This window comes from Lactuca virosa, chromosome 4 (assembly GCF_052849685.1).
Source record: "Lactuca virosa cultivar CGN04683 chromosome 4, Lactuca_virosa_CGN04683_v6, whole genome shotgun sequence".
Taxonomy (NCBI): domain Eukaryota; kingdom Viridiplantae; phylum Streptophyta; class Magnoliopsida; order Asterales; family Asteraceae; genus Lactuca; species Lactuca virosa.
Window position 1 is genome coordinate 442,581,986 of NC_136429.1, and position 72,089 is coordinate 442,654,074.

The 72,089-nt window shown below is 39.3% G+C and overlaps 2 protein-coding genes and 1 long non-coding RNA gene across 4 annotated transcripts; 1 reads left to right on the forward strand and 2 right to left on the reverse strand.

Annotated features, from left to right (window-relative positions):
• Positions 1-10,862: 10,862 nt before the first annotated feature.
• Positions 10,863-11,602, reverse strand: LOC145109074 (uncharacterized). Its single transcript, XR_013708739.1, has 2 exons — positions 11,277-11,602; positions 10,863-11,125 (listed from the first exon to the last, which is right to left on the reverse strand). It is a non-coding gene; the product is annotated as an uncharacterized LOC145109074 (long non-coding RNA).
• An 8,479-nt stretch (positions 11,603-20,081) lies between these two features.
• LOC145109073 (Serine carboxypeptidase S28 family protein) lies at positions 20,082-23,624 on the reverse strand. Its single transcript, XM_079046184.1, has 10 exons — positions 23,133-23,624; positions 22,831-23,017; positions 22,583-22,716; positions 22,367-22,479; positions 22,073-22,196; positions 21,403-21,564; positions 21,179-21,334; positions 20,987-21,066; positions 20,485-20,534; positions 20,082-20,358 (listed from the first exon to the last, which is right to left on the reverse strand). The coding sequence occupies exons 1-10, from the start codon at positions 23,517-23,519 to the stop codon at positions 20,219-20,221; spliced, it is 1,533 nt and encodes a 510-aa protein (XP_078902310.1). The 5' UTR covers positions 23,520-23,624; the 3' UTR covers positions 20,082-20,218.
• A 4,039-nt stretch (positions 23,625-27,663) lies between these two features.
• Positions 27,664-32,541, forward strand: LINC4 (crowded nuclei-like protein). 2 transcript variants are annotated; one of them, XM_079046186.1, is made up of 8 exons: positions 27,664-27,989; positions 28,337-28,546; positions 28,619-28,872; positions 28,963-29,233; positions 29,303-29,386; positions 29,484-30,913; positions 31,013-31,112; positions 32,104-32,541. In XM_079046186.1, the coding sequence occupies exons 1-8, from the start codon at positions 27,792-27,794 to the stop codon at positions 32,170-32,172; spliced, it is 2,616 nt and encodes an 871-aa protein (XP_078902312.1). In that variant the 5' UTR covers positions 27,664-27,791; the 3' UTR covers positions 32,173-32,541. The 2 variants fall into 2 exon arrangements, with proteins under 2 accessions (XP_078902312.1, XP_078902311.1); XM_079046185.1 differs by having other exon boundaries at positions 28,963-29,386.
• Positions 32,542-72,089: the final 39,548 nt, after the last annotated feature.

Here is a 72,089-nt window from a genome sequence, read left to right on the forward strand (position 1 = left end):
ATATATATATATATATATATATATATATATATATATATATATATATATATATATATATATATGTGTGTGTGTGTGTGTGTGTGTGTTCATACCCTCATTTATACTATTCTGGCCTAAAACACACACTCTCTCTCTCTAAAATCATCACCCGAAAAACCTAAGTTCTTCATCTATCACTCAATCCACCTTAGAACTCGTCTTGGAGAATCAAACATTCGTCTTTTCATCAAATCAAGCGTTGCTGTTCTTGAGTTCACGGCCGTAAACCCTTCAAATCTTCATATTTCAACAAGAACACCAAGAACAGGCCGTAAACCCTTTAAAGACCGTTCACGGCCGAGAACAGTTCACGGCCGCAATCAGCCTCAATTGGAATCTAGGCTGAAAACCCACTTGTTCCACTTCGATCGAGTCTCGGAAACATTCCTAAACCAAAAGCAAGTGTTTTCTAACTCTTTAATTAATGGTCTCGCTAATTTAAATGCAAATATGTTTTTAATCATTATTAGGATTCCGTTAACTTCGCGTACAACAACTCGAGGGTCATCCTTCCAGTCTCGCTGTCCAGCACGTGCACATAAACAACATTGAGTTCATACCCCTATATTTTCCAAGATTTTTAATGTTTTAAGGGGGGAATACTAGTAAAACACAAGAAATTGGTGTTTTAAAATATAATTTGGATTATTATATTTTCTTATCATTAACACACATTTGAACGTAGAACTTATTAATCATGACGAACATTGTTACTACTAGACTTACGAACAATTTTACAATCACTTAAGATACAAACTTTACAAATACAGTTTTCTAACAAGGATACATGTTAATAACAAAAGGGAGTTTTTCATAGCATTATTCGTGAATTCATTGAGAGAACTACATTGTGAGACACAACTTCTGGGAAGTCTACTCCTTAGGATCCAGAATCTCCTGGAGGGAGAGTGCGAGTTTGTGTATAGATCTATACGAGACTGACAATCCCGAACCCTGACTATTAGCTACATTCAACCGAGGGTGACAAACGTCATTTCAGTTTGCGACGTCTGAAGTACGTCGTAGTGTTTATCGTCCATTAGCATGGTTATAAGAACTCACAGGGGAAACAACGACTCGTTCACGTAATAATATACTTAACAAACAGTCATTGGGGTTAATAACTAGGGGATTACTTAGAATATACATCATAGTGATATGAAATTAACATCCGATATGCAGTGGAATGTGTGACTTCCGCCTCATTCCCTGTTCCTTGTTTGGTTGTGGGCTTAGGGCAAAATCACCCAATCGACTGTCTGTTCGATCTATATTTCTATAACTCGTATGTACTAAGCGATCACATGAGGGTATTAACAAACAGGAGTGCATAATGGTTCTTCGTCGTTATCTTATTCGGCTCCCGGTAGTCGATACACATGTGAGGCGACCCATCCTTCTGTTTCACAAACAGGATCGGTGCTCCCCATGGAATACTGTTCGGTCGAATGAACCCCTTGTCTAACAACTCATGCAGCTGTGTTGACAACCACTGCATCTCTGGAGGAGCTAACTGATATGGTGCTTTGGCTATCATAGCCGCACCCTGAACCAGGTCAATCCTAAACTCCACCTGCCACTCTGGCGGCACCCCAGGCAAATCCTCCGGAAACACATCCGAATACTCCCGAACAACTGGCACATCATCCACAATCGCCTTACCCTTATCCCGGGTATCCATAACATAGGCGACATATCCGGAACATCCCTGATGAAGATAGCGTCTGGACCTAGCTGTTGAACATAGAATCGGTCCAAGCTGAGCTCTCTCTCCCTGAACCACTAACTCTCCCCCACTTTGGGTCCGAATACGTACCAACTGATGCTCGCAATCAATCATCGCCCCATTGGGGTTCAACCAGTCAACTACTACAATAACCTTATTCATGTGCAAAGGAATAGGAACTAAATCAATCGGATATTGCTCGCTGAACATCTCAAGAACACAACCCAGATGAACCCTCGATACCCGGACAGATCGATCATCCGCAATATCGACCTATAAGGGACAATCCAGCTCCCTCGGAGCTCCGACAAACCTCTTGCTAATTGCAAGCAATACAAAAGATCAGGTAGCCCCCAAATCAAACAATACCAACGCAGCGATATCGTTCACAAGGAACGATCCTAAAATAAAACACACAAGAATAAGCAGAGAATTCAACATAAATAAAGAGATAAGGAGAATATACATACTTGTCACCACATCAGGTTTTGCGCAAGCCTCCTCTACTATCAGCTGAAAAGCCTTGCTCCTCACCATAGGCGCATCCGCCTTGCCCTAGCGTCCATCAGTAATCTGTAGAGTCGTTGGAGCGGGTGCTACCACTGGTCCTGCTGCTACCAAACTCGGACAATTGGCCTTCTTGTGGCCCCTATGATTTCAATGGAAGCAAATCAAATCAGATACCGCGGTGGTGGTGGTAGTTGCAGTGTAATCCCTGCTAATATGACCCGTCCGGCTGCACCTGAAGCAGCCAGAACCACCCACCCTACACGCCCCATCATGCATCTTCTCACACTTTCCACAGCGGCCCCGGCTACGCTGGCCTCTCGATCTCGAATCAAATACCTTGGGCCTCTTGCCGGAACCCCCTGAACCCTAAGCCTGATATGGCTTCCTCTTCCTCTCCATCTCTAGATCAATCTCCCTCTCTCTGGCTCTTGCAATCATATCATCTAGTGTCTTGCAACTAGATTGGCTCACAAACTGACGGATATCACTCCTCATCATATCATGGTACCTCGTCTTCTTCATCTCCTCATCTGTCGCATACTGCGGAACCAACAACGCCCTCTCGCAGAACATAGTGGTGATCTCGACTATTGTCTAGTCACAAAGTCATCCCATGTCGTCGAATCAACCACCGCATCATCCACGGAGTGCCTAACCTCTGCCCACCAATCTCGAGCTCTGTCTTTCAGAATACAGGAAGCAAGTATGGCCTTTGCCCTATCGGGACAACTACTAGTGCGGAAGGCGTTAGCAACATCTGCTAATCATCGTCTGCTTGCGATTGGGTCCTTCTCCCCAAAGTACTCCGGAGCCCCACATGCTCGGAACTCACGAAAGGTCAATGTGCGAGTTCCCATCAATACCACCATCTCAGACCGAAAAGCGCTCAAATGCTCATCCAAAATCTCCAGAATGCCCTCCTTGATCGTACCAAAGATCACAGAAGTCTTCTCAAGTATAATGCGGGTAATCTTAGACGAAGTGAACTCCTTCGTCTGATCATCCAACTGTCTGGCTCCAAATCCCGAGCATGAATCCTCACCAGCACCAGAACCACTAACCGGCCTTCCTCGAAGAGTCGCCATACTAAAAATAGATCATACAAACCCTCAGACCACGCATAAATAATATCGAGGAATCTCATACTCTACAAGTTTTCTGGTATCATCGCAGCTCTCCTTGATTCGAGTATGAATCCTCTTCTTCCAGTAGTACGGGCCCATACTACCTTCCACATCTATCCATACTTTCCTCAAGGATCGCTTTGAATCCTCCAAGTCACTCCTTATCCATACATATAATTCTCAACAAGACAAGGCTCCCAACATTAAATTCCTTCCTAGGTTTTCCTAGGGAAACCACCACTCTACTCTCCGTCATCAGTTGTAGAAGGAACTCCCCCTAACATCCCCTAACTAGATCACGAATACAATTACATATCGCCAACACCAGATAATTCTTCGAATGAAAGGTCTCACACTACAACGGTTGGACTCAAACAAGACCTGCGCAATAGAGTTAAAACCTAACCTTCTAAAATTATTTAGTCTCAACAATATGTAACCTAGTATATTCGCTTACTAGTTAGTTGAAGTTAATGGGAACTCCTAAAATCACAAAGCAAGCAGCATTCAAGCATCGAGTAATCGGAAAAAGCATAACCTAAACAGGCCATCTTATTACTGTTTGATCAGTACTAGCATGCAAGTCTACAAGCTCATACAGTAGGCATATAAAGGCATCTTTCCTATATTCTATCATGCAAATCCTGAGTAGATCCTTAGCCTTAACTAGCATGCGATTCACAGATTCACAAATCAAAGCATATCATAAAACATGTATGGGCATTTTGGGAAAACTTACTTGTGCTCGGTCAATTGCATGCACCACACCCTTTTTCTTTTATTAGGAAACCCTTTTGTAAAACATTTCTTTTTGGAAAATTCTACCAAACCCTCAGTTTGAGTTTAGACACACCTGAGAGTATGCCTGAATCCCTCAAACTAAGGCTTTGATACCAACTTGTAACATCCCAAAAACTAAGACTAAAAATTTCGATTTTTAAATTAATGAAACCATCATCCAAAACAACCTCATGAAAAACATAAACAATCAGAGTATATCAAATAACATCAGAAAACATCATAGTCATGTAAAATGCGGAACAATGTGATGTGCATTGCAATCATCTCGGGCTCTTCCCCTTCGAACCAGAAGTACCTGAAACATAAACTGAAAACCGTAAGCACAAAGCTTAGTGAGTTCCAAAAAATACCACATACCATACATATCAAACATATAATGGCCGCCGCCCGGCATCGAGCCCTGTTCGGAACAGATATGTCAGTCATCAGGCCCCGCCTGGCAACGGGTCCCGCCCGGTATACATACAAACATATAAACACATGCAAAAATCACAAAGATAAATAGCATACAATATAATCATCAGGCCCTGTCCGATAAACATATCAGAAAACATACATGCAGAGTCACACGGACAACTAGCATCCTAATCATAACAACTCATGGGCCAGCATTGGTGCCTTCAACCCGCTAAACACAATGAGGAAACTCACCTCTAGCTATTGAATCTCTCAAATAAAATCTCGGTCTGCTGGTCCGGAAAATCCTCGCGCTATCATCATCAAATAATATCTAATTAACAATTGGATCTCGACCCAAAATTGAGAATCTAAATTACTTGTCCAACATCCAGGGTAAAATACCATTTTACCCTTTTTCTTACTTGGCCCAAAACCAAGGCCCAACCCATTTACTCAAAAGGCCCAAATTCCTTAATGACATCCCAAGGCACATTATGGCCCAACTTCCTAATTGGGTCGAAAATTATCATGGACCTAATCCCAAGAAAGCCCTTAGTCTATCCATGGCCCAAAGTCAGAAATCCAATAGCCCAACAAGGCCGAAATCCTAAAAGCCCAAAATAACCCCGAGTCTAAAAGCCCAAATGGTGAAAGCCCACTGCATTGAGTACGCTCGGCGTACTCCTCATACGCCTGGCGTACGATCGTTGACTAAAAACCGGGCAGCTGACCCAGTACGCATAGCGTACCAGGGATTACGCCACGCGTACCTGCCAAAGTCCCTTTTGGCCAACTTTGTCTTAACTACTTAAGCTCTTAATGTCAAAACCTCATATCCACATCATTTCAAGGTCTTAATGCATAAAGTTGGCAACTTTATCATCTTGCATGTCTTAATGGGACCCTAAAACCCGATTTTGTTCATTAAGACCCATAATAAGGGCTCTAACTCATGTATGGACCAATATGATTCATCAAGATGGCACCTTTTTACACAAGGAACATCATAGGGGTTAAGATCTAGCATCCTAGCTCATGGAGGGACTCAAACTCCCAAAGAGAACCCAAAATACCATAATAAGCTAAAAAAACAAGCCCTAATCTCAATTTAACATGAAGAGGTTCCATGATAGGAACTTTATACCTTATGGAGCTAGCAAACTTGATGAAGATTCTGGATCTACAACCTCAAGTCCAACCAAAGCTTGGTCACCAAGCACCACCTGCTTTAATTCACACAAAACAATACAAAATTACTTCCACAGCTCAAAAACACATTATGGGAGGCTAGGGTTTCGATCTTGGGGTGTTGGGGAGTGGAGGCTGACCAAAGGATACAACCAAGGCAACATAAGTGGCTTAAATAGGGCACAAACACTAAAAATTAGGGTTTTCCCCTGCTTAGCGTACGCCCAACATACTCCCACGTACGCCTAATGTACGTGGGTGACCCGCGTTCCTGAAACGAGCTAGTACGTTATGCGTACTCATAGAGTACGCCCCGCGTACTAACTAGGGACCAAAAAGATAGAAATTTTGCATTAATGGGGGGGGGGTGTTAAAAGGGAAACATACCAAATCTCGAATGTTACATATAGTGTTAAACCTAAATTATAATTGAAAAAAAAAATAAAAAATAAAAAAAAAACATGAAACTATTTCTATAATCATTAAGAATTTTTAAATAAGTAGCTTAAAAATAACTTAGAATAAGAATAGTTAAAAGTAATATTATATAAAAACTTATAATGTTATTTTTAAAAACAAAACCATGGTTGTTGTTTTAAATAATTAAAATCAAAAAAACTAACAATATTCACCAAATAAATTTTAATCAAGTTCAATTTTTGAAAGCAAGTTAAAATAATTAAGATTTTCAAAATACGTTATTTTAAATACCTTACAACAATAATAGTTAAGAGTAACATTATATTCAAAAATTATATTGTTACCCTTAAAAACAAAAACAATGTTTGATGTTTTAAATAATTACAATGATAGAAAGTAAAATTTTAAGAAAATAAATTTTTTAAAATTAGTTAATCATAACAACAACTATAAATATCATTAAACCATATATTATATTTAATTTTATTCATGAATAACCCGTACGTAGAAGCCATTTAAACCGACAGTTTGGTTCGTGCTTCGGTTTGGTTCATCAACCAGTTTAGTTGTAACAATTGAATTTGGTAAGTTTCATATTTAGCCTCTTATCTAAAAAGTTTGAAAATTTGGTCCTTAAGCTAGGACGCGGGGCGTACAGGGTGGTACGCTTATCGTACTAGCCCGAAGTTGAACGCGCATTCAGTCCACGTACGTTGGGCGTACGTGGAGTACGCATGGCGTACGTGTGGATTATGAAACCCTAATTTCTAGGGTATTGCACCCTATTTAAGCTTTATGATAGCCTCATTTGGTCATGTTTAGACCGCCTCCACCCTCCCTTGTCCAAAAATCGAAACCCTAGTGTTTTTTTGAGAGTTTTGAGCGATAAAGTGTGTTTGTTGGTGCTTTGTGAAGGAGATGAATAAGTGGACCATTTGGAGTTGTGCTTGGAGCTTGAGGATCTAGGATTAGTTCATCATTTGCTACCCTTTTGAGGTAAAAAGCTCACATCTTGCTAAACTATGATGCTAGATCTAGTTATGTGTTGTTTTGTGCTTTTTGAAGTCCTTGGTGTGATTGTTGAGCTTCTTGATTCACTACAGAAGTGATTGATGGTAGATCTAGGGTTCTTTTGGTCCCTTTGCCCATAAAAATGAAAGCTTTGAGGTGTTTATGGACTCATGCATGTGTTAAGACCCTTTGTTAAGCTCTTTTGAGCTCTAGAGCCCCATTGAGCCATGCATGCACGTAAAGTTGCCAACTTCACATGATAAGTCACCTTAAGGAAGTCAAATTTGAGAGTTAGGTTGAAGTCTTAACCAATAAGAGCTTAATGATGAAAGTTGGCTACATGGGGAGTACGTTGGGCATACAAGTTGGTACGCTGCGTGTACTAGCACCAGAGCGTATACGCTAAGCGTATGAGTTGATTACGCCCAGCGTACTCAGTAGTGGGCTTCGGAAGTTTGGGCTTTCGATATTGGGCCCATATTGGACCTTAGGAGTCTAGGGAGTTGTTGGGCCATCAGAATTCTATTTTTGGGTTGATGTTATTATATTGGACTCTTTTGGTTGAAGGCCTATGAAGGGATTTGGGCCCAAATTGGAAAATTGGGCCATATTTGGGCCTTGGGTGATCATTTTGGAATTTAGGCCTTTTAGATAGTTGGAATGGGCCTTGGCCTTGGGCCAAGTTAAGTAAAGGGCAAAAAGGTCTTTTACCCTAGCTTGGACTCTTAGTGTGAGTCAGGATCCAATTATTAACTAGATGTTATTTTATGTTGATAGCGTAGGGATTTTAGCGGACCAGCAACCAGAGGTTTATCTGTGAGATGCATCAATCTGAGGTGAGTTTCCTCACTGGGTTTAGCGGGGCGAAGGCACCAATGCCGACCCATGATTATTATGTTAGGATGCTAGATGTCTGCATGACCCTTGCATGTTTTATGTGCCGGTATGTATACTGAGCGGGGCTCAATGTCGGGCGAGGCCTGATGACTGTATTGTATGCTATTGACTTTGTGATTATCGCATGTGTTAGCATGATTATATGTTTATATGTTTATTAGTGTACCAGGCGGGGCCCGATGTCAGGCGGGGCCTAATGAATGACAGATCTGTAACCCGAGCGGGGCTCGATGTCGGGCGGGGCCCGAGGTCGAGTGGGGCTCAATGTCGAGCGAGGCCCGATATGGGGCGGGGGCCCAGTATGTGTTTATTATGTATGGTATGTGGTAGTTTGGGGAACTCACTAAGCTTTGAGCTTACTGTTTTCAGTTTATATTTCAGGTACTTCTGGTTCGAAAGGGAAGAGCCCGGGATGATTGCAGAGCACACACCACTCTATTCCGCATTTTGAGATTTACTCTGATATTTTGTGTTGTAGTGATACACATTGGTCTTTTTGGTTGTATGACAATGTTTTGGATTACCATTTTATAAATTTTAAAAAATGAAATTTTTGGGTCATATTTTAGGACGCCACATCAGTTCACGAACCGGTGTTTTTGTGCAAGTCTACTCCCACCATGGGAATCATCTGGAGGCGTGATATGTTATAGACGAGAGCCAACTTTATGGCTAACCACAGTTGAGAAAGAAAAACAATAATCTAATTTTAAAAAAAAATGTAATCATTCATAAAATGGTGTAATCAAATAACGCCAACATAAGAAGTGAAAATATTTTTACAGCTTGGTTCGGGTAGAGGTAGGTGTCAGATTCAAAGCTAATTGTCACATTTAGTTATCTTCCTAAAGAACATGCTAAATCTGGTTTGTTCATAGAGCTTGTTCAAGTCTATTAAAGAGAAATGAGGATCAGTCATGAACATGAGTAGAAACATGAATTGCATTGGACCCTTTGGTTTATCATTGGTATCTTTTCTTTTCTGAACAGTAGTAGCATCACCGAGGAGAAAAGATTGATATCATGCTTACCTAACATCTGTGAGAAAGAACAGAACATCGATGAGAAAGAACAGAACACACGATGGAACTTTTGACAATCAATCAAAAAATTAAACTTTCTCTTTTTCAATGGGAATTCCCTATTTCCTTCATCAAATCCTAAAAACCCAATTTTAAACCACTTATAAATAATGATTCCTATGAACACCCAACTCAAAATAATGATCATCTTCAGCATCCGATTCTCAGCTTCAACTTTGTTCTTAGCCTTCAACAGCCCTGGAGATATAATTATCTTAGTACATCGTGCAAATCCTTCCTCATCAACCCATCCAATAAACTTACAATTAGGTTACTGTAAAGTTCAAATCCAACCAACTTATGGTCATTCTCACACAAGGGCTTGAGTTAGAAAGAATCAAAACGACCTTACCTTCTTCGCGTATCCATAAAGCCTTCTTATGGGGTTGTCATCAGTCCATGAAGTCAGAGAACGGAGAGGAAGAAAGGGGCGATGCTTCTAATGACTGTTCTAGGGTTTTTAAAGGGTATGTATAAGTGAAAGGACGAAAATGCCCCAAACTTGAAAGGCACGTGGGAGTTTTAACTCTAAAATCAAACGGTAGGTTAGATTAGGGACCAGGCGTGTAACAAATCAAACAATTAAGGATTCACAAGGTTAAAAAATAGAGTTAGGGACTAGGCACGCATGAAACACCAAACCACAGGGACCATTCGTTTAATTTGTCCTTAGTTATACCATCATCGTATCATCTCACAGCCTCCATCGTGTGTTCTGTTCTTTCTCATCGATGTTGCTCCGCCTGCAATCGTATTCCATCGCCTGCAATAGTTTTCCATCGCCTCCAGGTGGTGCGATTCCTACTCGACTGTTTCTCTTCTCCATCTATTCAGGTGATTTTCTTCTGCAACAGGTACCAATTTCTTTTTTTTTTTTTTTACTCTCTGTCTGATCGATTGAAGCTCCAATCATATGATTTCTGAATTTACATCCTTATTTTTGTGACCGGTTATTGAATCTGATGTTAAAGTTGATTATGCATATTTTTGTGATCGATTAAAGCTGATTTGCATCCTTATTTTTTGTGATTGATTGTTGAAATCATATGATTTCTGATTTTGAAGATTCTCCATCTGTTTCGTAGTTTAATATAAGCTGATTTTTAATTGCATTTGTTTGACAATTGATTGTTATGATTTCTGATTTTGAAGACGATTCTTTACCTAGTTAATGTAATGTGTATAATTTCAGCTTCAATATTGGAGTATATTTGATGAATATAGCTGATGGAATCTTCTTGATTGTTATGATTTATGATTGTGAATTATTTACACAAATACTCCTTCTATCCAAAAATTTAACATTTTTGAACGCATAGTTCGAGTCAATGTTTAAAAGCTAACCAAATGTCCAAAATACCCTTCACAAATGACAAAATCCGCATGTTAGACCGTTGGTGTAATATGTCAAAACTTGTAAACTTTTATGCCAACAACTTTTTAGCCCATCTTTTTAATCTCATAAATGACTAATATATTAGATTGATTACAAAAACTAAACTAAATAATTCAAAAAAGTTGATTTGATCTTCTTGAATAAAGTGATTATTGCTCAAATCTCTGCATGCAAAAATCACTTAAAAAGGAAATTATAGTAATCAATTTGTTCATCATTGTTACTGAAACCTTCTTCCTGTGACTCAATTAGGTAAAACAATAAATAAATGGTTCAAAGAAAGATATGGTTACGATGAATATGTGAATACAAAACTAATCACCTTTACCTTCTTTATAGCCCTTTCCACTAATACATATTTTTGGCTTTTCTTACATGAACCTATTCAATTGAAACATCAACAACTTAAATCTGAAATTTACTTAAAATTCCTGTTGCAAAGGAAGGTTCTGAATCCGATATTTTCTTCTTCTTACATGAGAGTAGATTCGTAGGTAGAGCAAGAAGAACCATCTGAAAAAACCACCTATACCTAAAACAATTTTACAAAAAATAAATTATTTCCTTCAAATAAAAAGGACAGATGTGATACAAATGGTAAGGAGGAAGTAGAAAGAAGAGAAAGTGAAGATGGCAGTAGCAGATGTGGCGACAAACGTAGGTTAATCGGATCCATTTCATACCTCATCAAAACGCTTCAATCGGCATCTCTCTTTTGAGCTGGTGTTGAAGGCTGTATATCTCAATAATCACAAGAAACAAAGTGAAATTCGTCCAATTTAAGCCCTAATTTCAAGCAAAGCCAAGTTACTTTCGATTTCATGGGAGTTTGGCATCGTTGCTTCCTTCTCCCTCTGACGAAAACTTCCCGAAGAGCTTTGAGTCGTTCATGGAATCGGAAACGCCTTTGGATGTGTTTGTTTCGCTGGAATACATGTTGGGGAAAGAACAGGAAGAATCGATTCGTGTGCAGATTTTTCTTTGTTTAAAAGAAATCAAAACGAACGACTGACCTAATAACCGATGTGGCAAAGTCACTAGGACAATCTGATGACTAAGCACGTAATCGAGTGACACGTGGTCAGCAACCCAAAAGTAACCAACCCAAAAATAAATTAATTCACAACATAGCCAAAACCAAAGCTTTGTAAACTTCTGCCACAAAAATAAAACAAAACAAAAACTGTTCTCTAAATCCTTTTGAGCTAATTTGTGTTTTTTAAGAATTATTTACAATTTGTGTTTAAATTTTTGTATGAACATTATGTTTAATGTTATCAAAAATTTATAAATTTTGTAAAAGAAAATTATATTATATATTTCCCCAAAAAAGATTGTAAAAAATTTTATAAATTTTTAATTTGTGTTTTTTAAGAATTATTTACAATTTGTGTTTAAATTTTTGTATGAACATTATGTTTAATGTTATCAAAAATTTATAAATTTTGTAAAAGAAAATTATATTATATATTTCCCCAAAAAAGATTGTAAAAAATTTTATAAATTTTTATCCAAAAAAATGGTTCGTATAAAATATTATATGTAAATAAGTCTAGATAATCAAACATATCATTTTTGGTCATTTTACATGTATAAGTAATTGACTTATTGACTTTTGCCGCTATAAAAGCTAAGCCAAACATTTTTTTAAAAACTCATTTTTCCACCTTCATAAGTAAATAAGTCATTTTGGGTAAAATTCATTTTTAACTTCAAAATGAACGCCCAAACACCTCATCATATTTTCACAGCTCGTTCCTCTATATATAAATATTTCGCGGTGATCTATGTCGGTAGAGTTTGCCTTCTACCTCATCATATTTTCACGGCTCGTTCCTCTATATATAAATATTTCGCGGTGATCTCTGTCGGTAGAGTTTGCCTTCTTTTGCCAAGGTCTCTTTCTTCTCCCTATTTTTCAATTCATTCCGACATCATAAAGCTCCGATTTTCTGATATTATATGGTTTTCTTTTTTGGTGTGTTTATTCTCTTTTTCGAGTGAAATACGATTTAAATCCGTAAATACATTAGATTTGTAGGTGTTTTATCACATGTAACCTTCTATATATAAAATAATAAACGTTGATATGTTTTGTATCGCCCTGTCCATGTAGAGCCTTTTTTTTCTATTGTTCATGGCTAATCTTATATTCTAGTGCTTGTTCATATGTCATATGTGACAGATTCTAAGATTATTAATATACCATGGTGAGTGTTGTCATGACTCATTACTCGTAACATATTGTTTTTTGTTAAATTGGAATATTGGATAATCTTAGAAGGCTAGTCCTTGTGCATATGTTATTAACTACTATATCTTACAAGGAAATTGTATTTACCAAAGTCTCGAATGTTTATTTTATTTAATAGTGTAGGAATGCCGAAGGAAAAAAGTATGCCAAGAAACCAGAACAATGACGATGGATCTATCATTTCACATCGGTCAGATCTTAACCATGATGTGCTTTTTTTAGTTATGATGCAACTTGGGATTATTGAATTTATTTCATTCTGTGGGGTTTGCAAGTCTCGGAGATCATTCGCACTGTGTAAAAGGAATGTGTTTATGGCATCTAAAACACCCATGTTTATACTACTAATGATATTGATATCGAGAACAAATGCTACCTAGTAGACTTTCAAGGAAGAAAATTCAAAACCACAATTCCTCACTCTTTTGAGAGGACATGTATTGGATTAACTTGTGGTTACTTGATCTTGTTTTGTAAGAAAATTCGTGATTTTTGGCTTGTGAATCCTATCACTAGACATGAACTTCATTTCCCTGTTGCTCACTTTACTGTTGGTGTCGTTCCTTTCTCTCAAAACTCCAAGGCTATCCTTGTCTTTTCACCTTCAATATCTAAGTGGGTGTTTGTTATCTTAGATATATTCTCTTCTAAGATAAGGTTTTCTATAGCAAATAAACGAAAATGGAAATATGTCTCCAGCCGTTTCTCCATCCATGATATACATGCATTCAAGGGGAAGATATATGTCATACTCACGTATAGGTGTTATTACATGAGTTGTATATATGAAGTGAGGCTTTTTCCATAATAGCATTAAAATAACACGTGTACATTGTTCTTTGATTTAGTCTTCTAGTCAAATAGTCATAGCAGATATGTAGGAGTTTATTTCTCCACTTTAGTTGTACTTCTCTGTATTTAAACTCATGTACCTCTTGTATCAAAACATATACGATTGAAGAGATATAGTATCATTCAATACCTGTGTTTCTTTATGGTATCAGAGCTGATAACACTTTGATTTTTTCTTTGTTATGGCATCTGCATCTCAAAGTATTCTCAATCTGGCTACCACCACAGCCCCTACCTTGAATTTTCAAATACCACAAATCACTGTGAAACTCGATCGCACCAACTATCCACTTTGGCGCACAACCATAGTCGCAGCCCTTGAAGCCTTCGATTTGGAGGATTATGTTATGAATCCTAAACCACCGACTGAAACAATAACCGTTCCTGCTGTTGCAGCCATTCCTGCCACTGATTCTACTCCGGCGGTTGCTGCTATTCCTGCCACCACAACACCAAACCCCGATTATGTTGTCTAGAAGAAACGTGATAGGTTTGTCTTATTATGGCTCAAATCCACAATGACGGATCAAGCTCATGCTCTGGTTGCCCGCTCAAACTCTTCTTACACAGCGTGGCAAACTATCGAAACCTTGTATCAAGCTCAAACTAGGGCTTGTCGTATGCAACTCAGAAATCAACTTCAGACCCTTACAAAAGGGTCTATGACTATGATGGAATACATTGAAAGAAAAAGGTCGATTGCTGATTCTTTAGCAGAGAACTTACGCCCAGTTCATGAAGAAGACCTAATCAACTACATTCTTGCTGGCCTGGATTCATCTTATGGCAGTTTCATTACTGCTTTTATGATGAAGTTTGAAACTCTAACAGTTGATGATCTCATAGGTCTTTTGTTACAGGAAGAAGCTAGGATTGAACAGGAACATCGTCGTCTTGTGTCCGTCTCACAAGCCCCTGCTGCTGCCCTAACAGTTAATCGATCAAATCATCGCTCTTCTCACTCCTATGCTGGTCACAGATCAAGTACTCCATCAAATGCTGATCAAAGGTCAAATTCCTCTAATGCAAATCGCAGCTCTGACCAGAGGAGACGACGCCCAATTTGTCAATTGTGTACTAAACCTAGTCACGAAGCTATTGATTGCTGGCAAAGGGGAAACCAAACAGATTTTCCATCTAGACGGCCAAATCCTAAAGCAAACCAGCGCCAAGCTTTTTTAGCCCATCAGAACAGCCCATCATCTATTGACCCAGCTTGGTATTTTGATACCGGTGCTACTGATCATGTTTCTCCCGACATTACCAAGCTCAACATAGCCGATTTATACACAGGGGATGAAAAACTTCAAGTAGGAAATGGTAATCACTTGTCTATTTCTCATGTTGGCTCATCTTCTTTATCTCATCTCAAATTGCAAAATGTGCTAATTGTTCCTAACCTTACTAAAAATCTTCTTAGTGTTTCTAAATTGACAGAAGATAATGATGTTTACATGGAATTTTGGCCTAAATCGTGTTCTGTTAAGACATTTCAGGGACAAACAATCCTTCAAGGGGATAAACATGAAGGCCTTTATCGACTACCTCCCCCTCATACTCACAAAGCTTTTACCCGTAGTCGCACCTCACTTCATGGATGGCACAAGCGACTTGCACATCCACATGAACCGCTTCTTCGACGTTTAGTTTCTACATTCAATCTTCCCGTGTCTACCAATAAATTTCCTACTGTTTGTGAGTCGTGTCAACTAGGAAAAAGTCATAGACTTCATCTCCCTAGTTCTCATGTAACATCCTCAAAACCGTTTGAAATAGTTTATTCTGATGTTTAGGGACCCTCCCTCGTTTTCTCTTTTAATGGAAGTCGCTATTTTGTCTTATTTATTGATGATTGTACTAAATTTGTATGGGTTTATTTCTTATCACAAAAATCTCAAGTCTTTGAAACTTTCTTACAGTTTCGAACAATGATAAAAACCCAATTTCAATGTGATATCAAAAGTTTACAGACTGACTGGGGGGGAGAATATCGAAATGTTTCTAAGTTTCTTCATCAACATGGTATTTTACATCGTCTCTCTTGTCCCCATACTCAAGAACAAAATGGAGCCGTCGAACGTCGAAATCGAGTCATTGTTGAAAAAGGTCTCACCCTTCTAGCTCAATCCTCGCTTCCTCAAAAATTTTGGGAGCATGCTTTTAAAACGGCTACCTATCTACATAATAGAACCATCACTCCTAGTCTAGCTTATGAGTCACCATATCAACGTTTATACCACAAGACACCCGATTATGATTTTTTTAAAAACCTTTGGATGTCTTTGTTATCCCTATTTGAGACCCTATAATCTTCATAAAATTGACTTTCGTTCCAAACCTTGTATCTTTCTTGGCTATAGCGCCTCTCATAAAGGTTATATATGCCTTCATCCACAAACTTCTTGTATATATATTTCACGTCATGTCATATTTAATGAAGATTTTTTTCCTTATCAACATTTAAACAAACATCAACAATCAAGTCATGATCCCAACACATCCATATCTCCTGATCCTTCACCTACGGTTGTCATTGATAATCCAACCCAAATTCCTAATCCACCAAACTCAGCTCCTTTTATTCATCCAACCAGTCCATCAGGCCCAACTATCACCCCTGCTCCACATATTACTCCATCTAGCCCGTCAGTCTTTCCTTCTACAAACCCTTCGTCCCCTGCCCCTCCGTTATCACCACACATCTCTTCTTCTAATACCTCCCAACCTCTGCCAACTACATCTATTTTTCGACCAGCTGAAAATAGTCAACACCCGATGGTCACCCGTGCACGCACAAACTCTCTCAAACCCAAGTTATTCAATGTTGATCTTTCTCATAGCCCTACCATTGAACCCCGCCTTTTTTCTCAGGCAATTAAGCACAAATGTTGGCAAGATGCGATGCGAGCAGAATATGAGGCTCTCATGAAAAATAACACATGGTCACTCGTTCCTTGTCCTACTAATGTCAATATTGTTGGTTCTAAGTGGATATACAGGGTGAAGAAACGATCGGATGGTACAATTGACAGATACAAGGCGCGACTAGGTGCTCAAGGTTTCAGTCAAGAAGAAGGAGTAGACTATTTTGATACGTTCAGTCCAGTTATTAAACCGACAACAATTAGATTGGTGCTTTCGATTGCTCTATCTCAAGGCTGGTACATTCGACAATTGGACATCAATAACGCCTTTCTTAATGGCGATCTATCAGAAGTGGTGTATATGAAACAACCCAGGGGCTTTGAAGATCGAAGTCACCCTCATCATGTCTGTCGGTTGAATAAAGCTCTCTATGGTCTTAAACAGGCACCAAGAGCTTGGTTTACAAAGCTCAAAATTTATCTAGTCTCACATGTTTTTCGCGCTTGTCAAGCTGACACCTCACTATTTGTTCATATTACTCCTACTGTTACAATTTATGTTTTAGTTTATGTGGACGATTTGATTATCGCAGGTACTAATAATCTTCAACTTCAAGTCTTTATTGATGGATTGAATCGGATCTTCTCACTCAAGGACCTTGGAGACTTGCATTTTTTTCTTGGGTTGCAAATTCACAGGACTAAGTCTGGACTAACCTTGTCACAACAAGCATATGTCACAGATATTCTCAACAGGAGTAATATGTCATTAGCCTCACCTATGTCTACACCTGCTGATCCGTACAGTCGACTACAAAAGGTTGGTGATCAGTTCTGTGATCCAAAGCTATACAGGCAAGTAGTGGGGTCACTTCAATATGCAACAATTACTAGACCTGACATTGCCTACTCAGTCAATCGTGTGTGTCAGTTTATGCATTCACCAACAAATCGACATTGGCAAGCTGTGAAACGTATTCTTAGATATCTCAAGGGAACGATTACTCATTGTTTACACTTCACACCTACTAAAGCCAAAGGATTACATGCTTTTTCTGATTCTGGGTGGATTTCCGACACTGATGACAGTCGATCACAATATGGTTTTGCTATTTTTCATGGTTCAAACCTCATTAGCTGGACTTCTAGAAAACAGAAAGTTGTTGCAAGATCTAGTACAGAAGCTGAGTATCGATCTCTAGCTTATACCACTGCTGAACTTATGTGGCTAAAACAGTTGATTATTGATCTTCAAGCTCCAATTCACACTCCACCACTGTTACTTTGTGATAATGTAGGAGCCATTTTTATGTCCAAGAATTGTGTTATCAGTACTAGATCAAAGCACATTGCTTTGGATTTTCATTTTATTCGAGAGCAAGTAGAGGCTGGTGAACTAAATATCTGTCATGTGTCCTCTGTTGATCAATTGGCAGATATCTTCACCAAACCCTTGGGCAAAGATCGTGTTTCATTTCTTCGTTCCAAGCTTCAAGTCCTTCCCGCTCTTGAGCTTGCTGGGGGGTAATAGCATTAATATAACACGTGTACATTGTTCTTTGATTTAGTCTTCTAGTCAAATAGTCATAGCAGATATGTAGGAGTTTATTTCTCCACTTTAGTTGTACTTCTCTGTATTTAAACTCATGTACCTCTTGTATCAAAACATATACGATTGAAGAGATACAGTATCATTCAATACCTGTGTTTCTTTATTCCAAAACCCAGAGTGATATTACTTGAAACCAAGAATGTTCTGATGTCCTTGTATATGTATTCGATGTTCATAAGTTGGGGAGAAAATCTTTATGTGATAGATCGCATGTCATTTCATCCGAACATGATTAATAAACTAGATGTTGATGAAATGAAATGGGTGCCACATAAAAAGAGAGGAGAAGAATATGCATTCTTTTTTAGCAATTTATCTAATAGTGTTGCTATAGGTATACCACACCTTCAGCGTTAATATGAGAGATATGATGTCACTAATGAAGATGGAAAAGTCATTTTCTTTCATACAAACATGTGGTACTTTTTCATGATTGTTTTGATGTAAATCGTCTAAGTGACTGATAACTTGTTGAGATTCTTTATCTTCTTTTTTGTGATGGAGATGTATGGTAGAACAGTGTCTAAGACTTTTGAGAATCGTGTCTTGATTTGCATATTTAAGTTTATTTTTAATAAGTTTGGTTATTGCACCTCTTTGGTTTATGCATATTCGTTACTAATATATTGTTTTATATTGGACTATTGATTTAAATGACAATGGAAGTATTAATTGGAAGTTTAAATTGTGATAATGATATGATAGGTACGATAATCCAATACGAAACGCCTTTTTTGGTTTAGTCGGTATGACATTCTATCTTAGAAGGGGTGAACAAAAATTAAAAGGGAAACGGAAAAACCAAAAAAATAAAACAAAAAATCAAAAACCGGACATAAACAGATGGTTTGGTGTCTTTATTATCAAAAACCAAAAAAATTGGGTTTGGTTTCGTTTTTTTGCATTGAAAAAAGCATAAAAACCGAACCGATTCGATTTATTAAACCAAAAATTTTATAATGCTTCTACTCAAGTTTGTCTACAAAATTTACTCTGTGTGTGTGTGTTCTTCTAAGTTGGATGAAGTAGATCTATAACCAAAGTCTCACTATAAACCGCTAACAGTAATTGATTTTCCTATTTGGAAACGGTTGTTGAGCATTGATGAAAGGCTTATAATTAACCTGATAGAGATCCAAGTGATGAATGCCTAAAAATTGCCAATATTAATCTCTTCTGTTAGTGATCATGTCATAGATTTTATATAATCTACAATGTCTATCAATTATCAAATTTGAAAATTTTGGTGATTGGTATACCTTATGCTTACTATAAACAAGAAATTTATGTTCATAAATGAACATTAAAGTGTTTTGACCATCATATCCTTCTGGCTTCAGTTCAATCTAATAATAGTTGATGTAACTCTTGAGCTCAAATAGGAATTTTACTTAAGATTATTCCAGTTTTAAGTGTGTTGATTGTCCTATGCCTTGTGCATGATGTAAGTTGTAATATAAAAGAGAGGTAACATATCTTCATCTTTGAACAACAGGTTGTAAACTACTATAAAACTATGGCTGCTGAAGGGGACCTCGTTATGCTCAACCTGATCCAACTTTGCCTGAACCTTGGAAGGGTTTAGTTGATGGGAGCTCAGGTGTCTTATACTACTGGAATCCTGAAACTAACATCATACATACATACATACATACATACATGATATTTTGAAACTTGCCACTTAATTTTTACTTATGTTGCTTCATCTGGTGGACATTTAGTCATTTATGTAGAGGTGATGATGCTTTGTAAGGGAATTAATGGTATCCAAGTAAAGTCTTAGCTCTTAAAGAGGATGAATACGATAAAATCTTATAAATTGTTTGCATTCTTTGTACGTTTCATATACATTTGGTACATTACTTTGTCAAGATGAAAATACGATACCAAGCAAAATAACATAAGCTTAATAGGACCAAACTACGTGAGCTTTTATTAATAAAATAAAAGAAGTTGTATTATATAAATACACACGTGGAACAAAAGTTTCCCTTAGAAGCCTATACAATAACATTTGTAACTACCAACAAAAACCAAGAATCTTTACATGTTAAAAAGGGTTTTCTTTTTGTCGTAGTAATCATGGATCCAAGCCTGAATGATCTCAACTTCAGACTCCCTTTGCTTCACCAACCAATCAGGATCATCGCCTGTGGCTGCACGTAGATCCAAATGATGTGCACCTGATACACAATCAAATATGGATGAGGTAAAGAGGAAGAAATGTAGTACCCATAAAAAGATTTGTTTTTTTTTTTTTTTTTTTTTTTTTTTGTTATGAGACAAAAAAAATGTACGACACGGGTTACCTTTTTCTGTCACAAGAGCAACTACGCTTTCTGACACGTTCTCCAAAACACTACAAAAACATATACCAATTAAATTAGGGTAATGTCCTAAACCTATTTGTTTTTCTTTTTTTACATCTAAACAAAATATCATAAAAATAGGTAACAAGATATTTGTTTTTGCTCAAATAATCCATTAAAATAATGTTATTTTGTGAACACAATGTTCCAATCGCTTACCTTCTTACCTTCTTATAGTATTTATTAGAACAACAGTTAAAAAAAAAAGGATTGTTACCCATTTATAAAAATATATTTGAAAACTCGTTTTGCAACTGTTATGTAAAAATGTCAAAATAGACACTATATTGCGTCTTTCCATGATATGTTAAGATTTGGCATCATTCCATTCCAGTTTATATAGTTTTGTTTTTGTTACTTTGTAAGAATAACGGCTAACAAACATATAGTGAAAAAAACAAAATACCATGAATAAAAAAATCATTTGTCTTGAAAGTTATACCTGCCACCGCTCCAAGGATCCAAGAGACCATTTGAGAAGATGATGTTGCTTCCAAATTTTTTCAACACAGATTTGTAATCCTACACATATATTATATACCAATTATAAAACCACAATATCATTTCATTTTCAAATATTAGCTGTATAACAAAAGTAATTATTTAAAAAATAAATCTTTAAAGAACTTCTTACATGTCCACCGAATTCGGTCGTAATCCAAGTGGGCCTAGGAATGACCCGGAATTGATTCCAACATTCCTCGGCATAAGAAGTGGAATTATATTCCCATTCCGGAAACATGCTCGAGTCTCTGTCACTAGACATCGGCATCACCATTTCCGTGCATGCCTGAAACATTGTAATTGCAATTCCTTTGTTTCCAAACACAAACATACATATACATACATAGCACATACCTGCCAATTCCAACCATTCATGCCATGAGGATCATCATCCAATTGAAAGCAATCGGCTTTTCCGGTGTAATTGTAATACACACTCACACCTTTAAAGATACGCTCCAAAACACTACTCCCACTCCCATCATCATCAGGGGAATAGTCTATCTCTTTGCAAACCTGGAAAAATCCAAACAAGCACTTGACTTGGTATGATGGAATGGAATCAGAGGGCAGGAATGGATTGGCTCGTTCCGAAGGAAAGAAAGTTTGTTTCTTTAGCCAGTGTGTTTATTTTTCATTCCATCATGGAATGGAATTTTGAATGACACAAATCTTTTTCATTCCATTATGTTTTAATTATTTTATTAAAAATTCATTAATTATTAGTAAAAAATGTATATTTTATTCACAATCACACATACGGCTAAATGCAACAAATAGCATGCTATTTTCATTTATTTGCTTATTATAGCATCTTAATCTCATTTCATTCTGTTACAATTTACATTCTACTTTCAAGTTTCTTTCTTATCAAGACATTGTACCTTGAAAATTGCCTTTTTTTTTATGACATTATGCGATCTATCAAACAGAGTTTGAAAATCAAAAGGAATGTGAAATTGCAAATAATTCAGCCTTTATTTGATAACTCAAATTCATATTTCACAAAATCACAACAACTAACCTCTTTTATAGGGTAAGCAGGCAATGGCATTAGGAATTGGGTTGGGTATGGATAGTCCACCATTGCCAAATAACTATACGCTGAATCCAACCAATCAGAAAGATCCTCACTGCTATTTAGTTTCCTGAAAATTTATATCTTCAATTCATCAAATACAAATACCCGAATGTAATAAACAACTTAACAAATGTCACAGTCATTTTCCAGAATATTTTTACACATCGTTTTATAAAAATGATACATAATAATAGAGAAAAAAGAAAAGAAAACAGGGGTTGCTATTTATGTTCTTACCCACATAAGTGGAAAGTTTTGGCAAGATGATCAAGACCATTTGCTTTCTGACCCACGGAATTTATTATATTCCAAGATTTCTTTATTGTATCAAAACAGCTTCTGCTTTCTCGCTATTATATTTATGTTACAACAAGAAAAGAAATTTTTTTAAAAAAAGGTTAACTTGAAGAAAATGCGAAGAAGATGAATGAGGAATAAAGTATTTTGACAAACTTTGAAATCATTGGAGACGATATCATAAAACGTATCCAAGGGCACGATATCCTCGAATTGAAGAATCGGAGCAGAAGAAGCAAGTGCGCCGATGGCAATATGAGGATACTTGAGCCTCATCCATGCTGCCAACACTGTTGAATTAAACAAAAACCAGGATCCGAAAACATGTATAAAGATCAAATCTTTTGATGAGATTGTTTAATTTTTGTTGAAATTGTTTAATTTTTGTTGGAAAAAGATCTTACTTCCACCGTATGATCCACCGAACAAGATTACAGGGGACGCTTCGGCTGACAAATTTCTCTTCAAATCGGTGATGAGAAGAGCGTAATCAGCAAGTGCTTGTTCGGCTGTTAGATAGGCTAAAGTAGAAGCGTTCTTGTATGCCTCTTTCTGGCTCCCATATGGCATCGATTCACCATAATATCGATGCTAAATCAAATTACGCATATTTTGATAAAATTGAATCAATAAATAGACTGAAATATGCATTTAAAGTGCTGCAAGTGAAGAAATTGATGTAGAGTAGAGTGATTAGGGCTTTTACTTCAGGGAAGACGACCATGGCACCGAAACTAGGGGCGAGTTCCCAAACGAAGCCGGTGTTGACAGCGAACCATTCGATGTCGCCTTCATTGCCGCAATAAAGGAAGATTGGGCCCAAACGATTAGGGCCGACCCAGTGATCGGAGTTGATGAGATAACGTTGTTGGAACTTGGGAAGATCATTGAAGCTGAAATGATCAAGAGTCTGATGAAAGTATCGTGTCTCGTAAGTGTACTTCAGCTGAACAAGAATGTTTTGGGTTTTGAGAAGCCGTGAGGATTTGCTGGGAAACGGAGGTGGCCGGCGAGATTCCGGCGTCGATGAAAGTAGGCAGATGATTAGGAGGGAGAATAAGAATGCGAGCGAATCGGAAAAGGGTTTTGCCATGGTGGTGGAGGGTGGCGATGGAGAACAGTAGTGGCCGAAGTGAAGTGGAGGGTTCTTTATAAAAAGAAGCTAAATTTCCATTAAGATGGAATTCAAAAAAAATTAAAGCTAAAAAGCTAACAAGAAAATGCATCTTCATGTTATCTTCCAAGATAAAACAAGAAAAAAAAAACTTTTTCTTTTTATATATGACTTGCCTTTTATTTCAAGACGAAGATAGGAAAAATAACATGTAAAATTTACTTTTTATTTTCTAATTTATTATTATTATTATTTTTTAAGTTCACTCGAGTGTTTAAAACCTATCATTTTGACAGATAATATTTTTTTTTACACAATTATCATTAGACATTTTTCGGTTATCTTCTCCGACCAACAACATTCACTCCCACCAACATTGTCCACCTCCCATCGCTGCCATCGACCTCTAGCAACCAACACCACTGTTCATCACCACCATTAGTCATCAGTATCATCCACCTCCACCAACAGACAACACCTTGCAACCTTGAATGAAGGTTGCTCCCGGTGGCACGGTTCGATATGAAAAGGGAATAGAGGGATGTGGGGATAGATTGGTTTTCGTAAAACGAGAGAGAGAGAGAGAGAGAGAGAGAGAGAGAGAGAGAGAGAGATGTCTGAGCGACGATAGTAGAGATGTTGGTGGTAGTAAACAGATGGTGTAGCATTTTCACCGCATAGAATAATAAGGATGGTATACGCTTTGTAATGTTTTTAAAAAATAAATAGGTAAAATTGTGTTTTCTTTTATTCTTTGGAATTTTGTTGGCCGGTGAAGATGATAGAAAACTGATGATGACCGGAAAATACAAAGGTGACTAAATTTGTACAAAATTAACTTAATGGTAAATCGTGTATAATAAAAGTTTATTGTGTTTTTTGAACATAAAATATGAATTTAATGACCGAATATATAAACCGGCTGGATCTGTAATAGTTTTTCATCTATTACGGCCAATAGCATGTTGTTAATTTAGTTTAATCATGTGCATGTATGCTATGAAGTTAACAATAGAATAATCAGTTTTTTTTTTAAATAGGAGGTCTTTCTTCTATTACGACAAATAGCATGGTTGTCATCTAGGGTTTATAGTTCACATGTATTTTATATGGAATATCATTTGGGTAGATGTAGTAACGCTTAGTTCCTGAGTCTCGATTAAAGAGAGAAGTGCGAAGTGGATGAAAGCGAGAATAAAAAAAATTGATGTTCCTCGTTTTATATTATGGGCGGATCTACTATGTTGCACCGGGTAGCACGAGATATGTCTCAAATTTTCTCGTTAAATGTAAATTTAGTGAAAATTCGTCGAAATTCTGTCAAACATCATTTGGAAATCCGTTACACATCCCTCACGAATCCGTTGGCAATTCGTCACGAAGTATGATAATTGTTAATTTAGTGTAAATTACTCTGTTTAGTGGCGATTTTGTGACGGAAACTACCTACAGAAATGAGCATTTTTCTATTATGCAACTCCTGAAAAATTTGTGCTAACCTATGATTTTTCTTTTTGGCTTTAATATTGTTTTATATAATGAGATAAATTAGAAAGAAGAAAAAGAATTTCCTCCTAATTCACCATCCAATTTGGAAGGTTTGAAAAGAAAATAAATTAAATTTTGAAAATAAAACTCGAATTTATTTTTTCTTTTCCTTGAGAACATATAAAATACGTATTTTCTTTTTATTTTTTCCAAACGAATTCTTTTTATTTCTCATATCTTTTTATTTATTTATTATATTGTTTTTTACTTTCCCATTTTTTTTCTTTTCGGGAACCAAGTGTAACGGATGAATTGGTGAAAGACTTCCTTAGAGTTTGATTTGGTTTCGTCACGCTGATAAATAAGATTTCAGTTGGTGGCCGATTTTTTGGTTTAGGAAATTAATTTTGTTTTCAAAACTGATACCATAGAAAATGGAGAATGTGTACGTATTTCTCATTGTCTTGGGAGCCCAAAAAATACAAGATGGATACAAGAGGAAGTCCTAAAAATATAACAAGGAGATCGATACAAATTACAATAGGGAAAAATAAAAAAATTAAAGAGAAGAGATATAGATGGTTAAGAAAAGAATCATTTTTACAATTATTTTTTCAAAAACCAGATTTATTTCTTCTCATTTGAATTTTGAACAATCCGGACCCCAAAACGAAAAGAAATTGAATTTAGACAAAACTTCAAAAATGGTCCCTGTGGTATTCGAAAATATCAAGTTTAATCTCTAAGTTCAAAAAACCTCACAGATGGTCCCTGTGGTTTCAAAACTTTTAACATTTGATCCTTCCGGCTCACTCCGTTAGCATTTCACCGTTAAGTAAGGGGCATTTTTGTCATTTCACTACCTAGGGACCATTTATGAGGTTTTCAATTACTTTCTTTTTTTAAAATAAATAAATAAGGTCTCTCTCTCTCTCTCTCTCTCTCTCTCTCTCTCTCTCTCTCTCTCTCTCTCTCTCTCTCTCTCTCTCTCTCTCTCTCTCTCTCTCTCTCTCTCTCTCTCTCTCTGGACCTCTAACTAAAACCCCAACAAAAAACCTGCAACAATCTAAGAAAATGCAACAACACATAGCTTGGATGGTTAAGGTTTCCCTCGTCTCCCACACCTATGTTTATAATCGCACCTCTATAATCACACGCTAACACTATTGTGCTGAAAACATTAGACTCGAAGTACCCTCTCTATCTTTTTTAGGAATCTTCCAACTTTCACAACCATTGTCACCTGGAGAAATTCACATTCGATTATTTGAGCTTTCTAATGGCCTCTTGCGTTCTTAATCTCCCAGCGCTGTAATCACAGGCGTTCTAAGATAATGGAGAGTACAACTTACACAACAGAAAGTACTACTCATTTTTTTCTTTCTTTTTTCCTTATTTTTGTTTGATATTCGATCCATCATTCAATCTTAAACCCAATTCTCAGTTGTCATATTGGATTCAACATCAATTTTTATTTCAACTAGAAGTGAAAACAAAGTCTAATTGTATAGTCCTTAATGCACACACCAACTGCTCGTAGAAATGCTCCAAGACAAATCTTCCATGAATTTGTACCTGTTCTGATTTTCACGACGACTTCAAAGTTCAAATCACCAGAAGATAACCGTAACACCACCCTTCTTTCTCCATTGTAAGAGCCTCATCAAACCATAAACCACAACCATTGTTCATTTTTTTAACACAAATCGGAAAATCAATAAAAACGTCTCCTGCGTGACAGAGAGAGGAGAATGCAACACTCTTTTCCCTTGTTCCTAATTTTTGACCAACGATTGAAGAAATAAGGGAGAGTCGGACGAGTAGTCGGGTGTACCGGCGACGACTTACGTCAGGAACTCGTGTGAGCTCCGACAACACCAAATGGAAGTCGCTGTTTTCAACATTCCCTTAGGAAGAGAATACCATGGAAACACTAAAATGGAAGGGATTAAACATTTTACAGGAAGAAGACGAGCCTTTGTTCAAACTGAATCCGGATGTGTCTTTGGAATGGAGCTAGATCGAAGTGATAATGCTTATACAGTCAAAAGAAGGTTACAAATAGCTCTCAGTCTCCCAATTGAAGAAAGTTCTTTAACTTTTGGAGACATGGTTTTAAAAATCGTGATCGGATAAAAGGGAAGTGGGGGGATTTTTTTCTGGAGGAAGAAGAAGAATGGAGAAGAAGAGAGAAAGGGGAGGAGACGAACGAAGAGAGAGAAATGGGGGGGGGGGGGGTTAGGGGTGACCAGACAGTTGAAGCTTTTGAGTTTTCTTGGGATGAACACACAATGAGAGAGAGAGAGAGAGATGGGTGGAACCCCTTGCATATTTATTTATTTATTTTAAAAAAATAAATAATAGAAAACCTCATAAATGGTCCCTAGGTAGTGAAATGACAAAAATGCCCCTTAATTAACGGTGAAATGCTAACGGAGTGAGCCGGAAGGACCAAATGTTAAAAGTTTTGAAACCACAGGGACCATCTGTGAGGTTTTTTGAACTTAGGGATTAAACTTGATATTTTCGAAAACCACAGGGACCATTTTTGAAGTTTTGTCTTGAATTTATTTACCGCTTTACAAACGTCGTCGTTTGGCAATGAATGTTTATTTTGAAATAAAAATCATAAAGGAACGAAAAGCTGAAAGCAAAGCAGCTGTGAACAAAAAGAGTCAAAAGTCGATCGAAAAACCAAAATCCAAAGAGAATCGTGGAACAGATCATCGATCTCGGTTTTAGGTTTGAGTGTTTTCAGATCGGATGGCGAGTCCTCATTCGGGGCGATTTGCAGTTACTCCCACGACACCCAACAATTCGTCTAGGGTTTTGAGTTTGAAAAGCCCTTTGACTGATGAAACCATATGGAAGCGTCTTCGTGAAGCTGGCTTCGATGAAGAATCGATTAAGCGAAGGGATAAAGGTTCACTCATCGCTCACATCGCTAAACTCGAAGCTGAGGTCCTCTCTCTTTTGCCTTTTACCTTGATTAATATTCTTCTTGGCTTTGTTTATATTCACTGCTCGACGTATATGTTATTCTTTGGTAACTAGGTGTTTTGTTTTTCTCTTTTTGGAAGGAATTCCATTAATGCATAGTGATAATTGAGTTTTAAAGCTTGAATTAATTTGCGACATAAATTGGGAGGTTTAGTCATCTTTAGGGCAGCGAAAGGGGTATTGTGAAAAACGTACAAACCCTAATCTTCAAGAAAACCTTCCAACTCCTCTTTTACTTGGACGTTAACTATTAATTGGATTCCTCCATTGGTATCATTGTCTTATCTATTTCTGTGAATTTGATGCAGATATACAACCTTCAAAATCAAATGGGCATTTTGATAATTGAAAAAAAAGAGTGGGTTGCGAGCTATGAACAGATGAAATCCACCGCAGAGTCAGCTGAAATGACACTCAAGAGCAACCAAGCTGCTCATTTATCAGCTTTAGCTGAAGCAAAGAAAAGGGAAGAGAAGTTGAAGAAAGCTCTAGGAATAGAGAAAGAATGTGTTTCCAATGTACGCATACAATGTTTTCTTTTCATAACGTGTTTATTGGCTTTCACTAAAATAGTATCTTTCTTTTTCTAGATTGAAAAGGCATTACATGAGATGCGTGCAGAATGTGCTGAGGCAAAAGTTGCAGCTGAAATTAAATTAGCTGAAGCAAGAACAATGATGGAAGAAGCCTTAAAAAAGATGACTGAAGCCAATTCAAAGATGCAAGCTGCAGAATCTTTGGATGCAGAAGCTTCTAGATACCGAAGAGTTTCTGAAAGAAAGTTACATGAAGTTGAAGCACGTGAAGATGATCTTAGGAGACAGATAAATTCATTCAAATCAGAGTATGTTATCTTATCTTTATGAATATATACTTTTTGCCTTATCCAGCACTGAATTAACTATATTTGGTGCTCTGTATGTATATGATACAGGTGTGAAGCAAAAGAGAAGGAAATTCTTCTTGAAAGACAATCTTTATGTGAAAGGCAGAAATCTGTGCAACAATCACAAGAAAGATTACTTGAGGGGCAAGCTTTGTTAAATCAAAGGGAAGAATATATTTCAAGTAGAATTGAGGAAATAAGTAGCCATGAAAAGCAGTTGCAGGCTTCAAAATTAAGCCTTGAAGAGGAACGTAAATCTCTAAAAGAAGAAAAACACAATCTTGATACAAAAGCAGCCTCCTTGGATTCTAAAGAAGAGGTTTTGTTCAGATATTTTATTCTTTTTATAATAACTTATACTCCTCTACTCATTCTTTATTGCTTACAGGATATCACAAATAAGGAAAACGAGTTAAAAAAGAAGTATGAAGAGTTGCGTATACAGCAAGAGGAAATTGCAAACAAGGAATCTGTGAGTTACTATTTAATTTACTCCAAATGATATATATATATATATATATATATTTTAAATTGGAATTACTAAATTTGTTTTTTTTTATTTTTTTCAGGAGAGAGTTAAAAAGGCTTTGTCTGATCATGAAGCTGTTTTGAAGGAGAAGAGTTCCCAATTTGAAGCTCAATTAGAAAGAAAACTCAAAGCAATGGAGGAAACGTTTGAGAACAAAAGAAGGGCTTCAGAGTTGAGGGAAGTTGACTTTAGTCAACGGGAGGATTTACTTGCAGAAAAAGAGCATGAATTGGAGGTTAAAGCGAGAGCCATTGGTGAGAAGGAAAAGGAGCTTTCAGAAAAAACGAATGCTGTTGAGGAAAAAGACAAAACAGTCCTTGAAGTGGAACGAGAGTTAAAGCTGCAGAAAAGTATATTGGAGAAAGAAAAAGAAGAAGTTAATCAAATGAAAATCGATCTTCAAAAATCCTTAAAGTTATTGGATGAAAGAAGCAAGGAAATTTTGAATGCAGAAGAGAAAGTGGAAGCCATGAGAAACGAAACAAACGAGTTGATGATTTTGGAAAGAAGGTTAAAAGAGGAAATCGACATGATTCGAGCTCAAAAACACGAATTTGAAAGTGAAGCAGAAAAATTAAAAAAAGAAAAAGCAAAATTTGAAACGGAATGGGAATTAATCGATGAAAAAAGAGAAGAATTAAGATTGGAATCAGAGAAAATCGCAGAAGAAAGAGTTACAATCTTGAAATTCTTGAAGGAAGAACGCGATGTATTAAAAAAGGAAAAAGACATGATTCGGGAACAATACAAAAAAGACGTAAATACCGTTTCGAACGATAGGGAAAAGTTCATGAGAGAAATCGAAAAAGAACGATCCGATTGGTTCTCCAAAATCCAAAAAGAAAGAACCGATTTTGTCTTGGATATTGAAATGCAGAAAAAAGAATTAGAGAATTGTATTGAAAAGAAACGTGAAGAAGTAGAAAGCTATTTAAAGGAAAAAGAAAAATCTTTTGAAGAAGAAAAGAAAAAAGAACTCGAATACATTTCATCTTTAAAAGAAACAGCAAGAAAAGAAGCTGAACAAGTCAACATTGAAATGAAAAAACTTGAAAAGGAAAGAAAAGAAATCATTTTAGATCATGAAAGAAGGGATAAAGAATGGGCTGAATTGAATGATTCTATACAACAGTTAAAAGACCAAAGGGTAAAATTGGAAAAACAGAGGGAACTTTTACATTCTGATAGACAAGAGATTCTTGAAAAGATCGAAGAGTTGAAGAAACTAGAAGATGTGAAAGGTGTTGGCTTTCAAATCACTGAAAATGAAATTAAAGAATGTGATCCAAATTTGCAAAAAAGAAATGAAATTGTGGAAATTAATTCATTTAAAAATGAATTAAATAATAATGGGTCAACACCTCCTCTTTCTGCTCCTTTTGGGTGGCTTAAAAGGTGTGCAAGTACTTTGTTGGAGCAAACACAGAGTAACAAGAAAAGGAAGAAACAACCGGACGATATTACCCCTCGGTATATTTATATATTTTTATTTTTTTATATACTTTATTGTTAAATTGGTTTATAATTATTAAAATATAACTTTTGTGAGTTTTTTTTTTGTGTTTGTAGGAGGGATTCTACCAAGGAGACTACTGTGTATATTGACAAAATTATTAAAATTCGAGAAGTGACATCTGTTCGTAGTAAAAATACTGTTGAAAATAGTCAGGTAACTTTTTTTTGACTGGTTTATATCTGTATGATGGAGTCATGGATGGAATGGAATTGGTCATTCCGTTTGGAAAAAGTGTTTTGATGGAATGGAATGGAATGGCTGGTTGTTGAAAGAATGTGATTCCTTCCATTGAATGTTTTTTGATAGGATATTTGCATGACTTTTATATCTATGATTTTTTAGCAATCATGGAAGGAATGGAATTGTTCATTCCATCGGAATGAAAAAAAGCATTTTGTGTTATCTGAATGAATGGAATGGGCTGTTCTTGAACCAATTTGATTCTTCTGTTTTATTAATTTTTTCACTCCTTTTATCTGATATTAAACTTTTATTAATATAATATTTAGTGACAGATGCCTTTTTTTTTTTTTTAAAAAAAACTAATGATTTTTAATTAAATTTCAGTTTTAGGCTCTAAAAATAACTAGAATATATATTTTCTGTTTTAATATCTGGGATGTATTTATTTTTTTACTTTTTTTTTTTATTAAAAAAAGGGTTTTATGCAGAAAAGTCCCATTATTTTGGGAATTTTTTTGATAAATTCCTAAATGTTTTTTTTTAACAGAAAAGTCCTGATTATTTAACAATTTCCCAAAATTAACGAAAAATTCCTTTTTTTTATTTTATTTTAACAGGAGATGACAGATTATGTGATTTTCCCATAATAACGAAACTTTCCTGTTAAAAAAAGACATTTAGGACTTTATCAAAAATTTTCCCAAAATAATGAGATTTTTCTGTATAAAACCCTTAAAAAAATTCACAAATTTTTTTACACTTGTATCTTGATATAATATAAAAAAGTGCACACACAATTCATTCTATTTCTACATGTCTACAACTCACAACCAAAATAATCATGGAATGCATTATGCAACAACTCTTCCAGATTCCATTCCCATAATATGTCAATTCCATTCCATCAAACCATTACCAAACAAATCCTTAACCACACTATTTTTTTTTTATTTTTAAATAGGAGGGAGAACAGAAAAGCCACCTGGAATCAAATCACACGAAGAAGCTTAAAGGACAAATTCAAGAGTGATTTATGTGCATAATAACCCAATCTTATTATATATATATTTTAGGGTTTTAGGTACATATCAAGTAATGGTGGTTTGGTTTCCTTTTTAGGGTTTGGTGTTGTGAGGTAAAGTAGGTTTGATGATATTTTGACTTTATAGAAGGGTTTTTAACTTTCTATAAACCCTAATTTTCGAGTGTTGACTTTTTTTCACGAATAGTTGACTTTGACATGTTTCTTAGTCTTGTAGAAGGGTTTATTTAAGGGTTTTGGTTGGGAGTTGTAAATGGTGGTTTTGGATTTGGTGTTTGGTTGTGCTATTTGTTTGTTTAACTAAATTTGTGTAAGATGACAATATTTTGGTTTTAATGGTATGGATTTTGGTGACTATTTGATGTTGAACATGTTTATATGCGTTAATTATAATATAATATGCCTATTTGATCTATGTAGCTAATTTGTGTTTTATATGCCATCAAAGATTATGTGTGGTATGTTGTCATCAAGGGATATATGTATATATTTATTTAAATGATCTAATATGGTCATTGACAACTTTAGATGAAATATAACGAATTGTTATTCTTAAATTGATACATATCAATAGATACAACAATAGACAATGAGAATTCCATTCAAATCACATCATAACACGAATTCCATGGTCAATTTAGGATGTAGATGAACTAATGAAGGATTCATCACCCATTTAAGCTTCATAAATCTCAATTTGATCAAATATATAGATTAACTCCAGTAAAATAGAACACTAAAATATCTATTACTAAACTCATTGAATCAATGGGTTCCACCAACAATTCAAGAACCAAATACTGATATCCTCTTTTACTGTAGATGAAATAATCACAAGTGAAGGGAACATGATTTAGGGGATTTAGGGGTTTTAGATCTAAGCCTTCACAAAGTTCGAAATTTTGCAAACTAGACCAAAGATGAGATTTTTACTAACAAATTAAGTCATTTAGTTTCTTGATAGGGGTGACAATTGGCTAGGTTGGGTCATAAATGTGTTGATCTGTTTAATTAAATGGATTGAAAATGTCCACCAAACTCAACCCAATCCGTTTAAATAAACAAGTTGATAATTTTCAACCCAACCCAACATTTTTAGTAAATGGGTTGAATTTGGGTTGACATGTTTATTGTTTTTCCAACCTAACCTATTTACTAAACAAGTTAAACACGGGTTGACATGTTTAAATTTTCACAAAAAACCCCTTAAAAATCAAATAATCCATGGTTTTTGATAAATAAAAAATAATCAAAATATAATGATCAACTAAAAAATAATACTAAAAAACTATAAATTAAAAAATATTAAAAGGGTTGGTGGGTTGTAAAGGGGTTATGAATTTCAACTCTAACTCGACCTCTTTAATTAAACAGGTTGACCTATTTAATTAAATGGGTTCAAAATCTTAATCCAACCTACTATTTATTGGGTTGAGTTCGGGTTAGGTTGGCAGGTTTGGATTGGGATTGCCACCGTATTTCTAAATCGACTATTCTTACAAATAAGTTCCAAACCTAATGTAACAACGTAAATTTTTAAAAAAAAGTTTCATTTTTAAAACATACTTTCATTCATAAGATATCATAAAAAAATCCATTGTATCACATGTTATCATAATAAACAAATCCCAAGATCTCAAATACATAAATCCTCTCAGTGTGTACGGATCATGCCGGCGCCTTCCCGCGATCCTCGCTAGTACCTGAAACACATATCATATAAAACGGTAAGCATAAATGCTTAGTGAGTTCCCCAAAATACTACATACGCACATACGCCACTCAAGGCTATAAGACCTTCCGGTCAATGTGTCTCAGGGGACTTCCGTCCCACAGCCCTGGTAGACCTTCCGGTCCTACCCGTAATGACCTTCCGGTCCATATCATCTTGACCTTCCGGTCCATATCATATGACCTTCCGGTCCATATCATATGACCTTCCGGTCCATTGCATACTACTCATAACATAACATAGCATATACATATCAAATAAGAGCATACATTACATACTCCTCATAGCACATAAGACCTTCCGGTCACGCATATTACCACTCTAGGTAAAGTATAGTGAGAAGACTCACCTCGTACGATATCGGATAACCTCCCGAGCTCGAATACCCGATCTAGCCTCCTCCTATCATCATGATAACATCTATAATCAACTCTTGTCCTCATTTCTAAGGAGTGGGTAGAAGACCATTCTACCCCTCCCTGACCTCTCACTAGAACCATTCTGACCAAAACCCTAAGGTCAACTGAGGTCAACTCAAGTCAACGGTCAACTTTGACCAGACTCGTCGAGTGCACTCGGGTGACTCGGCGAGTCCATGCGTGTCCTCTGAATCTTCTAAGGCCTCACTCAACTCGTCGAGTTAACCTTTCACTCGACGGGTTACCACTGGTCACGAATCGCAGGGCAACCCGACTCGACTCGTCGAGTCCCCTTATGGACTCGGCGAGTTTCTTCCATGGCAACACTCAAATGACCTTCTGAGGTCAGATATGCTTCTCTAACCTATAGATTTGACTTCCCCATGCCCAATAATCACGTAAAGGTCAAATCTTGACACTCATGCAACGCACACAAGGCTTCTTTTGAAGAAATGGATTCTAAAATAGCAACCTAGGTTCATATCTCTAAAGGGATAGCATAAAGCAGGGTATTCAGAACTCTCTGGACCTCTTAAGGTCCAGATCTAAGAAGCATTCCACCTTGGGACCTCACATACTTCGAATTCAAGCTAAAGAAGGCATAAGAAAACCCTAGATTCACATAAATCACCATATACACGAGAAAGAGCATAGATTAATACCTCCAACAGCCTCCTCTGATCAAATGGAAGTATATCTAAGCTCCACAATCCGCCTAGCTTGCCCTCCTTCCTTCTTTCTTGCAAAATCACACTAGAAATGGTGAATATGGCTTCCTTTCTCTCTCACAACGCTCTCTGGTTCTCTTGGTGCTCTCAAGGGTGAAGGTGGCCGCAAATGAGGGCCATAAGATCCCTTAAATAGGGCTCATGCCCGAGGATTTAGGGTTTCTGACCTCAGCGCGGACTCGTCGAGTCCCTTCATTAATCCGAGTCATCAGTCGCGATCCTACTCGACGAGTCTAGGCGCCAACTCGTCGAGTCCCTCTTCTTTATTCAAAATAAATAATGGAAATACTAACCTGGAAATCTGGATGTTACAATTCTCCCCCACTAGAATCAGACTTCGCCCTCGAAGTCTCGCTCTGCAAACAACTCTGGATGCTGCTCCCGCATTTCGATTTCCGGCTCCCAACTCAGCTCAGACCCTCTCCGATGTTGCCACTGGACCTGAACCAGAGGTACCTCCTTGTTCCTCAGAACCTTGATCTTTCGATCCAGGATCGCGATCGGTCTCTCAACATAATTCAGGCTCGCGTCCACCTGAATATCCTCCAATGGTACCACCGCCGACTCGTCGGCTATACACTTCCTCAACTGAGACACATGGAAGGTATCATGTATCTGGCTCAACTCCGCAGGTAGCTCCAATCGACACGCTACCCTGCCCACCCTCGCGGTCTCCCTGAAAGGACCAATGTACCGGGGCCCCAGCTTGCCCCTCTTCCTGAATCGGATCACTCCTTTCCAAGGAGATACCTTCAGGAGTACGAAGTCTCCCACCTGGAACTCAAGCTCGGATCGTCGCCTATCCGCATAACTCTTCTGGCGACTCTGAGCTGTCAACAATCTCTGTCTGACCTGCTGTATCTGCTCTATCGTATGAAGCACTATCTCAGTTCTACCCATCACTCTCTGCCCTACCTCTCCCCAGCAGATGGGAGTCCGACACCTCCTTCCATACAACAAATCGAAGGGAGGCATACCAATACTCGAATGGTAGCTGTTGTTATAGGAAAACTCATCCAACGGCAAGTACGTGTCCCAACTTCCTCCGAAGTCCAATACACATGTCCGAAGCATGTCCTCGAGCGTTTGAATCGTCCGCTCACTCTGTCCGTCCGTCTGTAGGTGGTAAGCGGTGCTGAAATACAATATTGTACCCAACTCCTCATGGAACTTCTTCCAGAACCTGGAAGTGAAACGTACATCTCGATCTGACACAATCGAGATCGGTACACCATTCCGCGATACCACCTCTCTCACATACATCTCTGCCAGCCTCCGAAGTCCAATCGAGAGCTGGAGGATTGGTCCTCTCTCCTCATTCTCCTTAAAAGCCCTTTCATTCTACACTTAGCAACCAAGAACACTCTCCAAAATTCTCTCATCTTTTCTCTCAACTTCAAGAACTTCAAGGCTTTCTCCAGGGATTTCTTTCTTCAATTAGTAAGTATCTTCATCATTCACATAATTATTAAACTCCATTCTACTCAAATCATTGATATCTTACACAAATTCCATCTTATTCGGTGTTAGATTTTCGAATCATCAAGACATCTTCTTAGTGTTCTTGGGTTGAACACTTCCTCTATCTCACTTTCATCTACTGAAATCACATAAGGTGAGTTCATACCCCTACATTTACATGTTTTTCTTAAGTTTTAAGGGGGGAATACAAGTAAAATCATCAAGAACACAATTAAACTTTTTCTATCAGATTACATCAGAAAAGATGAACTTCGATCACGGACTGTTTTGGTCAACTTAAATATTTTAGTTTTCAAAACTGTTCCAGGTGCAAGTAGTTCAAACTCTTAGCTTTAAAATGGCTACTTGCACATCTCCATATGATTTTTCTACAATTTATGGTGATTTTTACAAAACTGCCTATCATTTCAGAGGCAAACCCGGACCAGTCTGTGATTATGAACATTTGCACCTCTGTTAGAGATCACTAAAAATCATGATAAAATTTACGAACAAACTAGACTCATATTGCAAACTCTCAGAATTTGCGGATTTGGATTTAGAGCTTTGATGATTTTTCTATAAATTTTCTAAGAACAGTAACATAAACTGTATACAACAAAAAGTTGCTGTCAATTTCATTTCACCTTGTAACATGTTGAGCAAGGTGTATATCTTTATGTGATTATATGTTATTGCAATATATGACATTTATCTTAATATTTAGACACACATCAGTTTACAAATGGATTTGGACATATAAAATATAAAGAATAACAAGTGATTATAATCAAAGTACAACCGATACATTCAAACATTTAATAAACTATTTTGAATATAGTTTGCATACATTACTACGTACTACCCTTGGTTGATAAACTATAATAGGTATAGTTTATGATACATTACATAATACATACATTTAAAAAGGGTACATTTATACAAATGATATTTTCATTAAGCAAGGTACGGCCATACGGTACCAAGTTTTCATAACACGTAATTCCGTTAATGACTTTATGAAACATTACATAACACATACATTTAAAAAGGGTACATTTATACAAAGGATATTTTCATTAAGCAAGGTACGGCCATACGGTACCAAGTTTTCATTACACTACACGTAAATTCGTTAATGACTTCTGTGAGACATTCGATTCAATTTACAAATAAGTCCTGTATTATAACCAGAGTCTCCTCGAGGGAGAGCATGATACTTGTGTATAGATCTATATTGGGTCTGACAAACCCACACCTTAGCTGCATGCAACAGCTAGACCGACAGGTCTGGGGTGACAAATGTCATAACATTTCCGACGCCTGAAGAACGTCGTTTCAGGCCAACTAGGTCATAGCATGGTTATAGTAACTCACATGTGGTATTAACAAACATAGAATTTACGGGGATTTCACTAAAATCAAACGAGTTTATGTCGATTTAAACTTGCATTGTTTTACTATAAGGAACGAACACTACTTGTACATTTCGGTCTTTGGGTTTTAAGACTACATTTACACATTAAGGAAAATATTGGATTTTCTGGAACGAACACTACTTTTACAAGAAAAGGCTTTAATAAACTCACATAAAGTATTAATGAATATTGGAATTTACGGGAACTTCATTAAAATTAAACGAGTTTATGTCGATTTAAACTTACATTATTTATTATAAGTAAGAAAAGTTACTTATACATTTCGGTCTTTGGATTTAAGACTACATATACATTTTAAGGAAAATATTGGATTTTTCTAAAACAAATACTACTTTTACAAACGAAAGGCTTTTAATAATACCAAACAAAAGCTTATGAACTCACCAACCTTTGTGTTGACACTTTTTCAAACAACTTGTATTCTCAGGAAATCATTAAACAGGTAACCAATTGCTTTTGAGGATGGGACGCTAAGGCGTCTACTATTTCATATTTTGTCAACATATTGTAATTGATTCGTAAACATGTAATTCATACAATGATGTAACTTTTTCAATTATATATATGTTGGTTGTGTTTGCTTGAATTACTATTACAATTGTTGTTATGATACTATACATGAAGTCCTCCACCCCCGGACATTTCCGCCATCCTTGGTTTGGGGGTGTGACAGATTGGTATCAGAGCACAGTTTATAGTGAATTAAGTATATCAAACCACATAAGATATACAAACTATAAACACAATTGGGACTAATAGTCTCTGATTTGTGCATTTTTCAAATAAATATACTTTTAGAAAATGAATGGTTTCTTATTAAAAGTATAAATACATGCATACATGCTCACATAGTGTCATAACTAGAAGAACATAAAGTAAAAGAAGAGGAGTTGTACATTATGGGTATGCCTTGGTATATGTAAATCAAGTCTGGGAAGGATATAGCCTGATCAAATATATATGTCCGAGGAGTGACTTGCATATACTGGGGATAGTCATAATGGGCAACAAATCTAACAACCTAACTACACCCTACAGGGAATACTTTAAGAATCGAATCTAAACACCTAAAAATACTATAGGAGTATTTGGTGATACTATAACCAACTTATGTGAAAACTAAAGACCTCTATTAGTAGGCCTATGATAACTGAGTGCATACGCCAAGGTTATACATAATTAAAGATATTATAGACTCAGAATCTATGACTATTGCTCTACTTCCTGTTCCTTGTTTGGTTGTGGACTTGGAGTAGAGTCATTTATTCGAAAGTCTATTCTATCTCAAATTATGTATAACTGATATGCACTACGTGATTATAGACGTAATTAATAAGGATCACCCCTATAAGTAATTATAGGATTAGGCGTCTATTAATTATCTCTTCTACCCCTATTCTCGCACGAGCAACATGATGTGTAAATTTTAACGCCCGTACAAAACCTACTTCTACCCACTACCATAACTCCGTCTCCAAGACGTTAACAGAAACACCAAGAATAGTTCACTAAAGTGCGAAATTATACATGTGTATATAAATGGTAAGGATATTTACTAAAAGGTTTATCAATGAAATAGGCATGTATTTTATTTCATTGAATCTCACTACTTGGTATTACAAACAATTTACAACTGGTAACTCTAAGGTTCTTTAGGTGTACCTCGAAGTTATGTGTAATTAAGAAATGATTGACCTAGAAATGGTGAGTCCGCCTTAGGACCTGTTCCTTGTTTGGTTGTGGACTTAGGGTAGACTCATTAGGATCAACAGTCTAATAAAATTTTAATTACACATAACTGGGGGCATGTCAAGTGAATCTTAGGAGTGGATCAGACATGGTACAAATCACAAGATTATAATCAAGTTATTCCTACTAAATTCATAAGTCTATTTATATAGACCTCTGGTATAGAGTCATCGGCGTAGTCGTGTCGGCAATCTAGAATATGGCTAAATACATAATACAAACTATAATACCCAAATTATACAAAATTTTCTGCATTAAAAATCAATAGACAAATACATAAAATGAAACTAAAAAGGGTATCAAACTATCAAGAGAAAAACACATACAATATAGATTAAAATCCACTAATTATAACAAAATGGCTAAGGATTGTTAAGTCCTCTCTTCTTATAAATAGCTTTGAAGCAAGCTTGCCTAAGCTTCTTTGTTCTTTCTGTCAATTCCATACCTGACAATTTCTCCATCATCTTCTTGTGCCCTTCTAACGTCTCTATCTCCTCCTTTAATCCCAACTCCTAATTTTTTTTAAGGTAGATGCAATATATTTTTATGTGAGTTCACAAAATTTACAATGAGTTAAGTTTATATAAATATAAATCAGGAGATCGTAGTAAATCAATTGATTTGATGTGGCATATGCCTAGGACCTATGTTTAGTTATAAAGAAACTAACAATTAAAATTTTAGAAAATACCAAAACTACTTTGGTTACCAAGTGCATGAGTAATGTATAGAAGGTTATTATCATAATTTACCTTGGCATTTTCAATGAGGGATTGAAGGCTCTTAAGTTTTCTATGAGGCCATCTGTTTATGTTTAGCTCTCTGCATCTTTTCTTCAACACTGTTAAACTTATCCCTAGTTCCTTTGCTGCCATGATTATCGGCATCTCAAAGTACTTCTCTATCTCTTCAAACTCCAATGGTCTCAATCTCTTTGCCACCTTCCGGCCACCGTGATCAGTGGTGGCAGCACTAGAACTACATGTAGCCTCACCACCGGATTTACAGTCTTCACTGAAACTAACCAATGGTAAATTATCATCCTCCCAACAATCCCATAAGCTTATATCTTCAAGGGGATCAAAATCGTGAAACTCATTTCTAGAAATGATGTTTTGATCTTTGTTAAGTACTGTGGAAACGTTCTGATCGAGCACTTCATGCAATTTTTCCGACAACTCGTAATCATGATGGTTGAGCATGTCACCACTGCAAAAATCCAAAAACTCAAGATAATCAAATCCAACACGATGAAAGACTCTTTTTGATCACTACAAATCCAAACCATGTTTTGATCAATGTCGACAAAATCACTTTTCTGTGCGTAAGATGGTGTAATGAGTGACGTTTATATATACCTGAAAAGATCTTGATGATCAAAGTACTTAAACCAATCGAGGTCATCTATGGGGTTTTGATGATCTGCAGGTGGATCCATTTGTGAGGGAGAAGTTAAAAGTCGCGGTAAGAATGTGATGATTTATATAAGTAAAGTGGGAGAAGTAATTAATAGCAAATTGTTGGGAATGCAACAAAACAAGTTAAGCACTTCTGAAAAATTGATAAATGATTTCGGTAACACTCGCGGAATATAAACTAGTGAAAATTACAAATGAAATTGAATATATATAGTCTATGATGTTATGGTTATTGTGTATCTAACAAATGAAGAGAAAATGAATATATATATATATATATATATTCTTTGAGCCGTAACCTTCTTCTTCAATTCACACACATATACGTATATGTTGCTGCAAATTATGACTTGTGTGCCTCATGCATTTAATGCATCACATGCCTACTGCATATTCTTGACTTTGAAGCTACGTACCAGTTTCCAATTTCCCCAGTAGCACAGTTTTCATTAGAAAGTACTCCAAGTCTTCACACATGAACCAGTTAGAAAGTACTCCAAGTCTTCACACATGAACCAGTTAGAAAGTACTCCAAGTCTTCACACATGCAAATTATGACTTGTGTGTCGCTATAGGTATGTCGTTGGCTCTTGTTAAAAACCTATAGCGACAACAAGTCATCGTAATAGATTAAACCTGTGGTGACGACAAGTCGTCGCTATAGGTAACTAATAAAACTTTATTTTTTTAACCCCGAAAATATGATTGACAAAATCTATCCGACGAGACCCTCGTGATACCTCTTGACGAAATTTAAATCAACGAGAGTCTCCACTTCGTGGAAGAACCGGTAGAAATCATGGATCGAGAGATCAAAAGAACAAAGCAAAGTCGTATTCCCATTGTGAAGGTCCGCTGGAACGCTAAACGAGGACCCGAATTCACCTGGGAACGCGAAGATCAAATGAAACAAAAGTATCCACATCTCTTCCCAAACTCTTGAAATCCCAGTCAAAATGAAAATTTCGGGACGAAATTCCTTCTAACGGGGGGATGATGTGACAACCGTCAAATTTCGGTCAAGTCAAAGTCAAACAAAGTCAACAAGTCAAACCGGTCAACTCCAATAACCCTTGTATATTAGGGTTTACACTATGTAATTACTGTACAATGCAATATATTAATGAGAGAAACATCATTTGGGAAGTTCGTGTGTTGAATTTCCTAAGTAAACATTGAACCAAAACGATAAAACATTATTGCACACTCATCGGGAGTGTGTACGACACTAAAACACGGTTTAACGGGGTTTACGAACCTTGCGTTGTGAAGCCGGACACTCAAATTAATCACAAACGAAACCTCTCTAAATCGTTTTCACTCTATCTCTTTCTATTTGAAATCTCTCCCAAATCTCTCTCAAAAGTTACTTTAACTTTTTGTAATCATTTGGATCATATCGACCCTTAACCGGGTCAAAAATCGCTTGAAACGGGGTAAAAACGGGAAAAATAGCCTTAAGGACCTGGAACTGAAGCTTCAGGACCGAAGCCTCTCATCCGAGGCCTCGGATCCGAAGCCTCTCATCAGGACCGAAGCTGAAGCCTCTCAGGAGACCGAATCCGAAGCCATCAGACAGCAGCCTCGCATGCGAGGGTCCGAAGTCTCGGCCCCCATCCGAGAGGTCTCGCAGACGGCCCCTTTTTACCGGTTTTTCGACTACGACTTCGTTTTAACTCCGTTTTTCATTATTTTAACGTGGGATTTTCACCCAAAACTTTATTTTATAAACTAAGGCCCCAAAATATATAAATCTCTAGGGTTTTTATAAAAATGTATTAAAAAAATTGGTGGTTGGACTAATTATTGAGGGAATATTTGCTTTTCCTTATTTTATGACAAAAGCAAGCCACCACCACCTCACTCTATGATCAGCCACTCTTTCCCACTACTCCTTGTCACCTTAGTGGACCTTTACACCATATCTCCAGCTCTTCCCACGTTCTAAGAGCTGGAGGATTGGTCCTCTCTCCTCATTCTCCTTAAAAGCCCTTTCATTCTACACTTAGCAACCAAGAACACTCTCCAAAATTCTCTCATCTTTTCTCTCAACTTCAAGAACTTCAAGGCTTTCTCCAGGGATTTCTTTCTTCAATTAGTAAGTATCTTCATCATTCACATAATTATTAAACTCCATTCTACTCAAATCATTGATATCTTACACAAATTCCATCTTATTCGGTGTTAGATTCTCGAATCATCAAGACATCTTCTTAGTGTTCTTGGGTTGAACACTTCCTCTATCTCACTTTCATCTACTGAAATCACATAAGGTGAGTTCATACCCCTACATTTACATGTTTTTCTTAAGTTTTAAGGGGGGAATACAAGTAAAATCATCAAGAACACAATTAAACTTTTTCTATCAGATTACATCAGAAAAGATGAACTTCGATCACGGACTGTTTTGGTCAACTTAAATATTTTAGTTTTCAAAACTGTTCCAGGTGCAAGTAGTTCAAACTCTTAGCTTTAAAATGGCTACTTGCACATCTCCATATGATGTTTCTACAATTTATGGTGATTTTTACAAAACTGCCTATCATTTCAGAGGCAAACCCGGACCAGTCTGTGATTATGAACATTTTCACCTCTGTTAGAGATCACTAAAAATCATGATAAAATTTACGAACAAACTAGATTAATATTGCAAACTCTCAGAATTTGAGGATTTGGATTTAGAGCTTTGATGATTTTTCTATAAATTTTCTAAGAACAGTAACAGAAACTGTATACAACAAAAAGTTGCTGTCAATTTCATTTCACCTTGTAACATGTTGAGCAAGGTGTATATCTTTATGTGATTATATGTTATTGCAATATATGACATTTTATCTTAATATTTAGACACACATCAGTTTACAAATGGATTTGGACATATAAAATATAAAGAATAACAAGTGATTATAATCAAAGTACAACCGATACATTCAAACATTTAATAAACTATTTTGAATATAGTTTGCATACATTACTACGTACTACCTTTGGTTGATAAACTATAATAGGTATAGTTTATGATACATTACATAATACATACATTTAAAAAGGGTACATTTATACAAAGGATATTTTCATTAAGCAAGGTACGGCCATACGGTACCAAGTTTTCATAACACGTAATTCCGTTAATGACTTTATGAAACATTACATAACACATACATTAAGCAAGTTTTCATTACACTACACGTAAATTCGTTAATGACTTCTGTGAGACATTCGATTCAATTTACAAATAAGTCCTGTATTATAACCAGAGTCTCCTCGAGGGAGAGCGTGATACTTGTGTATAGATCTATATTGGGTCTGACAAACCCACACCTTAGCTGCATGCAACATCTAGACCAACAGGTCTGGGGTGACAAATGTCATAACATTTCCGACGCCTGAAGAACGTCGTTTCAGGCCAACTAGGTCATAGCATGGTTATAATAACTCACATGTGGTATTAACAAACATAGAATTTACGGGGATTTCACTAAAATCAAACGAGTTTATGTCAATTTAAACTTGCATTGTTTTACTATAAGGAACGAACACTACTTGTACATTTCGGTCTTTGGGTTTTAAGACTACATTTACACATTAAGGAAAATATTGGATTTTCTGGAACGAACACTACTTTTACAAGAAAAGGCTTTAATAAACTCACATAAAGTATTAATGAATATTGGAATTTACGGGAACTTCATTAAAATTAAACGAGTTTATGTCGATTTAAACTTACATTATTTATTATAAGTAAGAAAAGTTACTTATACATTTCGGTCTTTGGATTTAAGACTACATATACATTTTAAGGAAAATATTGGATTTTTCTAAAACAAATACTACTTTTACAAACGAAAGGCTTTTAATAATACCAAACAAAAGCTTATGAACTCACCAACCTTTGTGTTGAAACTTTTTCAAACAACTTGTATTCTCAGGAAATCATTAAACAGGTAACCAATTGCTTTTGAGGATGGGACGCTAAGGCGTCTACTATTTCATATTTTGTCAACATATTGTAATTGATTCGTAAACATGTAATTCATACAATGATGTAACTTTTTCAATTATATATATGTTGGTTGTGTTTGCTTGAATTACTATTACAATTGTTGTTATGATACTATACATGAAGTCCTCCACCCCCGGACATTTCCGCCATCCTTGGTTTGGGGGTGTGACATCTCGCACTATCGGAACCTCATCAACTGTCCTCGGCCTCCCTGAATCCACCCTCGTATCCATCACATATGCCACAAACCCACTACAGCCCTGCTGTATACTCTGTCTCGCTCTAGCGGCCGAACAAAATGCCGACCCAGTACGTGTACCCTCGCCGTACATTGTAAGAACTCCCGCACTAGGGTCTCGTATGGTCACCAGCTGTCGCTCGCAGTCGATAACCGCCCCAAATCTGCTCAACCAGTCCATGCCCACGATGACACAGACATCTCCCATCACGATAGGAACTAAGTCAATCGGAAACTCCACTCCGAAAATCTCGAGTACACAACCTCGAATCACCTCTGTGGCATACACCGCTCGCTCGTCAGCTATAGAAACACGCAGAGGTCGAATCATCACCTCTCGCTGGGTACTGATGTGTCTACAGAATGCTAGTGACACAAAAGACCGACTCGCACCCGAGTCAAATAACATAAAAGCAGGTACAGAATTCACAAGAAAAGTACCTACGAATAACATAATATAAACACAAAATCTTGTAACAACATAAATAAACATGAACAGAATACATACCGGCCACGACGTCGGGTGCAGCACGGACTTCCTCCGCTGTCAGCTGGAACGCTCTCCCTCGCGCCTTCGGTGCCTCGGCCTTCATCGGCCGATCCTCAATGGCTCTCGCAGTAGCAGGGGTAGATTCCTGAGAGGCTCCCTGTGTTGTCCCCCGCAACTGTGGACACTCCGCCTTCTGGTGTCCAGTCTGGATGCAATGAAGGCAAACCATGAATCCCTTGGGGCAATCCTTGGCGATATGCCCCTCCTTGCCACACTTGTAGCAAGCACCCGCTCTACAAACTCCATCATGACCCTTGCCGCACTTCCCGCAAGTGCGGCCCTTCTGGCCCCCAGATCTCGAATCAGCGGGCTTTCCCTGCTTGGCCGCCGGCTGAGACTGTGCCGGTCGACGGTCCCTGCTCTGAGACTCAGCCTCCTCCCTGGCCTGAGTCTCCAGCTCAATCTCCCTCTTCCGGGCATTTGCCTGGAGCTCAGCAAATGTCCGATATGATGAGTTCGCCACGAACTCAAGAATGTCCCTCCTCAGAATGCCCAGATATCGGCTCATACGTGCCTGCTCGGTCGACACGTGCTCAGGGCAGAACATCGCCCTCTCATGAAACATCCGGGTAATCACAGTAACTGACTCAGTACCCTGCTTGAGGGTCAAGAACTCCTGAGCCAAACGCTCTCGTTCCACCGGGGGAACGTACTCATCACGAAACATAGTGGTGAACCTTTCCCAGGTCATCGCAGCAAGCTCTGCTGGAGAAAAATGCGCTGTCACGAACTTCCACCAATCCTTCGCCCCCAAGCGAAGCTGGTTCAGCGCGAACCGAACTCTCAGATGCTCTGGACATGAACATGTGTAAAAGCACCCCTCAATATCTGAGATCCACCTCATCGCTGCTATCGGATCCTGAGTCCCATCAAACTCTGGTGGCTTCGTGTTGCTGAACTCCCGGTACAACAACGAGTCACCCCCTGTGGCCTGGCAGCAGCAACGGCCGCAGTGGCTGCAGCAACAGCAGCATCAGTAAGAGCAGCATATCGCTCATCAAAGGTCTCAATCAGCGTGGTCTTAATAGACCCGAACATCTCTGGAATCTCAGCTCGGATGGCAGCAACCACCTCATCATGAATCATCTGGCGGAGCTCCTTGTCGCTCACACCTCTCTCGCTGGTCTCTGCTCTGTGGCGCGTCCCAACCATGATGTCTCTGAAATACAACATAAAAAATATCAGATACTCGCTCGAGCGTACTCACACTCGATAACCCAACCCTACTCGATTCCTAGAACCCGAAGGATTCCTACTTGGGCTGCACACTGATCCGGTGTTTCCAGTAGTACGGGCCTAATACTACCTTCCACACCGTATCAATATTCATCTCAAGTCATCCTCCAAGGATCCCAAGTCCCAAGTACTCTATCTCTTTCCACACGTAAACTACCCTTCGGTAGACTCTCATTGCACCTCACTGCTACCTACTTACTCTAAAGCATCTCATGGCAGCAGAATCTTCCTAGGCTAAGGCATCACAAATCAGGCCACTCTAGTCCTAATATGAATACCTAGCCTATTCTAGCATGCATAACACATCTCAACTTGTCTCATAACACAAAATGTAAGGGTATTTTGGGAAATCACCGTTCGGGCGCGGGCTGATCGTACACACTGCTTCCTCGCGTATCTTTTAAATTCTTTTACTCTTTTTAGAAAAATTGTTTATTTATTGAAAATCTTTCTTAAATCCTCAGTTTGAGTTCAAATACACCCGAAGGTGAATCCGAATCCCTCAAACCAAGGCTCTGATACCAATTTGTAACACCGTAAAAATTTCAAACAATTTTTCAATTTATTTTAATAAAACATGTCACTTCCAAACCATTCAAAATCATGTATCCAATATTCTTTCAAAATACATAACAAAATCCATATCCCAAGATCTCAAGAGCATGTCATCTGCAAGTGTGTACTGATCAAGTTGGCACCTTCCCGTGGTCATCTCTGGTACCTGAAACACATATCATACATAACACGGTAAGCATAAATTCTTAGTGAGTTCCCCAAAATACCACGTATAGCACATACGCCCTTCCAGGCCATAGGATCTTCCGATCCAGTGTCTCAGGGGATTTCCATCCCATAACTCTGTTGACCTTCCGGTCCATAACATCTTGACCTTCCGGTCCACATCATCATACTCGTATCATAACATATCACATATAACATGCATCACATATACAATATACACATAAGACCTTCCGGTCACATATAAATACCCAATCGGGTAAGGCATAGTGAGAAGACTCACCTCGTATGATGCCTAGTAACTCACGTGCTCGATATCCCTGAACCTCGAAGCAACGACCTAGCCCCGCCTAATCACATAAGGTAATTATTTCAAATCATTATCGGCTCTCAACGCTAGACTAAAATCCTTTTCTACAATCCCACAGAAGGGTAAAAGACCTTTTTACCCCTCCCTGACTCGAAAGTCCCCATGTTGACCAAAACCCTAAAAGTCAACGAAAGTCAACATTGGACCCGACTCGCCGAGTGCACTAAGGTGACTCGGCAAGTCCACGCCTGTCTTCTTCGCTCCTGGTTCCCTCTTGACTCACTGGGTCAACCCTTTGCTCCACGGTTCGTCACAGATAGCGAGTCGCGGGGCAACCCGACTCAACTCGTCGAGTCCACTCATGGACTCGGCGAGTCCATTCCATGCACAACCTCAAACAACCTTCTGAGGTCAGATCCAGTCCTCTAACCTATAGATCTATCATTCCCAAACCCAATAACCACGTAAAGTTTCTATCTTGATGCACATACAACATCTATTTGATTATATATGATGATTTAGCCCCAAATACCATAACCCAAGGTCATAACCTCCATTGTTCTTCAAAAAGCTTAATGAAAAAGGCTCTCTGGACCTCTATGGATCCAGATCCAAAGCCTCATCATCATAAGGGACTATTTGGACATCAAATCTAACCAACAAAGGGTCTAAGAAACCCTGAATCCATATGATCATCATAAGAACAGAAGGAGAGTCGAATTACTACCTCAAATGTGATGATCTAAGCTTCAAATCCACTGAATAGCAACCTCCTTTACTTCCCTTTGGCTTGGATCTCCTTCTTCTTGCTAAACATCACCACAAAAGTCAATAATGGCTTCCTTTCTCTCCCAAAACGCTCAAACACTCTAGGGTTTCCCTCTGTGAACAGGTAGCCGCAAATGGAGGCCATAAGGGCCTTTAAATAGGTCCCAAACCCAAGAAATTAGGGTTTCATTAAACAGCATGGACTCGTCGAGTCCACGTATGGACTCGCCGAGTCCGATCATTAATGCGGATTAAAATGCGCGACTCTACTCGGCAAGTCTAAGCGTCAACTCGCCGAGTCTCTCCCAAAATATCCAAAAATAAATGAATAATTAATGTACCTGAAAATCCGGATGTTACACCCGCCCACACTCCGCTGGTCAGGAGATACGGGCCCCACCCACACTCCGCTATCACTGAGGTACGGGCCCCGCCCACGCACAACTACCTAATCAAACATACAAGTATCACACAGACAACAAGTATAACTAAATCTATCATACAGACATATAGCATGAACGAACTCAACTAGGAGATGCGGGTCTTGCCCACACTCAGATACTAACGTGTCGCACGTATACGGGCCGGCCTTGGTGCCTTGGTGCCCTCATGATGCATGGGACCTTTCATGGGTGCAAAAGCAGCCCCTAACTGCCTTGAAACTCCTTTAATGACCTAAATCTGAAGCCTCAACCCCCAACCATGCTTGCAATCATGGTTGGTTACCAAAAATGGCTTAAAAGCCCTAAATCTCCCCAAAAAGGAATCTATCAAAATAAATAGCAAGATAACAGCTTTATACCTCCGATGAACTGTGGATGATGCATAAACTTGGGTTCCCCTGGTCTCCACTTGGTTCCTCAAGTCTTTCTCCTTCCTTCTTATGATCACAACTAGCAAAATCCACCAAAATGCCTTAGTTCTTCTAAAAAACGGCTAGGGTTTGCTATGGAGAGTTCTGGAAGTATTAAGGACGAAAGGGAGGCTGAATAAGTGGTTTAAATAGGGTGCAAACCCTCAAACTAGGGTTTTGTCCGGACAACGCCTACTCGCCGAGTCCGGCCGCCGACTCGTCGCGTAGTTCATTAAACTCCCGCGTCCAAGACGCTCCGACTCGACGAGTTGGACCTCAACTCGCCGAGTCCAAGGCCAATATGCAAAATACTTGAATGAAATACATACCAGGAACCAGGTGCTACAAATCTCCCCCACTTCTTTTAGACTTCGTCCTCGAAGTCTGCTGCTCGATCCTGAAAGAGTTCTGGGTAATGCTCCATCATCTCGTCTACCGGCTCCCACGTCCATTCCGAGCCCTTCCGATGCTGCCATTGCACCTTCACCAGCTCGACCTTCTTGTTCCTCAGATCCTTCGACTTCTGGTCGAGGATCGCCACAGACCGCTCAATGTAGTTCAGGCTGTCATCAACCTGAATATCCTCTAGGGGCACCACTGCCGAGTCGTCCACCAGGCATTTCATTAGCTGGGAGACGTGGAAGGTGCTATGAATCTGACTGAGTTCAGCTGGCAGGTCCAGCCGATACGCCACCTTGCCCACCCGGGCTATGACCTTGAAAGGTCCAATATACCTGGGGCCCAACTTGCCCCGCTTCCTGAAACGGATGACGCCTTTCCAAGGCGACACCTTCAGGAGAACCATATCCCCGACCTGGAACTCCAGGTCTGAACGGCGCTTGTCGACATAGCTTTTCTGCCGACTCTGTGCAGTCTGAAGTCTGCTCCTGACCTGCTGAATCCTTTCGGTCGTCTTGAGCACCACTTCGGTGCTCCCCATGACTCTCTGGCCAACCTCGCCCCAGCATATCGGGGTCCTGCACTTCCTCCCGTATAACATCTCAAAGGGAGGACGATCGATACTCGCGTGGTAGCTGTTGTTGTAGGAGAACTCAGCCAACAGGTGGTAAGTATCCCAACTACCACCAAAATCTAACACACACGCCCGCAGCATATCTTCCAGAGTCTGGATGGTCCGCTCGCTCTGGCCATCCGTCTGCGGGTGAAAGGCGGTGCTGAGATGCAGACGAGTACCCAACTCATCGTGAAATTTCTTCCAAAACCTGGAAGTGAACCGAACATCCCTGTCAGAAATCACAGAGACTGGCACCCCGTGTCGAGCCACCACCTCTAGAATATAGATATCAGCCAACTTCTCGGCCGATATGCTCTCTTGGATCGGTATAAAATGGGCACTCTTGGTCAACCGATCCACGATGACCCATATGGAATCCACTCCCCGCGCGGTCCTGGGAAGCTTGATGATGAAATCCATAGTAATATCTTCCCACTTCCACAGGGGAATATCCAACGGCTGCATCTTGCCGTGTGGCCTCTGGTGTTCGGCCTTGACCCTCCTGCAGGTCAAGCACCGCTCCACATACCATGCTACATCCCGCTTCATGCAGGGCCACCAATAATCAAGATGAAGATCCCTATACATCTTCGTCGCCCCGGGATGAATGGAGAATCGGGATTTGTGCGCCTCCTCCATCAGAACCTGGCGCATGCCTCCGTGGTATGGAACCCACACCCTGCGGTGTAGTGTCAATAATCCCCTGCTGTCATAGTCGAAGGAGGAAACCTGAGCCACTATACGCTCACTCTTCCGATGTTCCTCCTTCATAGCCTCCTGCTGGGCCTCTCGGATCTGCTCCAATACTGGGGTCACTACTATCATCCGCATATAGATATCTCTGATCGGCGCTGCCTTGCGGCTAAGCGCATCGGCCACCACGTTGGCCTTTCTCGGGTGGTAAAGGATCTCACAATCATAATCCTTCACCACGTCCAACCACCGACACTGCCTCATGTTTAGATTCGGCTGATCCATAAGATACCTTAGGCTCTTGTGGTCCGTGTAAATGGTACAACGAACCCCATAGAGGTAATGACACCAAATCTTGAGGGCAAAAACAACAGCCCCGAGCTCCAAATCATGCGTCGGATAATTCGTCTCGTGAGGCTTCAGCTGCCTCGAAGCGTATGCAATAACGTGCCCTCTCTGCATCAAAACCGCGCCCAAACCCGCAATGGACGCGTCACAGTATACCACAAAATCCTTTACGCCCTCAGGCATGGCTAGGATCGGTGCCTCGCATAATCTCTGTCTCAGAGTCTCGAATGCGGCCTGCTGCTCGGGTCCCCAACGGAAAACTACGGCCTTCTTCGTAAGCCGAGTCAAAGGCACGACTATCTTGGAGAAATCCTGGATGAATCTCCGATAGTAGCCGGCTAATCCCAGGAAACTCCGAATCTCGGATGGAGACTTCGGAACCTCCCATCTCATCACGGCCTCCACCTTGGCCGGGTCGACCAGAATCCCGTTCTGATTGACAAGGTGCCCAAGAAACTGCACCTCGCGCAACCAGAACTCACACTTGGAGAACTTGGCGTACAAGCTCTCCCTCCTCAAAGTATCCAAAACCTCTCGCAGGTGCTCCGCATGTTGCTCCTGCGACCTGGAGTAAAGCAAGATATCATCAATAAACACTATCACAGACCGATCCAACATCGGTCTACATTCGCGGTTCATGAGATCCATGAACGTGGCAGGAGCATTGGTGAGCCCGAAGGGCATCACCATGAACTCATAATGGCCATAGCGAGTCCGAAACGCAGTCTTCTGCACATCCTCCTCTCTGACCCTCATCTGATGGTAACCCGAGCGCAAATCAATCTTGGAAAACCAACATGCTCCCTGAAGCTGGTCAAAGAGGTCGTCAATCCTCGGGAGTAGGTAACGGTTCTTCACCGTTACCTTGTTCAGCTCCCGGTAGTCTATGCACATGCGATGTAACCCGTCCTTCTTTTTGACAAACAGAATCGGGGCTCCCCAAGGCGAACTACTTGGTCTGATAAAACCCTTGTCTAGCAGCTCCTGCAGCTGCGTAGACAACTCCTGCATCTCGGGAGGAGCCAACCGATATGGTGTTGGATATAGTGTCTAAGTCCATAACTTTATTTGGTATGAACTTGACCCGACCCGGCATGGTCCATTTGGGTTGCATGGCATTGCAATACTTGGATAGACTAAATGAGAGAATAAGGCACTTATGATTATTAATATATTATAAGTTCTAATATATTAATAATAGTATTATTTAATTAGTATTGATCAAGTATTAATCTAGTATTAATTTGGTGATCAAAGTGAGACTAATTAAATATATAGGGTTGACTATGACAATCATCAATTCTTTTATGGTGGATTAATGATCCATGGTTTATGGGTTATGGATGTAACCATATGGAGCTCCATGGATAGTCCATGGGAGTTACAAATCCATGGGTCATGGGAAATCAAGAGTCATGACAATTAAGGGCATTCATGTGTAAACCCTAATTGTGACAACACTATAAAAGGAACCCTATGGCTAGCAAAAAGTGGACCTAGTGGACATAGTGTTACTAGAGAGGGCATAACCAATTTTGAGTGCTAGAAGTATTCTCTCAAGTTATTCAAAGTCTTGTGGTGTTGTGTGAAGCATTTGAGGCACAACATTTGGGGTGCTAGGCTCACAAAGTCTTGAAGGAATCCAAGCAACAACAAGGTATGTATTTCTACTAGTTTTATGTTTTATGTAATCCCCATGCCATGCTAGTTAGGAAATAACCTTGAAAAAGAAATTTGCATGTATATAGAGAAAACATAGATTCAAGGTTATTAGGGTTGCATGTACACTTAGGAAGTGTTAGAATGCTCAAAACCCATCAGTGGTATCAGAGCCTAGGATTGTTTTCTGTATACTTGATGCAAAACTGTTTAAAAATCGAAAAATTCTGCATTCTGACGACTGGACTCGCCGAGTCCATGGGGAGGACTCGCCGAGTCCATGAACAAATTCATTCTACTCGCCGAGTAGAATAGTGCACTCGGCGAGTAGGAGCGTGCTGGGCAGTTTTTTTCGAGTTTTGTTGCTGGAAATGGATTAAGATCATTATCCCAATCTGTTTTGGACTTGTAAAATCTGTTTTTCAAAATGATAATGATTATGTTAACCCATTTTACATGACTTTTATCAATTTTCAAGTATTGTATATGTTTATATGATTTCTTGAAATTGCTTGACATGAATTTGTGTTCTTATGAGTTTTTAGAAGATCATAGGAATTATGTGTAACCACCATGTGTGTTTAATTCATGATCTTAATGGCTATGATGGTGTCCATAACTTGTCCTCAAGTTATGGATAACCAAGAGTCACTTCTTTTAATTATGATTAAAGAACTAAAGAGGTTTCATAAAATGAAGAGTCTTCATTTTTATGAACCATTAAAACTCATAAGTTACAAATTGAAGAGACTTGGAATAGTTTCAATTCTTGCCCTCAAGTTTTGGAATTTGAAAAGTCTTACACTCTAATACTTTAATTCCAAATTAAACCTTAGATTTTTAAAAGGTTTAAAAATCAACACTTATACTATTATTATAATTTTATTATATAGATATGTATAAGAATATGTCATTCTTACCGTTAGTAGGCCTCATTCACGAAGCCGGTCTATAAGGGGGTATAAGGTTGTTGCCTATAAAATGGTGACTTAATGGGTGTCCACTCTCACCCACCGCTTCCTTGATCGGTGGAGGGTCGTTAGCCGAACGGGTAGGATACGACTTTAAATACTTGTTAAAAGTATAATGAATTATAAAGTAACTATACATTATAAATTCCCAATCTTAGTTACTTTAGGAAAATGTGAAATTGGTGCTAGCCCATAAAATCACACTTTGTACCTTACCAAGTCGTTAGTGGAGCGTGTGTGGTTAACCGGCACACTAACATGGACTAGTAAGAGTGGCAAAGGGTAACTTGACCTTATTATAGATCGGTGGAGCGTGTGTGGTTAACCGGCACATCGATTAGGTAATATTGTTGAGGGTACCAAGTCAATTTGTATGGTTATTCACACCTTGTTTGTGATCCTCGGCATCCCAGTCACAAACTTGAGAGGGCACAATCGAGATTCAAACATGCCATTGAAAAGTTCAATGTATCTCAAAAGATCTAGGAGTTTCAAGACCAATAAAACCTAATAATAAAATATTTCGTTCTTATGGTGGAAATTGGTAAATCGTCATTTACCTACCTTCAAATATTTTATAGTATGGATTACGGCATCCCTCTTCCAACTATAAATAGTTTGTTGGGTCCTAGCCTTAATATTTCATTTGGGTGAATTATTAAGGATTCCTAATCTAATGAAACTTGTCTTTCTTTCCTTTCAGATGTCTTCCAACAATGCTTCTGGCTCAAACCCAACAGGCTCCTTTTCCCTTATGAACTTGTGTGGTAAGGTCATCTTTGATGGATCCAATTTCAATGAGTGGATCAGAAACATCAGAATGATTACCCGCTATGAGGACAAAGAATATGTCCTCGATAAGGAGCTTAAGGTTGTGAATGAAGCCACTGCTACTCCTGAAGAGTTTGCGGAGTTTGTTGCACATGAAAAGGATGCTACTAAAGTAGCATGCATCATGATGGCCACCATGACTCCTGAACTTCAAAAATCCTATGAAGATTTCTACCCCTATGAGATGCACCTGGATCTGATGGAAAGGTACCATCAGAGCGCGCGTCAAGAGAGGTATGAAATCATCTCCTCCATGATAACCGCAAGAATGAAGGATGGTGAACCCATCACCGGTCACTTGCAGAAGATGCAAAGGTTCGTTGACCGGTTGCTGAAGCTAAATGTTGACTTTCCTGAGGAAATGGCGATTGACATCATTCTCCATTCCTTACCTCCAAGTTATGATCAGTTTCGTATGACTTATCATATGAACAAGGAGGAAGTCACACTTAGCAAACTTCAAGGACTCTTAAGGACAGCTGAAAATGGCCTTAAGGGTAAAGCGGTTGCTACTTCTACTCCTTCAACAGCCCCTGTTCTGGCTATTGGGCAGGGAAAGGGTAAGAAGAGGAAAAACCATTCGAAGGGTACCAAGGGTAAGACTCTTGATGGTTCCTCTTCAAGTGGGACAAAGATAGGTCCCATTACTCCTTCTTCAAACCCAAAGGAAGCACAATGCTTCTATTGCCAGTATAAGGGACACTTCAAGCGAAGCTGCCCCAAATATCTGCAAGATCTAAAGGATGGGAAGGTTAAACCCACCCATGCAGGTATTTACACAATATTGTCTAACAACTCATCTAATGCTAATTCTTGGGTGCTTGATACAGGGTGTGGTATTCACATTTGTACTGATTTGCAGGCACTAAGAAGAAGTGAGCAAGTGGAGCACGGGAAGATAAACTTAGTCATGGGCAACATCAAAGCATCACCTGTTACCAAGATAGGAGTTTATTCTTTATTGCTTAATAATGGGTTAATGTTAGATTTGAATAAGTGTTGTTACTCGCCCGAAATGGCGAGAAATATTATTTCCTTTCATGGCTTGTATAAACAAGGTTTTACATTTTCATTTGATAATAAAAATGGTGCTATTAATGTTTATTACAATGATGTATTTTACTTTAAAGCATTACCTTGTGATGGTGTATATGAAGCCGTGAATGTTGTAGACAATCTAGGAAATAATGTGTTGTATATTGATTCTTCAGATAGCTTGGATAAAGCATCCTTGTGGCATTGTCGTCTTGGACATGTTAACAAGAAGCGCATAGGCCAACTCCAAAAGGCTGGAGTCTTGGAATCATTTGACCTCAAGTCAGATGATAGTTGCGAGTCTTGTTTACTTGGAAAAATAACAAAGTCACCTTCACAGGTACTTGTGATAGGGGTGAAGGTTTGTTGGACCTTGTACACACGGATGTGTGTGGGCCCTTCAGAGTTGCTACAAGGGATGCTAATCGCTATTATGTGACTTTTACTGATGATTACAGTAGATATGGATATATTTACTTAATCAAGCATAAGTCAGAAACCTTTGAAAAGTTCAAAGAGTTTAAGCAGGAAGTGGAGAATCAATTGGGCAGGAACATCAAGATGCTCCGATCCGATCGAGGATGAGAGTATCTTAGCATTGAGTTCCTTGACTATCTTAAGGAATGTGGGATCGTCTCACAATTGACACCTCCCAGAACACCACAGTTGAATGGTGTAGCTGAGAGGCGCAATCGAACCTTGTTGGATATGGTTTGTTCCATGATGAGTCGAGCTTCGTTACCAATCTCTTTCTGGGGGTATGCCTTAGAGACTGCCACCCATATGCTTAATCTAGTCCCTACTAAAAAGGTTGCCAAAACACCTCACGAGATGTGGACTGGGAAAGTTCCCAATTTGGACCACATCAAGATTTGGGGTTGTGAAGCTTTCGTGAGGCGTGAGACTCATGACAAGCTTGAACCTCGAAGTGAGAGGTGTATTTTCATCGGCTACCCATAGAGATCCTTTGGTTACCTCTTCTACAGACCCAGTGATAATGTGGTCTTTGTAGCAAGAAGAGGAGTCTTTCGTGAGACAGAATTCATAAGCCAAGGGGACAGTGGGAGGCAAATTGACCTTGAAGAGCTTCAAGAGTCAAGTGGTGAAGGAACCTCAAATGCTATCGACCAACTTGAGGAGGAAACTCCTGTTGATCCGATAGATGAGTCTGTACCTCCGAGACGTTCCACTAGGGTGAGGAACACACCTGATTTTTATTATGGTTATCACATCACCACTGAAGGTGATACATTTATTAGTGATAGTACACTAATAAATTTGGATGAACCTAATAATTACAGGGAAGCCATGTCAGGCCCTGAGTCTGCTAAATGGAAGGAGGCTATGGACAGCGAGATTCAATCCATGTATGACAATCGAGTTTGGAACTTGGTTGACAATGTACCAGGTCGTAAGACAGTTGGGTGCAAATGGATCTTCAAGAAGAAGACCGACATGGATGGGAAGGTACATACTTACAAAGCGCGACTGGTTGCGAAGGGCTTTACTCAAACTCTGGGAGTTGACTATGATGAGACCTTCTCACCAGTAGCTAAGATTAAGTCTATTAGAGTATTGTTAGCCATAGTTGCATTTCATGATTATGAAATATGGCAAATGGATGTCAAAACCGCTTTCCTTAATGGAAAGTTGGCTGAGGATGTTTACATGGCTCAACCAGAGGGTTTTGTCGATACAAGATACCCTAATAGAGTATGTAAGCTTGATAAATCTATTTATGGATTGAAACAAGCATCTCGCAGATGGAATCTTTGCTTTGATGAGAAAGTCAAAGAGTTTGGCTTTTCTAGGAGTGAGGATGAGTCTTGTGTGTATGTCAGGGCTAGTGGGAGCATAGTTAGCTTCTTGGTGTTGTATGTGGATGACATACTTCTCATAGGAAACGACGTCCCAACCTTGCAGGAGGTTAAGTCCTGGCTTGGGAAGTGTTTCGCTATGAAGGACCTTGGGGAAGCTGCCTATATCCTAGGGATAAGGATATTGAGAGATAGGAGTAAGAGACTAATTGGACTTAGTCAAAGTACTTACTTGGATAAGGTGCTGAAGAGGTTCAGTATGCAAGATTCCAAGAAAGGAGAATTACCAATCCAGAATAATGCCAAGCTGAGTAAAACTCAAAGTCCGAGTACAGAGGCTGAGATAGCTGAAATGAGTCATATACCATATGCTTCCGCTGTGGGCTCGATCATGTATGCTATGACTTGTACTCGCCCTGATGTGGCCTTTGCTTTGAGCATGGTCAGTAGATATCAAGGGAACCCTGGCAAGGCACACTGGACAGCGGTAAAGAACATTCTCAAGTATCTGCGGAGGACTAAGGATTGGGTCCTTACCCTCGGAGGCAGTGATGACTTGAGAGTGGAAGGATATAGCGATGCTAGCTTCCAGACTGATAGGGATAATTTCCGCTCTCAGTCAGGCTGGGTCTTTATCCTAAATGGAGGGCCAATTACTTGGAAAAGTTCCAAGCAGGAGACAGTAGCTGATTCTACTTGTGAATCAGAGTACATAGCAGCAAGTGAAGCAGCTAAGGAGGCGATATGGCTAAAGAACTTCATCGGAGACCTTGGAGTTGTACCAGCTATAAAAGAGCCAATGGAAATTTTCTGTGACAGCGAAAGTGCGGTTGCTTTGGCTAAGGAACCAAGAGATCACGGGAGATCTAGGCACATTGACAGAAAATACCATTTCATCATACATCGAATAGAAGAAGGACTCCTCGTGGCTAAGAGGGTATCATCAAATGAGAACCCGACAGACCCCCTCACGAAGGGACTGAGCAGGGTTAAGCATTTACAGCATGCGAGGCGCATTGGGCTGAGGGATGATATTAGTTTCAATAATTAGATTCCTGAAACTTGTAAAATGTAATTGACATTTGATGATAAATAAAAGTTGTTATTTATTTATGAGTAAGGTGTTACTATCTTGTGTTGATTGTTTACTATGTTTCAATTTTGCATGTTTTTACTTCCAGAATAATTATGTAATTATTCAAACCATCCACAGTCAGTCAAACTTTGGAAGTAAGTATTGATTTAAGACTGTCATGAATTTGGCTTGTATGATTTGTCTAAAAGTGCTTTGGACAATGCAATGGTTGCTACAACATTCATGAGTACTCATAAGGGCTGAGTATTGGATCCAACCCATGCTCACTTGCATCACTTCATGGAATTTATCTCGAGTGATCGTGAGACGGTAATATCATATAAATCTTCAAACCTAGAGATATGAGTTGTTGACTATGAGTTGGTTATTCATTGATTGCACGAAAACGCATTGGTAACTCGATGTCATAAAACGTGCCTTTGTGAATAATTCAACAAGTAGTTAGTACAAGCATATCAGTCAAAGTTTATCTGTTCCTTCTAGAAATAGAAGCGATATCTGGGCCCCTCGATGATTTGGTTTTGACTTATGTACCGGGCCCGGTCAGAACCTAATTGTTGTGTTGAATTTAGTTCTATGTCGAAACAAATCAGAGATCGAGAAACAAATGTTGGACAATAAGTAAGACCATGTTCCATGTGTTTGTCCGGCTGATATCATGAGAACAGAGGATTATATGATCACTTATCTTAAATGGCGTATCATCATCATCTCAGTTCCGAGAGACTTTGACAGAGCTACGATTGCTAGTCGGATTTTGAAGTCATATTTGCAAATATAGTTATTAGACTTATCCAAGTGGGAGACTGTTGGATATAGTGTCTAAGTCCATAACTTTATTTGGTATGAACTTGACCCGACCCGGCATGGTCCATTTGGGTTGCATGGCATTGCAATACTTGGATAGACTAAATGAGAGAATAAGGCACTTATGATTATTAATATATTATAAGTTCTAATATATTAATAATAGTATTATTTAATTAGTATTGATCAAGTATTAATCTAGTATTAATTTGGTGATCAAAGTGAGACTAATTAAATATATAGGGTTGACTATGACAATCATCAATTCTTTTATGGTGGATTAATGATCCATGGTTTATGGGTTATGGATGTAACCATATGGAGCTCCATGGATAGTCCATGGGAGTTACAAATCCATGGGTCATGGGAAATCAAGAGTCATGACAATTAAGGGCATTCATGTGTAAACCCTAATTGTGACAACACTATAAAAGGAACCCTATGGCTAGCAAAAAGTGGACCTAGTGGACATAGTGTTACTAGAGAGGGCATAACCAATTTTGAGTGCTAGAAGTATTCTCTCAAGTTATTCCAAGTCTTGTGGTGTTGTGTGAAGCATTTGAGGCACAACATTTGGGGTGCTAGGCTCACAAAGTCTTGAAGGAATCCAAGCAACAACAAGGTATGTATTTCTACTAGTTTTATGTTTTATGTAATCCCCATGCCATGCTAGTTAGGAAATAACCTTGAAAAAGAAATTTTCATGTATATAGAGAAAACATAGATTCAAGGTTATTAGGGTTGCATGTACACTTAGGAAGTGTTAGAATGCTCAAAACCCATCATATGGTGCCTTGGCAATCGGAGCCGCACCAGGAACCAAGTCGATCCTGAACTCCACCTGTCGCCCCGGAGGTATCCCGGGAAGCTCCTCCGGGAATACATCTGCGTAGTCTCGCACCACCGGAACATCGCCCATTGTCGCCTTACCCGCCTCTCGGGTGTCCATAACATAGGCGACATACCCGGCGCAACCCTGCTGAAGGTAGCGCGTCGCCCTCGCTGATGAACACAATGTGGGCCCACGCTGTGGCCCCTCGCCGTGGATCACCGACTCTCCCCCACTTGGAGTCCTGACTCGCACCAGCTGTTGAGCTCAGTCTATCACCGCCTTATTAGGGCTCAACCAATCCATGCCTATAATCACCTTGTTCCCACGCAATGGAATGAGAACCAAGTCTATCAGGTAGCGTTCCTCGAACAACCTCAGCACACAATCTCTGAAAACTGCTGATGCTCGCACCGATCGATCATCGGCAATCTCTACCTCTAAAGGGCAATCCATCATGCCCGAAGACCCAGAAAACCTCTTGCTAAGTGCAAGAGAAACGAAAGATCGAGTGGCACCTGAATCGAACAACACCTGTATTGGGATACCGTTCACAGGAACGATCCTAACATACATACGCAAAACACACATCAATATTATAAGCATTAAATATATAAATCAGGGGAAAGAATCATACCCGTCACCACATCGGGTGCGGCGCGTGCCTACTCTATCGTCAACTGGAAAGCCCGGCTCCTCACCACTGGAGCCTCTGCCTTGTCCTGCCGGCCGTCCGTGATCCGCAGGGTCGCTGGGACTGGCGCCTTCACTGGCGCTGCTGCTGCTGTTGTCAACTGGGGGCAATTGGCCTTCTTGTGCCCCCTCTGGTTGCAATGGAAACACAACAACTCTGATGTCTGGAAAGTGGGTGCAGGGGCGGTACAATCCCTGCTGAAGTATCCCGTCTTGCCGCACTTGTAGCAGCCAGACGATCCCATCCTGCATGCTCCATCATGTGACCTGCCGCATTTCCTGCAGTGGCCCGGTCTCGACTGGCCTTTCAGCCTACCATCTAACCCCTTGGGCTTCTTCCCCGAAGCCCCAGTCACCTGCCCCTCCTCCGCCTTCCTCTTACCAATGTGCTCCAGATCAATATCTCTCTCCCTTGCCCTGGAAATCATAGAATCCAGGGTGGGACAAGCTGAGAAGCTGACATGTTCCCGAATGTCAGCTCGCAGCATGTCGTGGTAGCGGGTCCTCCTCATATCCTCGTCTCCTGCGTACTGGGGCACCAATAAAGCCCTCTCTCGAAACTTGGCAGTGATCACCGCCACTGTCTCTGTCGTCTGCCTCATGTCGAGAAACTCCCAGGCCAGTCGTTAGAGTTCCACAGTGGGTGCGAACTCAACCCTGAACCTGGTCACGAAATTCGGCCATGTCATAACCTCAATAACTGAGGCTCCTAGAGAGTCACCGACCGACTCCCACCAATCTCTGGCCCTGTCCCTCAAACACCCTGCCGCGAATCGCACCTTCGACCCCTCGGGGCAGAAGCTGGTCAACTGTGCAGACTCAATGTCTGTAATCCATCGTCTGGCAGCAATGGGGTCCTTCGCCCCATGGAAATCCGGTGCACCACTGCCCCTGAAGTCCTTAAAGGACAGTATGCACGATCCTGACTGGGTGGTAGTCATGTCACTCTTGAATGTCCGGAGGCGTTCCTCCATCAACTCCACAATCCCTTCCTTGACCGACCCAAAGATAATCGGGGTCGCATCAAGGATGCCTCTGGTGATCTCTGACGCGATGAACTCGCATAGCCTCTCGTCCACTGGCTCGGTACCTAATCCCGAACCCGACCCCTCTCCCGAACTGTCCACCACTGGCCTCGAACGTAGTACCACCATTCTACAATACATAATGACGACTGTCAGTGATACTGATACATCTATAGGAATCACCTCAACCACAAGTTCCCTTGGTCTTGTCTCGGCCTTCCTTGATTTGAGTACGGATCCTCTGCTTTCAGTAGTACGGGCCCATACTACCTTCCACATCTATCCGTACTTTCCTCAAGAACTGCCTTGACTCTACCAAGTCCCTTCTACTACTACTTAATTCAGCCACTCTCATCCTAGGCTTGCCCTAGGGAACCTCTGACTCCACCCAAACCAGTCCTCAGCCGCTGAAGGCCTCCTTGTAATGCCAATTAGCCACCACATGGATACCATCACATGCAACGAGGCTCAGATAATCCTTTGAGTAAGGGACTTATCCCTACAACGATTAGGACTCAAACAAGAGCTGCACAATAGGGTCAAATCCAACACTCTGAGATTATTCAATCCTGATTGCATGTGACTTAACATATCCACCTAATAACTAACTCCCATCACTTCGAGTCCCACAAAGCACAAAGCAATCAGCATTCAGACAAAGGAAACAACTAAAGCAATCCTATTCACATAACAAGAATCTATACTAGCATACGATTCTAAGCTCGTACTATCAGGCATAACCTAATCAGGCTATCCTACTACTGTCTACTCGAGACTAGCATGAAATCCTCATAAAGCTGAATCACATAAAGAAGGCACATAAGGCATCCTTCCTAGATCCTTAGTCCTATTCTAGCATGCTGTTCTACTGAAACTGATAACATAACATAATCTTGTATGGGTACTTTGGGGAATACTTACTTGAGCTCGGCCGGTCGCGCACATCACACACCTTGTTCTTTCTCAAAACTCTTTTTCTTAACTTCAGAAAACCATTTTCTTTTGTAAAAACCTCTTAATCCCTTGATTTGAGTCCACACACCCCCGAGGGTGTGCCTGAATCGCTCAAACCAGGGCTCTGATACCAACTTGTAACAACCCAATTTTCACGTTCGAAAATTTCATTTTAATTAATTGATTTAATAATGATATTCGTAAGAAAATACTGTCGAATCATAACATCTCATAAAACAATGTATCATGTTTGAAAACCCAAATCATAAAACTGTGATAATGTCAGAGTATGTAACGCCCGGGTTTCGGGGCTAAGCATTTTTAGACGATGTAATAGTCTAGGTCAACTATTGTAACTCTTTTGATGTAATAAAAATGAAATATTTGTGTATTTTGTGAATTGTGTGAATTTATGTGCTTATTAATTTAATTATAAATGTATAATTAATAAGGAATAAAAATAAGCGTCAAAATTAAAGTGTGAGATAAGCCCGATATCTTTACATAAAGTCGTAGTGGTCGAAACAAGGATTCCGGGGATATAAAGAACGCCGAAATCCGATTTATAACGAAGAAGTTATGACTCGTCGAAGTTTCGAGACGGAACCGGCACGGCACCGGGAAGCGTAAAAAGTGAATTTACGATAGAAGACTTTTTAGACTTAGTAATCTAAACCAAAGTCGTAGAGTATGTTAAACCAAGAAAATCCATAAAAAGAACGCCCAAATCTGACTTCGTATGAAGAAGTTATGATTTTTCAAAGTTTCGGCTTAGCAGTGTACAGCCCGAAATTCGAATTTTAGTTCGAGCGGTTTTTGGCTTACGCGACCTAAATGAGAGTTGAAGATCTCATTAATAGGAACTCAACGGTAAAAATACAGACGAAAACGGAGTCCGTATGAAGGAGTTACGAATTCTTCGCGGTCATTTAGCAGTCTAATCTCCTCCTACTGTTAAATTTAAGATCGGTCGAGAATTAGCCGACAGAGTCTAAATGAAAGGTAGTGGAGCACTAAGCAATTAGTGGAGCAGGTAGTGGAGCACTAAGCAGGTAGTGGAGCACTAGTGGAGCACCCAGAGCACTATAAATTAAGGCTTGGGGCTGCCTCATTCTTCACACCTTCAACCCCATTCTTTTACTCTCTATACTCTCTCTATCCATTCAAGCTGAAGCTCTGCCCGCAAGAAGCCCGATTTTTGAGAAAACCCGCTGTAAGTAAGCTACGCCTACGCAATTTTTAATATAACTTTTAAATAATTATAGTAATGTTATTAGGTCCTTAAAATAATTATTTGGACTATTATTATGAGTTATATTGAGTGTTATTTAACGCTTATATAATAATAATAATAGCTAGACTATTAATTAGTCGCGGTTAACGCTAGACTAAACCCTAGTGGTATTAATACTAGGTTTTATCGAGGGATAATTGTTTTTGAGATAACGAAGCGCTGTTCAAGGGCAGAATCATCACCTTATCAGGTGAGTGCATAGTTACTTTCATCTTACACATAGATATGAAGTATTTTATATTAATTACGTGCTATGTGTGCATATTATCTGAATACTTGCTGCCTATGCTGATGAAAGATTTTTATACATGTTTTAAATAATTTAAAATGTATATGTATTTTATATCTACAAAAATGTTGGGGTAAAACATGGGTAGATGTAATAAGACGATGTGTGATAAAATGATGAGAGGCCTCGATGTTGTTGTTGTTGATTCTGTCATCTAGCGGAGTATGGATGACGACCACAGACTCTTCTAGATAGTCCAGTGGAACGCTAGCAGGCTCGCAACCTGTAGGTGTTTGTGAACGATGTGTTCACCGGTGTACTCCATCCCCCTCACGGTTGCCTTTAGGACATTTATTGTTGAGGAAACCCATTGGCAGTAGTGTCCATCCCGATGTTGATCCTTAGTCTAGGTCCCTTATGATAGGTGTTTTAGGGACGTAATGTGAGGATAACGGGAACGGGTAATCGGGTTATTATTGGTTGATGAAATTAATAAACTTATTTATTGTGGGTTGAAAACCCTATGTGCTCACCAGGCTCCCAAGCCTGACCCACTCAGTTTCTTGTATTACAGGTAGTGGCGCACGAGCATAGATATGATGTTTGGGATGAGAGATTATGAATAAATGTAGTAAGGCTATATTGTACTGTTTATGCTTTTGATCTGTATCGAACATGACATCCCGATGTTTTTAATGAAATACATTTCTACGGAAATGCTTTGATAAGTCTTTATCATAATTTATTTTGGGAACAAATTCCGCAACACTTTTATTTAAAATGTTACTCTGATTTTTAAACAAAGCATAAACAAAATCGGTCTTTTCTGGCCGTGAAAATGGGGATGTCACAGTTGGTATCAGAGCATTAGTTTAAGCGAACTAGGAATTTGTAGGATTTCTAGACTTAAACTTAGAATGCTAAGCGATGATTGTGAGATGTGAGCACTAGCTTATTTTAGGAATTATGCCTAAAATGCTTTTATGTGCTAAATGCTTTGTGCCTGACATGCTATTATTTGTTCGGATCTATGGTCTGTTGCCGACCGGATCTGGAAATTTTATGTGTTTAGGATTCTAAACGTACGACTACGATATTAGAACTAACATGTAACGTTTCGGAGTGATAAGGGGAATTTAAACGCCTATCGTGAATAAAGATCTAAATTCACCTAATTTGGTGTATAGATCGAAATGGCAAGAACCCGAAGTGGAGCTGGAAACGCAAATGGAAACAGGAATCAGCAGCCTCTTCCCGAAGTGATTGAGCAGGTGCCGATAGTCGAAGTTGCACCTGAGCCACTCACAATGGCTGGAATTCAAGCCATGATTCGAGCTATGATGGCGGAAGAGAGGGAAGAAATGAGACAATTGTTGCTGAATAACAGAAGTGAACCTTCTATGCCTGTTGAACAACCAGAACGAAATGACGGAGAGTCGGAAGAAGGGAATAACAGTCGCACTGTCAGTCAAGTGGAACCCCCAGTGGTAAGAAGGAATGACCCGGGGAGGGAAATCGACCGAGAGGGACGTATGTACAAGAATTTCTTGGGTGCGAAACCACCAAGTCTCTCAGGAAGCCCAAAGCCTGTTGAGATCATGGATTGGATCTCCGAGATGGAGATGGTGTTTGAGAGCTGCGACTGCAGCGAGAAGCAGAAGACCGTCTTCGCTGTGATACAATTGAAAACTGGAGTCTTAAGCTGGTGGAAGCTATTGGCGGATACAATGCCGCGAGGAGAAGCTCTGAAAATGTCATGGGATGAGTTCTTGGAACAACTGAAGGCGCATTACTGTTCAGGAATAGATCTGATTGATCTGAACAATGAATTCCAAAACCTGAAGAAGGGAAGAATGAGCGTTGACGACTACGCTACTGCATTTACAGAAAAGATGAAGTTGTTTCCATACTTAGTGCCAACCGAACTTTCCAAAATTGAGAAGTTCGCAAATGGACTGCCAGCCGACTATGGCCCAACAGTCAAGATGGCAACCACTCTGAAATCAGCTGTTCGAGCAGCTAAGAATGTGCAGACCCAACAAAAGGAAAGGGGTCTGGAGAGGGCCGAGGTTGGTGAGAAAAGGAAATTCGATGGATCTTCAAGGTCCAACAAGAAAAGTAAATTCTCGAAGGGAGGAGGAGCCGAAGCAAAGTGGTGTGACAAGTGCAAGAAGAAACACTCCGAAAAATGCGACGAAGAAGTCACCTGCTTTAAGTGTGGAAAGACCGGGCACTATGCCAATGAATGCACCCTCACCAAGAAAGTCTGTTATGGGTGTGGCGAGGAAGGGCACATTTCGAAGGATTGCCCAAAGAAGAAGGAGGCAGGAAGACCCAACATACCGCCGAAGCCGAAGGCGAGAGCCTTCCAGATGACGCTCGAGGCTGCAAAGGAGGCAGCAGACGTCGCTTCAGGTACCTTTCTTGTAAATGGATTACCTGCCAATATACTATTTGATTCCGGAGCAAACTATTCCTTTGTATCACATAGATTTGGAGGGAAATTAGCATTGCCTGTAGAAAAACTTGATAATTCCCTAATTGTGGAAGTTGCCAGTGGCAAATTCGTACCTGTTAGTAATCGTATTAAGAACATCGTCATCGACATAAATGGAAACGAATTCCACGAGGAGCTATTACCCATAGAGTTAAATGGTTTTGACATCGTTCTGGGAATGGATTGGCTTAGCGCCAACGATGCTGAGATTCAATGCTGAAAGAAGATAGTAAGGGTAAACCCACCCGGAAAGGAGTCATTTATGGTGTACGGGGATAAACGTCGAGTAAATTCTGGAATCATCTCCCTGATGAAAGCCAGAAAATGTTTGTCCAAAGGATGCACATCATATTTGGCGTTTGTTATCGATGCTAAGAAGGAAAAGAAAAAGGTGCCGAATATACCGGTTGTGTGTGATTATCCGGAAGTCTTTCCCGAAGATCTTCCCGGATTACCACCTGATAGACAAGTGGAGTTCAGAATAGACTTGTTACCAGGCACAACACCGATAGCGAAAGCACCATACTGATTAGCACCGACGGAGATGAAGGAGCTTATGACGCAACTTCAGGAGTTGTTGGACAACGGTTTCATTAGACCGAGTTCATCACCCTGGGGAGCTCCGGTGCTATTCCTGAAGAAGAAAGACGGAAGCATGAGAATGTGTATAGACTACCGAGAGCTAAACAAGGCAACAGTGAAGAACAAGTATCCATTACCAAGGATTGATGACCTATTCGATCAACTGCAAGGTTCGAGCTATTTCCCAAAGATCGATCTTAGGTCACGATATCATCAGCTGAAGGTGAGAGATCAGGATATTGAGAAGACTGCGTTCAGAACGAGATATGGACACTACGAGTTCTTGGTTATGTCGTTTGGACTAACCAATGCTCCAGCAGCATTCATGGATCTGATGAACAGGGTTTGTAAACCATTCCTCGATAAATCCGTGATAGTGTTCATAGATGACATTCTCATCTACTCGAAAAGCCAGGAGGAGCATGGCCAGCATCTACGAGAAGTGTTGGAAGTCTTGAAGAAGGAGAAATTGTATGCAAAGTTCTCCAAGTGTGATTTTTGGATCCGAGAAGTCCAATTCTTGGGTCATGTGGTTAACCAGGAGGGGATAATGGTTGACACAGCAAAGATCGAAGCGGTGATGAAGTGGGAACGACCAAAGAGTCCCACGGAGATTCGAAGCTTTCTAGGATTAGCCGGATACTACCGACGATTTATCCAAGGCTTTTCTTCGATAGCTGCTCCATTGACAGCTTTGACCCACAAAGGAGCTACTTATACATGGAGCGAGAAGCACGAAGGAGCATTCGAGAAGCTAAAGAAGAAGTTATGTGAAGCACCGATTCTTTCTCTACCCGATGGAGTTGAAGACTTCGTGGTCTATAGTGACGCATCTGGAGTCGGGTTGGGTTGTGTTCTAACCCAGAGGGAAAAAGTGATAGCATACACATCTCGACAATTGAAGGAGCATGAAAAGAGCTACCCCACTCATGACTTGGAGTTGGCAGCGGTAGTATTTGCTCTAAAGATATGGAGGCATTACCTCTATGGTACCAAGTGTAAACTCTTCACTGATCATAAGAGTCTCCAGTATCTCTTTAATCAGAAGGAATTGAACATGAGGCAACGACGCTGCCTGGAATTGCTTAAAGACTTCGACTGCGAGATACTTTACCACCCTGGTAAAGCCAATGTTGTTGCTGATGCTCTCAGTCAGAAAGTCAACCTTGAAAGGAAGAGGCCAAGAGCGTTGAGAATTGAAGTTGTCTTGACAATTGTGGAGAGCATCAAGAAAGCTCAGGAGGAAGCTTCTGAGAAGAATGACCAAAAGGAAGAACGTTTGGGCAAAACGTTAGTGTTTGGCACAAACAACCAAGGGTTGAAGGTATTCCAAGGCAGAATTTGGGTACCTAAGACGGGAGGAATAAGAGATCTTTTGATGGAAGAAGCACACAAGACCATGTACTCAATTCATCCCGGTAGCACTAAAATGTATAGGGACCTTAAACCCTACTACTGGTGGCCGACGATGAAGCTCGACGTTGCGAAGTATGTGGCCGAGTGTGTAACTTGTGCAAGGGTTAAGGCACAACATCAGAAACCATATGGGAGTTTAGAACCTTTACCTGTACCCATGGGTAAATGGGAAGACATCACCATGGATTTTGTGACTAAACTGCCCAAAACTAAGAGCGGTCACGACATGATTTGGGTGGTCGTGGATCGTTTCACTAAGAGTGCACACTTCATAGCAGCCAACGAAAGGTGGTCTATGGATAAGCTTGCAAATGCTTACGTGAAGGAAATTGTGAGACTTCACGGTGTTCCTCTAACAATTGTATCGGATCGTGATAGTCGTTTCACGTCAAGGTTTTGGAGAAGTCTACAAGAGGAACTGGGTACGAAGTTGTGTCTGAGTACAGCTTACCATCCACATACTGATGGTCAGAGCGAAAGAACGATTCAAACGCTTGAAGATATGCTAAGAGCATGTACCCTTGAGTTCCAAGGGAACTGGGATGAGCACTTACCTCTGGTAGAGTTTTCCTACAACAACAGTTTCCACTCGAGCATCAAGATGGCACCTTATCAAGCTTTGTATGGACAGAAGTGTCGTACGCCGTCTTGTTGGCTTGAGGCCGGAGAAAAGCAGTTTATGGGCCCCGAGATAGTCCATGAGACTGCTGAAAAGTTAAAAGTGATCAGGGAAAGGATGTTAGCAGCTCAGGATCGTCAGAAGAGCTATGCTGACAAGAAAAGACGACCGATGACCTTTGAAGTTGGGGATTCGGTTTTGCTTAAAGTCTCACCGTGGAAGGGACTTATAAGATTCGGAAAGCGAGGAAAGTTGAGTCCAAGGTTTATTGGACCGTTCAAAGTTCTTCAGAAGATTGGGAACCAAGCTTACAAGCTCGAATTGCCCGAAGAACTAGATGGTATTCATAACACCTTCCATGTGTGTTATTTGAGGAAATTCATGGGAGAAGTTCCCGACATAATTCCAATCTCAGAGTTAAGGATGGATGAGAATAAGAGGCTAATCGAAGAGCTCGAGACAATTGTTGACCGTAAGACTAAGAAGTTACGACGCAAGATGGTCGACTTAGTGCTAGTCCGATGGAAACACTCGAATGGGCCGGATCTCACTTGGGAAACAGAGAGTGACATGATGAGTTGCTACCCGCATCTGTTTGCTGATGCATGATTCCGGGACGGAATCATCCTAAGGGGGAGAGAATTGTAACGCCCGGGTTTCGGGGCTAAGCATTTTTAGACGATGTAATAGTCTAGGTCAACTATTGTAACTCTTTTGATGTAATAAAAATGAAATATTTGTGTATTTTGTGAATTATGTGAATTTATGTGCTTATTAATTTAATTATAAATGTATAATTAATAAGGAATAAAAATAAGCGTCAAAATTAAAGTGTGAGATAAGCCCGATATCTTTATATAAAGTCGTAGTGGTCGAAACAAGGATTCCGGGGATATAAAGAACACCGAAATCCGATTTATAACGAAGAAGTTATGACCCGTCGAAGTTTCGAGACGGAACCGGCACGGCACCGGGAAGCGTAAAAAGTGAATTTACAATAGAAGACTTTTTAGCCTTAGTAATCTAAACCAAAGTCGTAGAGTATGTTAAACCAAGAAAATCCATAAAAAGAACGCCCAAATCTGACTTCGTATGAAGAAGTTATGATTTTTCAAAGTTTCGGCTTAGCAGTGTACAGCCCGAAACTCGAATTTTAGTTCGAGCGGTTTTTGGCTTACGCGACCTAAATGAGAGTTGAAGATCTCATTAATAGGAACTCAACGATAAAAATACAGACGAAAACGGAGTCCGTATGAAGGAGTTACGAATTCTTCGCGGTCATTTAGCAGTCTAATCTCCTCCTACTGTTAAATTTAACATCGGTCGAGAATTAGCCGACATAGTCTAAATGAAAGGTAGTGGAGCACTAAGCAATTAGTGGAGCAGGTAGTGGAGCACTAAGCAGGTAGTGGAGCACTAGTGGAGCACCTAGAGCACTATAAATTAAGGCTCGGGGCTGCCTCATTCTTCACACCTTCAAACCATTCTTTTACTCTCTATACTCTCTCTATCCATTCAAGCTGAAGCTCTGCCCGCAAGAAGCCCGGTTTTTAAGAAAACCCGCTGTAAGTAAGCTACGCCTACGCAATTTTTAATATAACTTTTAAATAATTATAGTAATGTTATTAGGTCCTTAAAATAATTATTTGGACTATTATTATGAGTTATATCGAGTGTTATTTAACGCTTATATAATAATAATAATAATAGCTAGACTATTAATTAGTCGCGGCTAACGCTAGACTAAACCCTAGTGGTATTAATACTAGGTTTTATCGAGGGATAATTGTTTTTGAGATAACGAAGCGATGTTCAAGGGCAGAATCATCACCTTATCAGGTGAGAGCATA

Bases quoted from the DNA above. Each gene is read 5' to 3' on its own strand.
- LOC145109073 (XM_079046184.1), bottom strand. From the start codon at position 23,519: ATGGCAAAACCCTTTTCCGATTCGCTCGCATTCTTATTCTCCCTCCTA. The intron at 23,018-23,132 runs GTAAAAGCCCTA...AATTTGATTTAG, and splicing joins CCATGGTCGTCTTCCCTGAA to CATCGATATTATGGTGAATC. The intron at 22,717-22,830 runs GTAAGATCTTTT...TTAATTCAACAG, and splicing joins CGGTGGATCATACGGTGGAA to TGTTGGCAGCATGGATGAGG.
- LINC4 (XM_079046185.1), top strand. From the start codon at position 27,792: ATGGCGAGTCCTCATTCGGGGCGATTTGCAGTTACTCCCACGACACCC. The intron at 29,387-29,483 runs GTGAGTTACTAT...TATTTTTTTCAG, and splicing joins AAATTGCAAACAAGGAATCT to GAGAGAGTTAAAAAGGCTTT. The intron at 31,113-32,103 runs GTAACTTTTTTT...ATTTTTAAATAG, and splicing joins ATACTGTTGAAAATAGTCAG to GAGGGAGAACAGAAAAGCCA.